Source organism: Talpa occidentalis, unplaced genomic scaffold (genome assembly GCF_014898055.3).
Source record: "Talpa occidentalis isolate TD23 unplaced genomic scaffold, MPIMG_talOcc4v2.1 talOcc4.13, whole genome shotgun sequence".
Lineage (NCBI taxonomy): Eukaryota > Metazoa > Chordata > Mammalia > Eulipotyphla > Talpidae > Talpa > Talpa occidentalis.
Genome location: NW_023601322.1, coordinates 7,283,418 through 7,355,506, shown reverse-complemented (window position 1 = coordinate 7,355,506; position 72,089 = coordinate 7,283,418). Strand labels below are relative to the sequence as shown.

General features: G+C 37.9%; 1 long non-coding RNA gene across 1 annotated transcript; it reads left to right on the top strand.

The window, feature by feature from the left end:
* The first annotated feature begins 28,904 nt into the window (after positions 1-28,904).
* LOC129145580 (uncharacterized) lies at positions 28,905-63,385 on the top strand. Its single transcript, XR_008551336.1, has 3 exons — positions 28,905-28,971; positions 53,924-54,054; positions 63,355-63,385. It is a non-coding gene; the product is annotated as an uncharacterized LOC129145580 (long non-coding RNA).
* The last annotated feature ends 8,704 nt before the right edge of the window (positions 63,386-72,089 follow it).

Below are 72,089 nucleotides of genomic sequence, written 5' to 3'. Positions count from 1 at the left end.
TGCTCAGCTGAGTTGTATCTTAAAGAGATTTCTTGATTACTCTGAAGTCCCTCATTCTTGGATACTTTTCAATGTCCTATTACAAAACTCACATCCAACTGACTCCTCTGTGGCCAAGATACGTTTGCAGCACTGCTCACTGAGTCAGTTAATATCACATGAACACTTACAGATAAATCCAACTTATGCATTTAAGAACATCGAAATCAGACACGTGGCAATAACTGTTTCCACTGACTCAGATATTAGTAAAATGCCTCCTTCTCTTTGTGTAATATATCAGATGGGATTTTTTTCAAGCACCACCTCTCAAATGGACATCTCAGCCTTGCCACGTTTTAGTTGTACACTTTGAATATTAGATTTATTTATGTATATTTTATAGCATTGTTCTTTTTTTAGATTCTTTTTTAATTTTTTTTTATTTTTTACATCATTGTTCATTTTTAAACAATATTTGCTCCCCCGCCCCCAGCTGTTAACTTCGCTGCACCTCTTTAGACCTGACCCCTTAGTGCAGCACACACAGGGCATCAACAGCTGTATCGGCACCCTGGAGAGCAACTCTGAGGCCCTGGCCCTGGGTCAGCCCTCTCCTACCTCCCTCCAGTCCAGGAACCGCCTTCTCTTTCCACGTGCATGGATTAATAGGCAAATAGACAGCTATTTATTAATTATTTGGTTTCCTGTACACACTTTTTAAAGTGACTTTAACCTCTGGGAGGCTTGCATGGCCTACATCTCTGCTGTCTCCTTGTCTCAGCATTTGAAAGGGTCTGATGCATAATGACCCACTAGAAATCTGATGAATAATATTGGCGAATATCCCTCACCTTGCCAAGCCAGAGGGCACTTGCACCTCTCTTTTCTACCTGTGTCGGATACATTCTTCCATAGATTGTTTCCGGAGTCCAATAGCACATTCTGTATAATGTTTTTTTCTGAACTGAAGTCAATCTCAGAATTTACAAAGCTTTTTTCCAAGGAGCATTGTTCGCATCCACTAGACTCTCTCTGAACTAGAAGTGAATACCTTGCATTTCCTTGTGACTTCTGTCCTGGTGGTTTTTGTTCCTTCTTGATCCAGAGCATCTAGCATGCCTGAATTCTGCCCAATTTCCCTCCTGAGACCCCTCCACTTTGGACCACAGTTACCTTGGAAGTTTATCTAATGCAACACTTTCTATTAAGGAAAGTTTTCTTCAGTTTTGCTTTCTTTGTTCTCTACAATACAAGATGAGAGTTCTTGAAAAGAGATCGGCAGATATGTAGGTAAATAGTATGCAGTAGGAATTTGCATAACACTACTCTCTAGGGATGTTAATATGACATATTACTTAATTAGGATAGTAAGCCTTTAGCAGTAAAAGCTCATCTCCACAATCACTTCTTTGAATCAAATCTGCTTACACACAGTTCAAGGATTTTTATATAGCATGCCATTCGCAAAACATTAAAATGTATTCATTTCATCTTTTATTATTAGTGTTTTATATTAGTGTCCCTATGCACATATGCTTACCTCCTAAGGAGAGGGGTTTTTAATATAACATAACTGAAATATAAACCACACACATGTGGCACTTTTATTATTGCCCCCTATATTTTTGAAGAAGAAAACATGGTTTCTTTATATCATTTCCTATTCCCCAAGCTTGCCTTTCTTCATCCCTCTCTTCACTCCTATTTTCTTCCTACTTTGAGACAGCAATTGCTATTGATGGAACAGGTTTTCTAAGGGAAATGTGTTTTGTATTTAGTATTGTGCTTTGGTTTAGTATTGTCTGGACTGATGAAAGGTTAAATTAAATTCTACTCCAGAGTGTGAATTGGGTTGAGATCGTAGGAAGTTTTCTACCTTTAGGAGCTTAATTTCCTTCCTATATCTTTTTATTTTTTATTTTTTTCAAAACGTCATAGGAATTCAGGAGCTGCTCAGCTCCTTTCCTGCAATAATCCCTGATTCCCAGTGAGAACAGGTAGAGATATAAAATCTGGCTTCAACTTCTAAAACCAGAACACTTCATTCTCAAAACTCAAAGAGAATGACAGATACACAAACACAGGGGGTTGTAATTTTTTTAATTAGGTGTGATATTTTAACATCAGAAGCTGCATAGCCAAAGACGTTTAAAAATACAGCCATTTAGCATGATGGACATATGACATCTCTTCTTGAGGAAAGAAATGGGAGAGAAATTCATTTTTCAGTTATTTAGAACTAAAATGAAATAGCCTTCATTTCTGGAAACATGACTTACTCAGTATCCCAAGTTAGCAACAAATAATAGAAAATCATCAATGAAAAAAAAACAAAAAAAGACTATTAGAATAATCCCAGAGAACTAAGTGGGTACTGGAGTTGATGACTCTTTTGGGTCACCCACAGACTTGTGCCCTAGAGCTTTCATTTGTTATGAATGCTGAAGGCCCACTTAGTGTGTGAGTGTTGGTGTCCTCAGATCAACTGCAATGTGGAATTTGGGCAGGCTTCCCACACCAGCAGGCCTCTCTCAGACACCAACAGGGTGTTCACAATTCAATTCAATTCTCACATTACCTAGAGATAGCACCCGAGTCTATAGGTGAAGGGTTCAGTTTCCAATGAACCCCTCACCTCAGAAGCCAGCCTCAAATCCAGGCTGTTCTTTGGGCTGCTGACCAAGACTCCAGGCACCCATCATAAATGCCTATTACTATCTGTGCTTCTGCCTCACTGGCTTTAAGTCGGAGGCTCCCAGGACTCCCTTTTCAGGTTGTATTAAGTTGCTAGAATGTCTCACACAGAACACAGGAAACCCACTCACTCACTTGGTGAAAGTCTTATTACAAATGCTATAACTCAGGAGCAAACACATGGAAGAGAGGCATGGAGCAAGGTATGGGAGTTTCCATGCCCTCTGCAGGTAAGCCCCAAATCTCCATGTGCTCAAGCCCTCCAGAAACCCCTCCTCTTGGATTTTTATGGAGGCTTCATTACATAGGCATGATTCATTGGCCACTCACAATTGAAATCAACCTTCAATCCCTCTTCCCAAACGGAAGCTCTAACTCTCTAATCACAGGTAGTTCCCCTGGCAACAAGCCCCCTCCCTCAGCTGCTTCCCCAAGAGTCACCTTATTAACATAACAAGAAGGGAGATATTAACTATCTCAACACTTAGATTTCAAGGCTATACTAGCTCTGAGCCAGAAACTATGGGTGGAGACCAAACATAGTGAGTAATCAATTTTGGTCATGCAAATGACCGAAGTTATGTTTCTCATAAATTACATTATAATCTTAAACTGTATAAATTATAAATGTGAGAAGTCATTTGGTGAGTCACTGCATAAAGTGGGCTCCTTCCTGAAAGTAAAACCTAAAGTGAGCCCTGGACAGCACATGTATCTGAAGAGGGTGGTATGAAAACTTGCTGTGTGTATCTCAACTCTAGCGGGAGGGGAACAATCTGTTGTATGATATCTTAATCACAAGCAGCCAACCTTACGCCTGTAGACAACCCATAATCAAGAACCTATGGAATTCAAAAAATCTTCAAACAAGAAGTATCTCAGAGCCAGAACTAAATGGGAAGGGGTCAAGGTAATGACACAGTGGATGGTAAAACAAATATCTATACTCTCAGCAACAGTTCTTAACTATTCTTAAAGCAGACACCCAAGAATTCCCGCAGATGAGATTTCAAGGAATATGAGCTCAGAACAACAACAGATCACCAAAAAATGAACAAACTACTTACTGTGTCAGCAGAATCAATAAAAAGCAGAATCAAGAATGCAAGCAATACACTTTGCCATGAATGGATAAATAATAAAAATGAGCATGTTTAAATATTTAAGGGATTAATTTTTGAGAGTAACAAAAGAATAATAAGGAGCTTGGGGAATACCACTACTGTGAACTGAATTTTTTTGTCTCCCCAAAATTCACACATTGAAACCCTAACTTCCAATATGATGGTATCCAAATACCAGGGCGTGGAGGTTATGATGATTAGATGTAGTCATGGAGACAGGCCTCAGTCTGATGGGATTCATGTCCTTAGAAGAAGAGACATGAATGTCTCTTATTTTCTTTCTTCCTCTCTATGATGTGAGGTCACAGGAAGGAGGTGGCTCTGAGCAAATCGGGCAAAAGGTCCCCAGTGGGCCATTTGCAAAACAAGAAGAGGAATTGCACCAGAACCCAACGACCTTAATCGTGAACTGCTCAGCCTGAACAACTGTGGGAAATGAATGTCTATTCCAGAAGCTTCACAGTCTTTGGTATTCTGTGATAGGAGCAGGCATTCATTACTTTCGTGTACTTCATGTTGGGTCTGGCCCGAAGTATTCACTCACTCAATAGTTTTTGTTTAATGAATAATGCTCTGTTGAAACCATCTCAAAATCATAATACTTGATGGATCAGTGAAATGAAAGGAGGCAGTTGTATCAAGGACGTATTTCTTTTCTCTAATTTGGCTTAATGTCACTTGTGATTATCAAAATTTAGATATAATTTAATGAAATCTAGTAAGAACAAAAGTCAGGAAAAACAAATTTTAATTATTTTGGGTGATTGCTTTTCTTCTAAAATATAGTTTGAAGTTATTTTGTAAGTTTTGCATGGCAAAAATAACAATTTATGCCAACATGACCATGTTCTACATATATTTGAAAAGCAATCCAACAAATGGTGATCTTTGAATGAGCGGGAGAAAACAAAGCAACAGCTACTCAGGTGTTCAAATGGCAAAATAGCTATGAAGTAGAAATTTTCTCAAAGGGAGAATTATACTAGAAATTTTATAAACAGATATTTTAAAAATCTCGTTCTATTCTAGACATTCTCTTATTTTGAACAGAATAATGCCTTTTGTCACCACCACTCCTAGTTGTACATAATTTTTTGGAATTTTATCAAATGCAAATGACATCCTGTATTTCCTTATTTTAACCATAATCCATTAATATCAGACTATTCCTGTCTCAGGTAGTTTTATATGGATGGAGAAGAGACAGGTCTTCTTTAATGACATATGATTATAAGTATCATACAACCACTGTTTGGGAGACAGTTATAATTTAAAATATTTTGTCCTATCATCAGTATAAATAAGCAACTTTTCATCAGACCAATAGTGCAATTAGGGTCAGACAATTTGATAACATGTTTAATCGAAAGAAACTGAATTGTCTGAACTCAGTGTTACCCATTTTGCAACATCACCACCATTCAAATGTGCTCTTTCGCTCTCTCGCTCTCTCTCTCACACACACACACACACACACACACACACTTTAATAGAGTTAATTTTCAAAGTTAAGCATTTCCCTGAGAAGTTGAAAAACTGAATGTGGGTTCAAATCATTGCTTCTGAATATGTTTCTAGAAATTTTTGAACTTGAGAAAGAGTAAAATACTCACCTTTTGTGGTGTAGAACCTCAGATTTCCTTTAAAATTTTCAGGTGTGCCAGAAACTTATGATTTTGATTTCATTTTTAAAAATAGTTTGTACATGTTAAACTTTTTAAAACAAATTAAACAAGCCACTAGTAGGCTGTGTTTCTTTCATTTAAAATCTCAGAATTAGGCTTCTTCCCTCTCCTTGAGCACAATGCGCACAGACTTCTTTTTAATGCTTTATTAATGATGACAGTTTTAGTGCTGAACTAGCTTTGTTTCTCTTTTTCCTTTTTCTTCTTTCCTTCTGTCCTGCTATGTGATCGTATTGTATATTTTAAATTCTGAATTAGGATTTTCTCCAGTGTTGGGTGCCTCCGAACCAGATTCCCGATTTCGAGTTGTGTCCATCTGTGGGGAATTTGGCTAAGTGACTCCCTGGTCTCACTGCCTTGGCATCTCTTTAGTCTGGAAAAGGAGCCTGCAGCGAGCTCGAACTGACACTCACCCCCGCCAACCCTGTTCAGTGCGTGCATGGAGAGCAGCGCAGCACCATGCACAGAGAGGTTCCCCGTACGACTTTCCCATTCAAAGGTCCTGCGGTCCACAGTCCCTGCTGCCCCCCAGCCCCTGTGTCCTTGTGCTCCCTGGATAATATCCCCGTGTAGCTTAGCAAACCCCGCTCTTCTGGATGGAATTCACCATCCAGGCTGAGGTCACACGCTGAAGTCACACGCCCTGGCCCTCTCACTCTTTCTGCGCTTTGCCTTGACCTCCCCATGTGGTCTCTTCAGGAATGCTGCTTCCTTCCTCCTGGACCTGTGATTAACAAGCTTTTCTCTATTTCTCTATTTTTTTCTCTATTTATCTATTTTTTTCTCTATTTCTCTATTTTTCACTATCTGTCGTGGCCTGTTGTTCACTTTCTGTCATGGTCTGGACTTAGCACCTAGCATCCTGTGTGCCACTTATCAAATGTTAATGTAAAAAAGTGATGACACCATCAAACAATTTTAGTATTTTTATAGACTGACATTGCAATAAATAGATATTAAAAGTGAGCTTATTAATCCATATCAATAAAATATCTTGGTCATCTGGTGCGTAAGCTGAGTCCAGTAAAAGAAAGACTTTGAGTGGAGCAAAATCATCGTGCTGAAAATAATCTAGAAGTTTTGAATGAAGTCCTCGCTCTCTTTCCTTTCCCTGTGGTCAGAGCACAGTTCCCCCTCCTTTGATGCCGACCAGGCCACCTCACCCTGCTTTTTGACCTGTACAACATTCGTGGATAAAACCCAAGCACAGAATTAAATGTACCCAAGGTAACTGGCTCTGGCTATTCATCTGGAGAAGAACTTCCTGGGTAGCTGCTGCCCTTCCAGTGAGTCCCAGCATGAAAATACATGAAGCAAGTCTGCATCTAGAACCTTCCTGGTGTACCACATGCCCCATGTTGGGGGGGACCACTCTGGGGACCCCTCCAGGGGCCCAGGAGCCAGAGAGGACCCAGAAAGGGTGGTGGTGTGTGCCATTGAGCTTTGGGTTACAAATCAACAAATTTTGTGTCCGTAACTGAATAAAAACCCTTGTGAAGAAAATGTGAAACTGCTACTGCCACAGAAACCTTTTTTTAAAGTCATAGGAAAGAGGGGAGGGAGAGAAGGAAGAGCAGTAACAGAAGTAGAAGAAAAGACAATCTTCTACACTTGCATCAAAGACAAAGAGTAAGCAAGTAGCTTACTGAATCTTCCAAATATAATCCTAGCGAAAATATTCAAATCAGGCTGGCTTTGGGGATTAAAGTTTTTAAAAATCTTGGCAATGCAACCAAATTTCAAAATCCAGTGGTAAATTTACAGGAAAAGGTGTAAGTGATTTTTTTTTTTAGATTTATTTATTTATTTATACAAGCACTGGGGACACTCAGAAGCGCTGGAGGGTGAGAGAATTCACCAGAGGCAGAGCAGGGAGCAGAGCAGGCAGATCCGTCACGCCATGTGGGAACCTCGCCTGCGGCCGGGGATCAAACTGGTGCTACACAGGCCGCGGGCAGCTTCGCAGCCCAGCGCTCAACTGCTGCGCCATCAGGGGAGGCCCATCTTTTTGTCCATTTCTGGTCTTTGTTTTCCTAGTCACTCAGCGATGCTGCTAGGATCGAAAAATCTGATGTCTCAGGGAGGACTTTCTTTTAGTCCTTACAAAATTAACCTCAGGAAGTTCTCTATTTATGCTGCTATTACCTTGTTATGTGGATAGGCCCTGACTTTTATAACCTTAGTATGCTAATGATCCCTTCACTTGGGATCCATAAAAAAATATATGAATTTTATTTCCCATTAACTGTGAGGCTTTCCAAGTTTTCCTGTTTTTTCTGAATTATTAATGACCCCAGCCTCTGCTAACAGTTGTTGCCATGACCGTCATGCATTCATCAAGCACATATCCACTCCTCGCTGTGAGACACGGCGCACAATGGCTTAGAGACCCGGCCCTTGACATCTGCAGAGAACCGTCTTGTCGCCGTAATTGCATGTGACATGACTAAGTGAACAGACTTAAAAAAATAATTTGTGAAGAATCAAATCATCACTATATATGAAAAGGAGGAACTTGATGTTTGTGTGCGTAGAGGGTGGGAATGAGAAGCCTGTTCCTTTAAGTAAAACTTTCAAAGATGTGGAGGGAGGTGTGTTTTAGAACTAGACAACACTGAGTAGTTTAATAAAAATAATGGACAGTATATAAGATACACTGAGATATTGGCACAGCAGAACATGGATAGATGTTGAGTTAACATCTATCGATTATTATTTATTCAGTGCTTAATACAATGACCTGCTGTGGGTATTTGATTCTTCAGTTATTATCCTGGAACGATGAAAGTAGGAATTTTTGCCCTTTCTGAAGCTCTCCTGAAATGCCAAATACAAACATATGTATGCACAACTAGCCAACCCAACAAAACAAGCGTTTTTCATTTTCAGTGACATGCTCAGAACCTGCTATCACATTAGGAGCAAAACTCAGGGAGACCTGGGTCTCATTAGACGTTCTTCTGGCATCATCAGAGGAGAATGATGACAGTTGTCTTGACAGAAAATGACAGTGCTGATGAATCTTATGGTTTATTAATAGAATTAACATTAGAGAAAATGGTTAAGATGTGTCTTGCCATGAAAACTGGGAAAACAAATTTTCTGAAACACATCTGTTTGGTGGATTTGCACTGACCTTACTCCATCATAGGGGAAAATATGCAGAGATTTTGGATGGTTTGTAGGGTTTATCTCTTAAAAGCCATTCCTGTTACTCATTGGAATAAGCACTGGAAAAGATTGTTGGGGATAATCTTTTATTGGAAATCACTGAAAATAATCTTTTCTGCTATATGCCTTACACTGAAGACAATACAGCTGTTTACTATATTCTGTATCTAAAATTATGATATGTACCTGCCAGGTTGAATTCAACTGTAGTTCTATGTGGTATTTGTGATATCTTTTTCCAAAAGTTGAATAATCACAATAAAGAAGTCACACTTCCTGGTTTTAATTAGCTCTTTAATTGTGGCTTATTTTCCCAATGATTGTCACAAAGGGCTGCCATGTTATTAAAACAAAATTCTAAAAGTAAAAGAAAACTTATAGTAAGAACAGCCAAGTGTCATCAATACGGGCTGTGTGCTCTAAACCTCCTGCAAGACTGGCAAACCCCAAGGGAGGGAAATTCCACTTTCCTTTCCCACTTTTTCTTCTATTATTTCCCAGCATTTTCTTTCTATCAGCAAAACTTCCTCACACTGCCTTTTCTCCAACTGCTGAACTGCTTTCTCTATTTACTTATATTGTTCTTATACTTTTTACTCCATAAAATCATATGAATTCTTTACTTTCTCAAAAAATCATCCCAGGAAGGAATGTCATTAATCCCTATTCTCTCCAACTGAATGTAATCTTACCCTTATCAGAAAGTCCAATAGGTTACCTTTTTTTAACCATCATCATATAATATGTGTACTTATAGAATAGATTCCTTTATAAATTTTTAAATTTAGAATTTTGATTCATTACTCTAGGCTCACAGGACTTTTTTTTTTTTTTTCTAAGCTAATCACACACACACACACACACACACACAAAGAAAAATGTAATTTACATTGGTTATTAGTTAACCAGGTAGGGGATGACCATATGGTCATTGACATCGTTGTTAAGGATATTGCTTAGCTCAGGGAATTAGTAATTGTGTTCTTTCTAGTAGTTCAAGCTAACATATGTTACCTACTTCCTTGCTCCAACTCCTTAACAGCATCACAGTGTCATACAACTATATTTCAAATGTCCTATGCTTATATTTATTTTTAAAAAAATGCATGTTCCTCCTACAAAGCAAAAGATTAATTATAGACACATGCCAATAGACAAATTGCTGGGGTTACTACACATTCTTAATGAGACAGTTTGCTTACCTGTGCCTGATTCTGGAAGCCTTCATGTTCTTAGTTCAGTTTTACTTTGGTACTATTTCAGACCCAAGGGGCTGTTGTACAATGGGAAGTTTTCTTTGGGAGGACTCCAGGTTAGCAATTTTCTTCCATTCTCTAGATAAGGAGCACAGATAATGTAGAATGTAGACAACCAGCTTTTGTAAGTCAGAGAATTAGTGGCAGCATCTCCCTGTTCCTTCCATTTGCTATTGTGATTTCAACGGACTTGAGAATTGTTAGAGGTGTTATTAATGGAAACAAAGGTCAAACAACATTTTTACAATTGTTACCTCTCTTAGAAATAAAAAGGAATTACCTGAAAATATATTGTCCTGGTAACCGTAGGGAGACAAATTTGTTATTTATAAAATGTAAAATTTACATTGAACATAAATATATTTCTTTGTGCATTTGTCCAGGTAATAAGTTTTAGTTTCCCCCCTGTCTATTAAGTGAAAAATGATGCTTGCATTAGTATTTTCAGAGCCAATATGAAGCAGGTATAATTTCCAATTCTGAATTTGTGCTCTGCTAACTTACAAACGCTAATATCTTCATAGCTATATCTCCTTAGGTATCAGCCATAGGTGGTGTCAAACATCAGGTGCTTCTTATTTTAGAATAAATTAGACAACAGTTTTCCCCTGTAGGAACTAAATAGCCCAAGGGCAGTGCTCAGTGTTAAATGACAAATTGTGAAAAATTGGTTTGAAAAGTCTGAAGAAAGTGTGGGTCTCTCAGATTCATATAGGGGATATAGAGAGATTTCAGAGAATCATTCTGAGCAAAAGACAAGTGGAAATTCAAGAAAAATACAAAGCAACTAGGTGTGTTTATGGTGATTAAATATTTTAGTTGCAATTACCAGCCCCCAAGAGGAAAAGTACCGAATGGGGACTCTGCCTCAGTTTGGTCTTTGGTTATGCCGCACACTCCTTGTTTAGAGGCTTCACTGAAGCACTGAGTGGCAACGGAGGTATTGATGGCTAGTTTAAATGTTAACGTACTTCATGACTATTCATGGTTTGCCTCTTGAAGACAATCACATTTCATCAGTACCCACACAAATCACAAGTTAAACCCCCAATCATAAAAGCACTTGTTTCTAGATTATCAGGAAGACAAGAAAATAAGCTAGGAGGGGAGAAGAATTCAAAGAAAGTATCGATTCCATAAAAAGATAGCTGCTGAGCTGAGCTGACCTCAGGAACCTGCATGTGGTCAGGAAGAAAAGCAACGTGTAATAGACATTTGGAGACGAGCTCACTGGCATGGGTCCACAATGGCTCATCCTCTTGTTTCCTCCCTACCCAGCCATGCTTTTCACACACACCAATCGGTCCCCTGTGCTTCCTCCACGGGTTACCTGCGGGCATGAACTCTTCCCCTCTCAGGGGCCATGGTGGAGGATGCAAGGAGAAACACCGCAGCTGTCAAAATCCACTCTCTCTCTCCTGAATTTTCAAACTGGAGACCTGAGAAGGGAACTTTTTTGTGAGAAGCTGGAAATATGGGAGCTCAGGCAGGTGAAAGTTGCTTAAATGAATATGGGAAAAGCCACATATGCGAGTCATAAAGCCTTCACACAGGAAGGTACACAATGTCAAGTCCCTGTTAGGTTCCTTTGCTGTTCCATGCATTTTGGGTAGGTTACCTGATGATCGCTCGTCTGTTTCTTACCTGAGTTCATTCTTTTCATCTTGCCGTGTAATCCAAATTGTCCTCCTTCTCTATGTAGGGATCTGAGCGGTCCTGAAGTTAGTCTGTCAAAGACCCTAAGACGGACAGTTTCTATGAGCAAGGACTCCCTTCGTTGCGTCCATTGTGAGATCCTCCCGAGAGTCAAATGAACTCCCTTTGTTAAATGAAAAGTAAGTTTATAGTTTCAGGGATTTTTTTATGATCTGAATGTTGAAGTAAGTAGTTTGAAAAAAGGAAGCAGAAGCAAGAATCAGTCTTTTCTAAACTTCTGTACATAAAAAAAAAAACCTTGTAAATTCAAGGAACATCAATTAAAATTCAGATGAACCTTATCAAAATAAGATTTTACTGTTCAAAATTGAGCACATTTTTTTTTTTGTTTGTTTGTTTGTTTTGTTTTTTTTGTGGCCCATCATTGCATGTCCTGAAATCCTTCTAAGCTTTTGTGGTTACCTGTTTCCATCATTCTGGGGAAGTCCTCGATGAGGACATTTTCTCTTTAGAAGTCTTAACAAATTCATGATTTACTCCCATTTTCATTCTCTTAGTAAGATTTACTTCCTATAACCTGTGATCTTCCCAGAAATTCCATTCCATTTACATCTACTCCTATCCCTAAATGCTAAGTGTGTTGCATTGCTAGGGTGCTTGTTCCCCAAATGCTAATTATCCTCTCTCTAGCAAACCCTCTCTGTTGGACATCTTTCTGAATGAGCCAAAGGACAATTGATGACTTTATTTAACACAATATTTCAAATTGGAAGCATCTGCATTTTCTTCTTTTACTTCATAGATTTATTATTTTACACTGCTGAACAGGTATTGCTTTCTGGTTTTCAATTTGCTTTTTCTAAAGATTTATTTATTTATGCATTCTAGAACTGGGGTACAGGCCAGAAGTATGGGGTTGGGGGGTGAGAACATTCACCAGAGACAGAGTGGGGAGCAGAACAGGTGGATCTACTGAAATACACTGCTGACGGGAGCAGCGGGCAAGACAAGAGAGGTCTGCTGTGCCATGGGCATCACCTCCCTGGCTGGAGATCTAACTCATGCTGCAGTAGCTATAGATTGCTTCATAGTGCTGACTCTTAACCCCTGAGTCACCAGGGAGGCCCCTCAATTTGCTTTTATTTGCTGGAAAACTGAAGATAGAATAAAACAAAAGTTAAGATTATATAAGATTTACCTTGTGTGTATCTCTAGAGAATACAGAAGAAAGACTTGGAGAAAATTCAGCATGAAATTTTAGATTTTTTTATTGTGACTTTTTAAATAGTGAGAGTAAAAAGTAGTTCTCCTAAAAAAGGGAACCAATTTGTCAAAGTTTGAAAATAGGAAGATGAATATTTTGTAAACATGCTTGTAGTTAATATAACAATTATATTGATTTTAAAGAAGTCCCAATTAGATTTGCTAAACTCCCTAATTCCTCAAGATAGTAGTAATCTTCACATAACTTGATTTCCTCTTTAATGGAGATTGCTGGTGTGGTCACCAAGGACAATGTACTTATTTATTTTCATTTCTGAGCACTGGAAAATCACACATCATGTGTGTGTGACTCTTTCATCTGTGAAGGAAGATGACTGATGTTGGGGAATCACTGAATTAAAGGCAGAAACCTCAAAATTAAGTTGGGATTTTGAGAGTAGAAGACCGGACCTTATGGCCCTCCCTGGTGGCACAAGGGATTACGCACCGCACTATGAAGCGATCCTTAGCCTCTGTAGCACGAGTTCCATCCCCGGGCTGGCCAGGGAGCAACCCACATGGCACAGCAGACCTCTCCTGATTTGCCCGCTGCTCCCCGCTGCAGAGTATTTCGGTCAATCTGCCTATTCTGTTCCCTGGTCTGTCTTTGGTGGATCCTCTCACCCCCCTCATCTCTGGCCTGTACCCCAGCTCTTGTATGCATAAATAAATAAATCTTTAAAAGAAAAAAGATGCTGCTTGGATAAACCCACTTCTCTGTAGTACACAATTTTTGTTAATTAGAAGACACAAAAGGTTACATGACAGAAGGATGAACCTGCCATTCTCTGACTAAATACTTTTTAATGAGTTGAATAAGAAGAAATGCATCTTTGATAAATTAAAAATATCAGTATTTTAAATATTTTTTCAGTCTTCTGTAAAGTGTGAAAATACTACATTTCCTCGGAGTAAAGCTGTTTTCTCAGACTCTGCCTATGTTGCAAGCACTGGGAACAAACTCGTCCAGCCTCGCTGCTCTGACAACTAAGTCTAAAGCTTGTAATTCCCAAGTGGAAATGCAACCCACAGTGAAGGAACAGGATAAGGAAGCCAGGCAGCTATGCCACCCAGAGAGGTTAAGAAATTGTCAGAAAGGGCCTCCCTGGTGGCACAAGGGTTAAGATGCAACCTATGAAGCTATCCGCAGCCACTGCAGCATGTGTTCGATTCCTGACTGGCCAGGGAGCTACCCACATGGCACAGCAGACCTCCTGACTTGCCCGCTGCTCCCCTAAGCAGTGTATTTCAGTCAGTCTGCCTGTTCTGCTCCCCACTCTGTCTCTGGTGAATCCTCTCACCCACCACATCTCTGGCCTGTACCCCAGCTCTTGTATGAATAAATAAATAAAGCTTTAAAAAAAGGAAATTATCAGAAAATATGTAAAGAACAGGATTTGATGAATGAGGAAAAGCAGGTAAGGTTGGCAAGAACACCAAAGAGACCTGAATTCTAAGCTGAAATATATTCAGTGACATTCAGTTCAAATGTGAACCTGAAGGGCAGCCTGTAAAAGGGTGTATTGAAAATCAAATGGGAACAAGACATAATTTTTAATATGTTACCACAAGGATTTTTAATCTTGTAGGCGATAAGTCATTTTTTTGTCAATGTAGCAGTAACATGGATTTTTCAGATACACATACAGCTGAAATAGATATATTTAAAAATTATTTATGTCTTCACAAGTTCTAAACACTTGAGTACCCTTATAGTAAAAGGCATGAAAAAAAAAAGTGAGAAAAGCAAGAATGGAGTAAATGAGGTTAGGCATGATGGAAAAGTAAGAAAATAAGTATATAGGAAACTCAGGGTAAGGAAAACAAGTGAATCTGCCTGCAAGTAGAATCTTTGTTCTTTTAGGCAGTGGAAGAATTAAGGAAGATGAAATAGATTGCCTCTCGTTGAAGCATATGATTCCATCAATTTCACAAATATTTATTAGGTTCTCTTTTTGAGCCAAATACTATGTCATGTTTTAGGCCAAGATAAATAAAATATATGCCTTGCCTTCAAGGGATACAAAACCTGTCTTCGGATACACACATTCATTATTTAATTTCAGGATTTCAATATAACCCCCACCCACCACTTTTCAATGTAATAGTTGCCAGAACATTTACTCTATTAATCATAGCTTCTATTTTGATAATACTGTTCAAACTTCCAGTTTCATAAAGTTGATTTTCTCTAAATTAAAACTTCCAATTAAATATGTTTAATTTAGATGACAGATAGATATGTCCACAATGGTCAAAATAAAGTAATTTGCCAATGTAACATATCTGAACGATGTATTGGATGATCATGCGAGTTTGGAAAGGGAATATCCCTTAAATCTATTTTGCTCCATTTCTGAAATATAATTGTGTAACATAATGATATTGTATAAATAATGGAATAGCCAAAAATTACAGTATACAAGAATACACCTTCACTCCATATCACTGTTAAACACTGTACAAGGATAAAGCAAACTTGGAAATCAAAAAAGCAATGTAATAACTATTATAATAAACAATATAATGACCAACCCATTACTTCCAGTCTTTCTGTGACCATTGTGTTTAACTTCATTGTAGGCATCTAAAAGTGGAATGATGTTATGTACTTTCTAAGACTTTCTAAGGTGATTATAACTTGTGATTTCCATGTTTGTTCTCTGTCTCAGGTCAAACCACAGCTCGTAGCTCCTAGTGTGTAGAACTGCTTTTTTGATTTTGCAATTCTCCAGGCTGCTTAGCACCTTTGGGAACCCTACTACTGGCATGACAAAAAGAAGCAGGAAAAAGTAGAATAAAACAGAGAAAACAGGATGCCATTAGCTACACTGGACTCCTGGTGCTGGAAGGCAAGATAATAGCAAGCCATTCAGAACAAAAGTCTCCACTTTGCCTAAGAGCCACTGTTGCCATCAAGGCAATCCCATTTTCATCATTTTCATTTTGGCTGAAAACAACTATCAGTGGACTATAGAAATGTTTGCTCAAGACTGGGTGAATGGGGATATTTTGTTTATATCTTTTGTTTGTAGGAGTATTGAACAAAAGTTTCCAAAGAAAACGAACAGCTGGATTTTAAAGGTTATGGGGTTAACCAATGACAATTTTCCTATCCCTACATTTTTACATTTCTCTGAAGCTAACTGTTATTGACCAGCTGCTTTTTAAACACATTTTCCTTGGCTTATTGGACATTACCCTTTCCTCGTTGACTTGTGCCTTCTCTGTCTCTCAAGTTGGCTAATATTTCTTCTTCACGTCTCAGCTTGCTCTTCTCTGTTCAGTGACTTGTGTTTTCACTACTTTTCTCTTCTTGAAAATTTGGCACAAAGTACATGTTATTACTGAACTATATATATATATATATATATATATATATATATATATATATAGAGAGAGAGAGAGAGAGAGAGAGAGAGAGTATATTAGTATTTTTGACATCTTAGGAAAAAAAACACACCTTTCTGTTGCTTTCTGGCTGGGGAGAGTCTGCCTTCCTCTCTGGGGTTAGCCAAATAGTAGAGATTCCCAAAGGACAAAGGAGGAGCACGTCTTAGATCTGCACACACACCAGCCTAGATCCAGACCTCCTCTATCCAGCCGTACAACCCAGAAGACAACATCCCTCCACCTTTAGTAACCTGCCCAGGTAACTAGGAGCCACCTCTACAGCTTAGAGATGCCCAAATTATTCAGTCAGTCCTAAACTGTGCACCCTATTCACATTTCCAGAGGAAACCCAATGAACACTCCCCCCTTCTCCTGCTTTCTGCCTCCCGACCATGTGGGGTCTTTGCTGCCGTGTGTGTGTGTGTGTGTGTATGTGTGTGTCTATAAGACCTGGAGATATATTAGCTTTCTTCTCTGAGGCCTCTCCTCTTTGCACTCATGAAAGGACACAAAGAATTATCATTCTGGATTTGGCCAGAGTGGGCTGCTGTGAGGCACAGCAGCTCTCACTGTGACCTGAAGGCCAGCAAGCTTCCTGGTTTCTCAGAACTCCTCTCGGTATTAGAGTTGCAGAGATTTTTTTTTTTTTTTGCAAGATCTTATATATATTTTATTTATTTTTATTTTATTCTATATATTTTTACATCATTTTTCATTTTTGTACAGTGTATGCATTTTCATATTCGTTATAGTCCCCATACAATTCCCACCCCCTTTATTTTGACGCTAACCCCACCTCTCTCCCCCCATAGTGTGTCACTGGTTTATAGTTGCTTGTTGATTTTGATTTTTACTTTATTATAATTAGTCTTTTCCTTGGTCTCTTATTTAGGTTTTCTAAATTCCTGCTATGAGTGAGACCATCTGGTATTTTTCTTTTTCTTTCTGGCTTATTTCGCTGAGCATGATGCCTTCCAGCTCCATCCATGTTGCTGCGAATTGCATGACTTTATCTTTTTTGATGGCTGAGTAATATTCCATTGTGTATCTGTACCACCTCTTCTTGATCCAGTCATCTATTTTTGGGCATTTGGGTTGTTTCCAAAGCTTAGCTATTGTGAATAGTGCTGCTATAAACATAGGGGTGCAGGTGCCCTTTTGAATTCATGATTCTCTGTCCTCTGGGTAAATACCTAGGAGTGATAGTGAAGGCAAAGATAAACAGCTGGGACTACATCTAATTAAAGAGTTTCCATACAGCAAAAGAGACTGTAACCAAAACAAACAGACACCCCACCTACTGGGAGAAAATTTTTGCACACAACACTAATGATAAAGGAACTAATCACAAAAATCCAGAAAGAGCTGAAGAGACGCAACAGAAACAAAGTAAATAATCCAGAGACTTATTTTTGAGGCAATTTTTTTTTTAATTCCTTAGAATGCCTTTGAAGTGATGAAATATTTGAGAATCTCAGAGTCTCCTGGCACGTATGAGATCAGCACTGCAAAGCCTCTGGAAAGTATGGTGCATCACAACATGGAAAGTATTTTCTCTCAGAAAACCGCCCACAAAAACCAGGCACAAAAGCAGCTGTTAAACCCGCTGACAGGATCATTTCTCAGCGTGATTTTTGGGTTAACATCTATTTTATGTGTCAACGTATCATGGGCACAGAAGCTATTCTCCTATTACTCCTTTCTTGTTTATCCCTTTCTAATAACTTTCTCAGTGTTCACTGCTCGTGTGTCAATTCTGGCCTTAAAACAAACAAAATTAAATTACACATAATTTTTTTTCAAGACTCTTGAAAACAGAGCCTAGTAAACTGACATTAATTAGGTTCTACAGTAAAATGTTACTAAGTTTGGTAAACCTCTAAATTATTTTTATTACAGCCCCATTAAGTAAAATATTCATGAATATTCTTTGGATTTTTAAGTACATAAAGTAATTGGGTAATACTTTTAAGATTAGAAGGATATTATTTGATAAGCTAAGGAAAACGTGCTATTTGTATACTACTACAAGTTTCCCTTAAAATTGCTATGTCTCCATATCATTATTGTATCCATATTTTGTAGGGGAAAACCCTATTTTTGCTGCCTTTACTTAGTCATGATTTTTTTAAAGATTTGTTTATTTATGCATACAAGAGCTGCGGTACAGGCCAGAGATGTGGGGGCTGAGAGGATTCACCAGAGACAGAGTGGGGAGCAGAACAGGCAGACTGACTGAAATCCATTGCTGAGGGGAGCAGCGGGCGAAACAGGAGAGGTCTGCTGCACCATGTGGGTTGCTCCCTGGCCGGCCAGAGATGGAACTCGTGCTGCAGAGGCTGCGGATTGCTTCACAGTGTGGTGCTTAACCACTTGCACCACCAGGGAGGTCCCCCACTTAGTCATGATTTTTATATTTACCATCTTTAAATGACTTTTTAATGTAAAATAAAAAAAAATGAGAGGCTGTTAGATTAAGGTAGAATATTAAAAATTAGTTACCCTAACACCTGGTAATTTTTAGTCTGATATAATTACAATAAATTTTGTTACACTGACTTTGGATCATTCATATCAATAGTATATCTTTAACTGAAACTAGTGGGCAAACAGGTCCTCATGGATATGTGAAACAAATTAACTGAATGGAATTTTCTGGAATAAGGAGAGGAAATCATGCACTGTTGAATCCTAAAGCTATTCTATATTACTCTTCTGCCCCTGATATAGCAAATTACTTTAGAACGAACAGCTAATTAAAAATGTGATGATTTTCTAACAAAAGTAGCGTGACCCTAAAATGCTAAAATGTCTACATTGTTCTGAGACAGCCCAGACAAACATTATAACTAACTTTAGCAAAATAATTTTAGATGATTTCCAACCTTAAAAAAAAAAAAAAGATATGATTTCTAAGGATGGTGGAAACTGAATTCATTCTCATCTATTATGGCCAGTTTAGAACTTTTCTTAGGTAATAAGTGCACCTGCCTGCTACACAATAAACAGAAAAGCAAGGGCACTTGATGGCAGCATCTAGAGAGATTTAAATCATGCTTCCTCTGGTGCCAGTGTGGGGTCGGCCATTCGCCTACCATCTGGCACCTTTATCCTTCTTGACTTTTAGTCCTTGTAAAACACTAGGTAACAAAGACAATTTATGTCACTTTTAATGAAGATCACAATTGTACTAGGTTTATATAGAAATAGGAATGCTACCCAATATAGACTATTTATGGAAAATTTCAAAGTGTATATACACATGACTGTATGGAGGGGGAGCTTTAACACACACATATATGCACACGTGATACTATGTGCTGTACCTGTGATCTGTAAGACACGAACCAGGTGACACACAGGCAGAGCTAAATGTCTCAACTGACTGTGCACAGCAAATTCTCGTACTGAATCAGAATCACAAGCATAAGAGCAATGTTGTCGACTTTGATGGCTAACTCTAACATTTATTATTTTGAGATTCTTGAATGCCTTAAAATAGTTTGGAGCCTCATAGGTGGTGTCATTTATTTAAGGAAGAACATGCTTTGTCTTTTACAAAGATAGGTAAAGAGATACAGTGGGGATGATTTAATTCCCAGCGATGGGAGACTCTGTGGTGGCTGCAGTCTTTGTCCCAGGACTTTTCTCATTTCGCTTAGATAGTTCTGCGTGCAGCTTGTCTGGACTAAACCCAACTGTCATCAACTACCTGTTTCCCCGCAAACAACTACCTGGAAGTCTAAAACTTTTGCTAGATCATCTGTGAGTTGAATTCTGCCTGAGACATTTAGTTCCCTGTCTAAAAGATTTGATCTAGCTTTTATATAAAACAAAAAATACAAAACAAGTCTTTGTATTGTTCACCTGTCATAGCAAACAAAAAGAATTAGTATTAATTTCTGGATACAGGTCACCTCTTCCAAGTGTATATCATAATACTGATAACTTTAGCTGAATAGTGTATTCTAGAAAGTCTCCTCCAGAAACTATTCATATCAATAAGGTGAAAGCAAATTGGTATTTTTTCCTCAGGAACATCTTCAATATCCTTATAGATAATACCAGATAATCCCATTTAAAGTTTATTTCACCTAATTATATCAATATATATCTTGTACTCTGTATCCTTATAAAACCACTGACTTGAGGACATTTTGCTCACATCTACATCAATTTCATATATCTGGCCACGGTGATTTCCACTATAGTGGCAGTAGTTAGTAACTCTTGTTCTCAAAATTTCTCATGCCAAGGTTATAGTATAGGACTTTGGAACTGTAATCAAACTACTTTTGAACAATAAATATGTTTTAAGGGAAGGTTTTGACCTGCCTGCAGATGAGTCAACAATCACCAGCAGGGAAGAGGTGACCTGTATGCAGAAATTAATACTAATTCTCTTAACAAAACATAAACTTTGAAATCAGTATACTTAGCATCTCAAGAACCTGTCTTTTTTTTAAACCACATTTCCCTGTGTAACACAAATTACTAAATTCTCAGTAATTGCAAGAAAGCTCTATTTAAAATTGTTTGCTAACTGGTTTCTCTCATGTGAGTGATATCTAATGGGGATGATCTAAAGTATATTTAATCACTCATCTCCAACTCAGGCAAACTCTATTCTTATATATATATATATCATATATAATCTGCTGTGATAAGCACACTTGGAATCTCACTAGTTAAATATTTTTTCCTTGAAGTTCTTTCCACCACCAACCTTGAACCATGCCCCCTCCCCATATTTTTTTCTGGCTGAGCTATTGTCCATGTACACCAGGGGCTCCAGAGGTTGCCATAGGAGCTGGGAAATGTCATCCAATGAAGTGCTAGTGTCTTAGTCCACCTGTGTTAACATAACAAAATACCACAGACTGGATGCTCTTAACCAATAAAAAAATTGTTGCTTATAATCCCAGACACTGGAGTCCAAGATCAAAGAGCCAGCATGGATGAGGTCTGGCAAGGGCCCCCTCCTGGTTTCACACTGCGTGGGGTGGAAGGAGTAAGGGAGCTCTGTGGACTTCGGTAAGAATCCTAATCCAATCCCTGCAGGCTCTGTCCTTAGGACCCAGGCACCTCCAAAGGCCGCACACTGGTAAGGGGGGTTAGGATTTCAGCATAATGATTTTGGGGACAACACATTCAGACCACAGATTCCATAAAGAAGCACACGCTGTTGAGCAGTAATGGTCTGCACCACATTTTGTAGCAATAAGTTCAACACAATGTCTTCTATTACATTACTTTTCGGTGAAAACATTTTTAAAGAACTGTGACTTCTCCTTCATGCTTGGCTTTTATGTAATTTCGTTGTAGCACTCAGCTACCAAAATGTACTTCTTAGCTTTGTGTTGAAGTTAGTGAGCATTTCAACTCATGCTTTTCCTTTCAAAATTTATCATGTCTAATGTTACTCTTCAAATTTCTTTCTTTAAGAAAAGTGGAAGCACATTAACTGTGAATGAGTGCTAATGGTAGCTTCATTTAGAGAATTTTTAATTTCTCATTTTTGGTCAAATATATTGCATACCTGGACTCCACTTTCTTTGAATCTGTATCATAGAATAATCTTTGCAAAATTTATTGGGTATGTTCACTTACAAAGAAGTACCATGGGACAGTGTAAAAGTTTAACATGCCTACATCCTGAAAACAGGGTTGGATCTTAATTTGGAGGTATTGTCTGCAGCTTACAGTCCCTGGAGACTCAAGAGGAGGAGCCTGAGCAAGTGATGCTCCATAGATGGGAAGTCCCATGTGGTCTCAGAGAGGACCCAGAACTCCCCAGTGCTCTCTGCCATTAATTCTATTCTAAATAACACCAGGCACATATGGGGACAATGAGTGAGGTGGAGTGTGAGTTTCTGTGATCCAGGGTTGTTCTTGATGAGCAGGGGTCTTCAACCCAGCTTGAAGCAGCGCAGACCCTGCTTCCTCCTGTCTCCATCCTTGTCTTCTCTTTTCACAGGGCATTTACCTTAGAGAACTTGTAAGTGTAAATTCTTTCTCTGTCCCTTTTGGGTGTAAATATCTTTGAAGGCCTCTTTCTTGTATTACACCCAGTCTTTCCTGAGCCTTTAGGAGCCAGGCAGATATTGTGTGAGTCTAGAGAATAGGAGCATAAATACAATGCACACCAGCTAGCAAACACAGCTGGCTGGCAAGGCCCCACCTCCCAGCTGCCTCTTAAAAACGCTCAGCCTTTCATTTCTGTAGGAATTGAGCCCAGACTGAGTTCTGTCTGAGGGTTCTCTCTTCCCTAGTCAGTCGCTTTAAATAAAATTCTCTTTACCTGTTTACCTTTGTCCAGTATGACTTTTGCTTGACTTGACTTTTAGTTACCTGCCCAGTCAATATTTCCCAGTAGTATTAAATAGAGCCATTGATTCATATCACTTTTAAAAATATGTTTAATTTCATAAGCAGAATTATTTGATATTATTTACATAAAAGCACTCATCTCATAAATACATGTGCACATAACACTTTATCTTTTACCTAAGACTTCTATTAATTTTTATTTTCACAGATTTAAAATACATTTATGGGTTTTAGAGCCATTAGAATTTAACTAGAAATTAAATTAATTTCATTCCTCATTGAATCTACCATCATTTCTTTTTCTCTTGGCAGTCCCTTCGTTTTTCCTTTCTAGGCAATGATTAAAGTTATGATCAATAGGAGACATTATTTAAAGCAACCTTTAAGGTTTACTCTTCTTCATGGCCCAAAATGAAACTGTCCCAAAAAGGGGACAGGAAAGGCAAAATTTACTGAAGGCCTTAAATGTATACTACCATACAAAAGTTAAGGGGTGATACAAAATGAGCACAATGCATATGGATAAAAGACACACGTTTATTTAAAGGATAGCATGCTAATTCTTATAACATGCACCGTATTTGAGAGCTTACACTCAACACAGGAAGAGATTACTTAAAATTTGTAAAGCAGAATTTTAAAGCATTGAAAAGTTATGGTCAAAACAATAGGTCAGCATTAAGTTCATTAACTGATTAGAGGTTTAGAAGCACTGGATCAATGTTAATTGGTTTTTAGCTAGCTTGGCTATATGTGAGTCTTGTTTCTCCATATATACTATACAAGTCAAGGATACTGTTTCCAAAGCCACAGCAAGTTGACTGCCCGGCCTACAAATTCTAAGACAGAAAATGAAAACAGCACAGGAATTCTCCAGAATGAGCCAATTACTGTTCCTGCATTTTTGGGGTGTTCCCCAAAGAATTTCCCTAGCAGGAGCCATTCTTTTTTATTGAATAGATAACAGTTATGACAACTGCAAACTGACAAATAAGCAGAAAACACATCGTAGGCCTGAATTTATCTGGTGCTATCAAATCACTGCTGGCCTTTTAGTTACTGCAAATTTATTTGTGCAAGGAGATTGTGAATGAAAGCCTGAGTTTTGTGTACAGGAAATTATTGAGTTCCCAGGTGCTCGTATTAACTGAGCATGTAAACTTAATTGCTTACAATGTTAGAAACTTCAGACTGGGAACTTCATGGGGTGAAACAGCATTTAATTTACAGCAAAGGGTAAAAATCATGACACCTGTACCTTGTTTCTGCTGCATCTAGTGCCTGGTAATTTTCAATTTGCAAAGATTAGTTTTCAAGTTTTAACTATGGTTTGGTGGTCGATGTGGTGAAATCTAGAATGAAGAAGTCATTATGTTATACTCATAGACTTACAATAGGATTGGAGATTTTACATTCAAATGATTTTCAGTAGTTGAAGTGCAATAGAATAAAAACAAAAAAATTATGGAATTACTGAACCAGGATCCTAGATCTTGAAAATGAAATTTAACCTTTATATTTGATGATTTATCACATTAAAATTCTTTACTACTGAGAAACTAAATCCAGAGAAAAATTAGCAGGGCTAGCTATTTCATATCCTATCTCATGAAATTTCATATAGTATCATATGGAATTCCATACTCAAATTCCAATAGCCTATGATTATTCAAATTTATTTTCTAAGTTTCTGATAAGGCCATATGAACATTTTAAGTCAGAATAAATTTTAGGCAGGAGATATTGAATGATTGTGTCTAAACTTATTTATCACTTTACCTTATCTCATGTTACTTTACATTTAATAATAACAGCAAAGGGATTTAGCAATATGGAATTGGCCCTAATATTTCACTATAACATTTATATATTTTTGTGATGCTGGAATAGTGGGCAGAATTTTGATCAGATTCCCTCTGTCTTACAATGTTTCAAAGAGTGGCACCACAGCCAAGTTTATTCATAAATATGGAAACTTCATTCATTACCACCCAACTATGTTTGCTTAGCCAAGTGGTAATAATGGATTACATTGGAATGCAAAAACAGTAGCAATATGGATTGACTAGGAAAACAGTACACTGGTAATGGACACATTGGAATACAATTTGAAGTTTTATCCTCAATTAAAATGGCTAGGAAGTAACAGAGCAAATAAAGCATGCTGGGATAAAGTAATTTAAACCATTTCAACTCCTTAAAGTACACCAGAGTTCTGATAAAACATCAGAAACAAAATAATTGACAATAATAGATCCTTGGACAGAGTATATTCACTTATTTACTTGCCTGCTCTTAAACAAATGCACTAAACCTTTCCTACATCTATCTCAAGCTACGTATTAGGCCCTAAAGATAAACAACATTTTTACATCAGTGTAATGATCTGTGGCAAAAATCAAGATAAACCTACATTAAAACAAACTTGTCCAACTGCAGGTGGTCTGAGTACATTTTTTTTTTCCTTAGAAATTGCACGATTCAGAATTAATGGCAACGTGACCAGAGTGATGAGGAACATTTTTCATCGATGACTCCCACCTGTCCACAATTAGTCCTCATAGCATCAGCTCTTCAGAGGAGCGATGAAATAACTTTTGATGCTTCCATAGAAATGTTTTGATAAGGATAACTAGTATTCGGGAACTTTGGCATTGTAGGGTAAGCGATGCTTAGACTTTTTGCTGTTGGCCTCCGTAGCTATCTCCTGCAGCCTTGAATGCAGGAGGCGCTTGGGGGCGAGGGCTCGGGGCACACATGCCTGATGGTGGACACCTGGCGAGTGGTGCGTGCATGCATGAGTATGCACACCTGAGCCTGGAGGCTGAGGCTACAAGGGCGGCGTCACACAGAGGACGGCTGCAGTGGAGAACGGCTGCGGGAGGATGAGCTAAAGCTATGAGAGGGAGAGACCAGGACAGAACACCAGAGAGAACCCAACAAAAAAGTAAATATCCTGCGGGGGTGTGGGAGGCCTGCCAGCCTCCCGGCTCCTGCCCCCTCTGCCTGCCCTGCACCTGGTTGCCCCACTACAATTGACTTAGATCACTAAGGCCTGCGAAAGCGACTGACTCACCTTGACAAGTCTGCTTGAATTGATAGAGAACCTGGCCTGTGCTGGTGGCCAAAACAAGCATCTATTCTTATTATCTCAGGTGACTAATTGGTCTGCACAGACTTGCAGAAAATTTCTCTTTAAGAAATGCAGAGAATATGAGATTTATTTTTCCCCCCTTGGGAAACGAGGTGAGAGTAAGTGGTATTAAACCATTTAATTCTGGCTTTATATTATGCTTGCCTGGGCAGGACATGCCATCAGTATGTCTCTGAATCACGACTGTGGCGCTCTCTTGCCATTTCAGGAATGATGTTCTCTGTGGACCCTGTTTTCTCTCCTGGCTAAAGAGTGTCTTTCCAATACAACGTGATGGGCTAAAGTGAAAATCACTCTCCGACTTGTGCAGCGTGGTATAAATATCAGCCACCTAAGGGAGAATTAGGCAAAGACCTCACCTTTGTGGATGTGCTTAGATGTCTTTTAAATTTGATGCTGAATTTGATACAAAATGACATTTGCCCTGGGCTTTCCATTTTAATGCCGATGCCACCGGGGTTGAGTCCAGACTGACTGGGCATGGTCTTGTGGGACAATATTTCCTTTAGAGAAAGTTCAGTCTCAGACAAAGGAAAATGAAATGTGGGTATAAATCAGAAGTGCCCTACATAAGCAGTTTTGGGATGGACTTTAACAAATGCTTATTTTTTTTTTATAACTCAACTTTAAAGTGGATCTACGGTTCAATTTTGAGTCACTTATTCAAAACATGTAATATTCATTCATTTTTGAACACCTGTTGAGTGCCCGGCACAAAGCCAGTGATAGAAAAAGTTAAAAACTTGTTCCATGAAGAGTCTGTAATCTTGTATTTTAAATAAATCTGACAAGATAATAAAATATGTATCTCCTAAGAGTGTTTCAAGCACTGTGCTGCTTAATAGCACTAGAGGGATTAGGAAAGTTTTGTAATGAACAGAACCATAGTGGTGGTTATATTGCTGATCAAAATAAATGTTTTAAAATTAAACATAGATTGAATTTAAAGCATTGAACATAAACAAATAACAATAGCAAAGACAGAATCATGTATGTTATAAGATAATTATAAATTTTGGAGAGATCCTAATTTAGAATTTAGAATTTAGAAATCCTAATTTAAATGCCTTAAATCAATTCATATAAACATATACAACAATTTATAGAGCCCAAATAGATCATAGATGGCCAATTGAAGGTCTCTAGTTTTCTGTCAATGACAGCCACCTGTATTAAAATCTCCCCCTTTATTGAAGACCATTTAGCATAATAAGAAGCAAATAGAAATCACCTAATGTTGATGTCTTGGGTGTAACTAGGGTAGGGAAAAAATTATACAATCAAGTGAATAAAGATAAGCATAGCAGCAACAAAATCTCAGTAACTTTCATGACATACAAAATCAAACTGGAGGAAACAGTAGTGAAATAAAAAATGTTACAGTAGTGAAATAAATAAAAAATGCAATTAATACACATTCCAGTATTAATTAAAAATAATTACAGATATTACAGATATAATAAAAAGCACACCACAAATGTCACATCTCAGGAACTACAGCATAACATCAGAAACACTTACAATAGTAAATGATGGAAGTAAATGTAATATGTAAATAGTAAATGATAGAAATGGAAGAAAAAATAAGAACATTCCTGGAAATGAATGCTAAATTCCAGGTACCCAAAGGAAGAAAGATGTATTGTGAGTGCAAAAATAGAATGTAGAAGAAGACATAAGGGAGAAAATTTAACTACTTATGAAGAAAGTGATTTTTTAAAATGGGAAAGGGAATTTCACCCTCCTACCCTTACTTAGGGTGCACACACAGCTGTTCCCTCGGCAGAAGTGTGGAGGAGCATGTCCCCCTGAACAGGGAAGGCACAAAGCCCTGCCCACCCTCCCTGCTCAGGTGATTCTCCAGAGTCTCAAGTTTACACTGAGGGGTGGATTTTGTGCTACATAAAGGTCTTGGGGAAAAGTGAAGGAGCAAGAAACTCACGAAGGGAGGATCCAAGATAAATTTCACAAGACGTATCCTACTGCAGACAGAAGGGCCGCCAAAAAGAACTGCTCAAGACTTGCTGCATTTACATGTCAAAATTTAGCTGCCATGAAAAGGAGAGGCAGAGACACAGAGAAAGCTTAATCGACATTTATAGAAAATTCCAACCCACAACAGCAGAATCAACACTTTTTGAATAGATTTCATTTGTTAAGAGCTGTTTTAGTTTCGCAGCAGAACTAAGCATAGAGAAAAAAGTTCTCAAATAACCCCTTCCCCAGCCCCTGGCAGCAACATCTCCCACCAAAGTGGCCATTGTACTATTTTTTTTAAAGATTTTTATTTATTTATGCATATAAGACCTGGAGTGTAGGCCAGAGGAGTGTGAGTGGGGGGGCGGGGGAGGGCTAGTGGTGAGAGCATTCACCAGAGACAGAATGGGGAGCAGAACAAGCAGATTGACTGAAATCCACTGCTGAGGGGAGCAGCAGGCAAGACAGCAGAGGTCTGCTGCGCCATGTGGGTAGCTCCCTGCCTGGGCATCGAACTTGTGCTGCAGTGGCTGCAGATAGCTTCATAGTGCTAAGACCTAACCCCTTGTGCCACCAGAGAGGCCCCCATTGTACTATTGATGGACTCCAGTGACACATAGTTATCACCAGAGGCCATAGTTTACATTAGGGTTCATTCTTAGTGTACATACTATGGGACTTTACAAATGTATTTTAACATATATTCATCCTTATAGGATAGTCTTATTACTCTTAAAATTCTCTCTGCTCAATAAGTCACCCCTCTATCCCCCAATTCCTGGTGAGCATTGCCCCTATAGCTTTGTCTTTTCCAGAATGTCATTTAGTTGGATTCTTATAGCCTTTTGAGATTGGCTTCTTTCACTTAACTACAAGCACTGAAGTTTCCTCCTTGTCTCTTCATGACTTAATAACTCATTTCTATTTAGTGTTGAATAATATTCCTTTGTCCTGATGCACCACAGTTAATTCATCTTTTTACCTGTTCAAGAGCATCTTGGTTGGTTCCAATTTTTGACACTATGAACTAAGCTGCTAGAGACATCATGTGTCTGTATTTCTGTGGACATAAAATTTCAACTTATCTGAATTAAATATCAAATGGCATGACTGCTGAATTGTGTCATAAGAGTATGTTTAGTTTTGTAAGAAACTGTCAAGCTGACTCTAAACTGGCCTCACCATTTTTTTTTTTTTTTTGCAGTAATGAATGGGAGTTCCTGACCCTCTTCATTCTCTCCATTGTTTGGTGTTGACAGTGCGTTGGATATTGCCTATTCTAACAGGTATATAACAGCATCTCGTTGCTTTATTTTGTATTTCCCAGGTATATAAGATGTTGAGCATCTTTCATATACAAATTTGCCAGCCTGTATTCTTTAATGCAGTGTGTATTCAGGCAAGGGAAAATGGGGGAGGAGGGGTAAGTTCTGATTGGAAAGGATAAATTGATCTATACATAAAATATAAAAGAACCTATAGAGAAGCTTCTAGAATCAACTAAATGACTTTAAATGATTTTTAAATGAGCAAGAATAAGCAGCCCAATTTTGGAAAGACTCAAACTTTCAGAATTCAAGCCTTATTATAAAGCTGTATGGTAATCTTTGAGAAATACCTTCATAAACATACCAAGGAATAATGTTTTACCAGTTCTGTGGGCATTCCTTAGCCCAGTAAATTGTCTTATAAAATTAACCACCACAGATATTAAGTAGACAGGGACATATAACCACTACAGGAGTTAATCAGATAAAGAATGTAGGGAAGAGATTCCCAAGAAGTTGCACAAATATATACAAAGTTCTTATTAGAAAAAGGAGTGACAGTGCTTAAAAAAGAAATGCTTTAGGGCCTCCCATGAGGCTCACGTGGTTAAGCGTAGAACTGTGAAGCTGTCCGCAGTCTCTGCAGTGCAGGTTCGATTTCGGCCATGTGGAGATACCCACATGGCATGGCAGACCTCTCCTGTCTCGCCCGCTGCTCCCCTCAGCAGTGTATTTCAGTAGATCTGCCTGTTCTGCTCCCCACTCTGTCTCTGGTGTATCCTCTCACCCCCCTCACCTCTGGCCTGTACCCAGCTCTTGTATGCATGAATAAATGAATCTTAAAAAAAAAATTATCATGTCTTTTGTTGAATGTAACCCAGTGGAATGTTGTTTCACTCCAAAATGAGAAGCTACTTGTTCTTGGGGGTCATTCCCACTCTCTATCCTAGTGCATGTCATTCATACATAATGCATCATTTGAAGTTCATAATGCATCATTTGAAGTTCATACATAATGAATCAGATGAAGTTAATGTGTTAAAATGTATTAATGTTTAGGACATGTGAGATGTAAAACAACTGTAGGTAATGTCAGCATGTAGTTCTACACACACACACGCAACCTATTTGTAAATTACCACATCCTACTGCTTATAAGAATGTGAAAGGTTTGAGGGATAAATCTGAAGAGGTAGTATCACCCACAATCCTAAAGAGCTTGACTTGAGAGCCTAATGGCTGCTAGCAACTCTTTCTCACAGTGAGATCATGGAGCTGAAAGGAATTGACTGGTGCAATATGCTTGCTCACTCTCCTTTTCAGCCTTTGGGTTATTTTACAAGTGTTATATTCCTGTTTGAAATTATTCATTTTGTCAGTAACTTCAGGTAGAGGATGTCAAAAAAGTGTTATACTAGCATCACTTTTGAAATTACATTTCACCTTATGAATGACCAGTCTGTGATGTAGACTGATTCAGGAACCTTTTCCATCAATAAGACATATAATGAATATTCATCTTTTGCTTATTTTTTATATTAGATGTCATTGTGCATCCATTGCTTGCTACACAAAATGAGGTCACTTTGACAGCCCCCTAGATCAATAGCCTACCTCTAGTTTTTAGTTTTTCCACTATAAGCAAAAATCAGGTTAACAATAAAAACAGGAGGAAGATAAAAACCAGCAACTTTGAGTTTTCCTGAGATATAAAATTAAATGTATACTTATTCATTTGCAAGGGAAGAATATGCCACAAAGAGGATATCTAATCCCCCAAATGCTTATCTACTCCACAATTTAAAATGGTTATTTAATATTTGCTATGCTTCCCAGAACAATATTGGGGGAATGGAGCAATGGTTTTATAGAATCTATTTTAAAGTTGTGTTTAAAGAACAACATTCTTTAATTACATCTGTACATGTGACTTGATCTGTTTTTACATACACAAACATCTTCCTTATTACCATATGCAAATATAAATGATACACATAAATTATGCATGAATGACATGTGCTGAAATAGAGAGGAGGGATGACCCCCAAGAACAAGTACTTTCTCATGAAATAACATGCCGCTGGGTTACATTGCACAAGAGTTCTTGAATAATTTTTAAAAAGAGTTTCTGTTCCAAGTGAAAATTTTTAAAAAGATAAACCGTGAGTTTCTTTAAAGCACCATAGAGGTGAAACATTCTTTTATTCTTCTCCACACTTGAGATACTCATCTTCTGTGTATCAATGGAGCAGTGTGGCTCAAAATGATGATATTATGAAAATAGGGTGTTCTTTCTTTCTTTGATTGTTTTTTCAGATATCTTAAGGTGCCTGTCACAAAAGAAACTTCCATGTCTTGATTTCCAAAATGTCTGGCAGTCTGATCCCTGGAGTTTCTAATCAAAAGCACCTTTTCATATGTAATTCATTCAGCTGTGATGACAATAATATGGTCTAGGTATATAGGAAAGAATCAAAATCTACACTGTAACTACCTCAGGGCTCTGAAATCAAATTGCTGAGGACAATCACAACCAGCCAACAAGCTTTTAAGCTGTACCCAACCAACAACTCCCTTTCTCTGCTTAGGCACTGTCTCTATAAAGTCTTTACCTTGGCTCCTGAACACTTCTCGTTTGGTGCTGCCTGATTCGTATAAATGCTCAAGTAAATGTTTAAATTTTTTTAATATGCCTGGACTTATTATTTAACAGCATGCAGACTCTTCGACTTGAGAATGTCCTAGTGTTATTGCCACAACAATCTCTCAGAGCCTCCAGGTCCTGCGTGAAAAACGGGGACCTACTCCTTTCCCCCTACTTCTGTGGGAAGGCGTTGCTTGCAACAAACTTCCCCTTCACTGTGCTTTCCACAAGCCTATAAATAGTCTTAGCTGTAATTATCATTATCCTCAATTATCTTCCCTAGTCCTTAATCTCTAGAGCAATCTGACATTTCAGCTCTGGTGAAGAGTCCAGTCCTACAAACCTGTGTGAGGAGTCGAATCAAATCTTGGGATTTTGTTTTGTTATATTTTTGTTTGATGGTTGTTTGCTTTTTCCTTTTAAATAGATCTAATAGCAGCTGCCAACTGGTATTGTTTTAAAACCAAGTTATAGAGTGTAGCTTTTGTTGTTTCTCTTTGCTGTCTATGGATAAGGTTTTTAAAAAATAAAAACAACCAACACCACCCTTTTTTCTGTAGCCCATTAGGTAAATCAGGAATCAAAGTGAGACCTATTGTATAAGCAGGAACACCTCAAACATCTAGTCAGATACTAGCCACGTGCCAAGCCCCTGGGTTACAGATCCACTTGCAAAAAAGGACAATTTGCCTGGGGGCGGGGTGGGGGGAAATAATGTTCAAATTGCAGCATGTTATGGTGATAAAAGATCATGTCATTGTCATCACATCTTGGTAAATATTTACTGTGTGCGATGTATCATGTTACCTGTAATGATTTCAAATGGACAAGCACGATTTTCTTATCACATCTTACTTGTCCTGCTTCTCCTAACAAGTTGTTCCTCTTTACATGGTCTTATTCTGGAAGCTTAACTGCTGTTTCTGCAAATTATATGCTGTGATGCTAGAATATTTTTGTATAAAGTCTACATTGACTTTATTTGCATTCAATTCCTGTGTTTGCAATATCTGTCCATCCATCAAATATAATTACAATAGGCGGGCTTAGAATTTACACACCTGGAAAGGTCACTTGAGTTAGTTCCAAAGCATCACACCTTTACCTGCTATCATTTCAGCACTGTCAAGAGGCAAGCACCTACTGCAGAAGTTTAATTTATGCAGTTTGTGCAATATTAACACCCTTAGGGGTTTTTTTTCCCCATGAATGGGGCGAACATAAGCTCATAAACAATGTCATGAATTAACGTTATGGAATGCTTCCATCCTTCATGCCTGAAAGTTTATTATTAGAACTTGCTTGATGGTGACAGCCTGTCTCCCCTTCTAGTACTCAGTGTCCTGCATTTAAACAGTGGGGACTTTGATCAAAGAGACACATTTTCCTCTCTAGTAAAATGCTAGAGTTTCATGTCACAGTCACAGACCCTGAAATGCAGAAAGGTCTGTGCCCAACTATTTTTGACATTAGAGATCAATCATTTTTCCATCTCTGCCTGAACATGGACTATTAATCGCTGAATGAAATCGTGAATTTGGAGAAAATGAATGAAGTTAAATCTTCAACAGATGTCCTGCCAAGACCTGGTTTTAGCCAAGATGTTCGATTGCTGTGTCTCACCTGATGTAGCCGCCTGTCTTCGTCCTGTGTCTCTGTGCCCTTTGATTCCTGAGCACAGGTGCCAGCACATGGGGAGAGAAAAAATAATACAATGATTCATGTGAACACAATATATCCAGAGAATGATGCAATGATTCATACAATCAAAATGTATTCTTCAATTGCCCTTGTCATTAAGAGAAAACTGATGTTCTTAAATACGATGAAAATTGGAAATTCTAATAAATCCTCTAAGCAGAATAGAAAGTCTGAAAACTAATAGAACAACAAGGCAAACACAGGCAGAGGTGGTGCAGTGTGACAATTGTCTGGCTTTGGGTTCCCCCCATGAGCAGCTATAGAATCCCCTGGGTCATGGGAGTTTCCATTTAACGTAAACATAGAAATGAAAATAGAAATAAATAAAATGCTGAGTTTTGATTACTAATTTAGGTAAATATGAGGAGAAAGCACACTTGTCTCTGTGAGGACAGGCTGCTCATTCCTGAGATGTCATCTACTGAAGATATTTGACAAGTAGTGTGTTGTATCCTTACAGGATAAAATCATTTTGATAGACAACTGGGCAGCAAAAATGCATTCAGTTGCCGTTGCCAGTGGCACATACGGAGGCTGCCTTACAGTGGACAAGGACAGACTTAGTGATGATTCTGTTTCCGTCCAGAAATACCTGCTTCATTTGTAATGGGTTAATACCACTAGAGAAGTCTCTGATCAGAAACAGTGTTTCTGTTTTATGCAGGCAACCAAAGACACTGCAAGGTGATAAATCTTTGCCTTTCATGATATGTATAATGTGTTTTATATCTGCTTGTGGACTTCTGAGATCGTGAAGGGTCGTAGTGATGTTGATCTAATGACAATAGTTGTTGGCAGCTGTAAAATCTGAGGGTGAATTGCTGGGGACACCAAGCCATTCAGAGAGATCCTTAATTGCCCATTAACAACTTGTTTAACAACCTCTCATTTCTCTCTAGGTCTTTCAGCATCTAACTATTAAATAATTAATGTATGGAGAGTAGTAGTGGGGGAAAAGGAAATAAAGAAATGAAACAAAATAAATATTGTGTTCACAATGAAAGGAAAAAATTCTTCAGCAGGTATTTGTTTAACCTAAATTAATTTTATTAAAGGAAACTCGTTACTAAGCTGATTTTAGTGTTGCTTTGCTTGTAATTAACATTTTCTAGTAAGTTTAGCATATTTATTAACACATAAGCAAAAGTACCTAATTTCTCCTTATGATTATGTTATGATTATGTATATGGTGTACTAAGGAGTCCTTAGTTTCTCTTCTGATATCAAGATAGGTGATTTTAAACGATGTATAACCTTAAAGCAGGTTACTGCATGCAGCCTAGTTAGTACTTTAGATAAATCAAACACTTTCCTGGAAGATGTGATGTTACAAAAGTACTGTATACCTAATACAACGGCTGGGACCAGATAATTGAGTTAGATGCCTGGTGGGTGATAAATCTAAGAGTCTTCCAAGATTTATGTACAAAATAAGGTAGAAAGGCAAAGATAAAACAAAATGAAACAAAGAATAATAACAATATTCTATGAAGGAAAATTAATGAGTTTGTGTGTGTGTGTGTGTGTGTGAGAGAGAGAGAGAGAGAGAGAGCAAGAGAGAAAGGAGGGGAAGCAGTATCTTTTCACAAGATTCCCAACTTCCTAATTTTAAAAGTGTGCACATGGCTATTTGCTTTCAATGTACCAGCACTGCCACCCACATTGGAGACTGCACCCACTTGCATTACAGAGAAGTCAAATCCCCCAGGAATTCCTTCCTCCTGTGCATAACAAGTTAGAATCTGCCAACAATAAGCAATTACAAATATTTGGGGGCAAATGAGAAAGGCAGGTCATTCTCCAGATGCACTGTTAAATGTGCACAAACAGATGTCAGGTCCAAAATAGCCACTGGGAGATTTTCCCAGCATCACTGATGCTAATGATGGAGATTGAAATAGAAGGAAGAGCTTTCCAGAGGTTGGTGAGACTGACAAGCCTTCCGGGTGAGGTGATCTTGGATTTTCAGTGTGACTGGGAGAGGCTTTCAGGATGATCTGCTTTGAAGTAGGAGGCTAATATCATTGGTGACAGTTTCTCTGACCTCTGTCCCACCAACTTTCTGAATGGTTCTGTCAGCCTTCAATTCTTTCCGTTCAAACTTTTAACAGCCACATATTCTGATAGGTACATTGTGCTCCAACATGCTCATCCCCCTAAGCAGAAGATACTCCAATGCAGAAGTCTATTTTGGAGAGGATGCTAGAAAAAATTGAAGGCAATTTAGAGAAAGAAGGACATGTGTTTGCAATTTCTTTTTATTCCATAAGCCATTACTGAGTGTTTCTTATGCATCAAGGTGGGTTCCAGAAAGTGGGAACTATGTCAGTGGTGTAAGGAATATCCAGTCTCTTATCTTATGGAACTTCTAATCCAGCACTGTAGAAATATTGACTGTGTGAAGGTACTGGCAGGAAAGGGGTGTTAGTGGGGCATCCAGTTAAGTGGGAAAGATTATTCACAGGGAGTCTGGTTAAGATAGGATTGCAATAATTCGGGCGAAAGATGGTGGATTGGACCAGAATGGCAATAGTAGAATTACAAACTTACTGGATTGTTCAGTAATTTATTCATTCAAAACACACTGAATGCCTAATCCAGCATCTACAGGACACTGGATTAAAACAAACAGAAACTGATGCCTGATCTTGTAGAATTTAAGAAGAACTCAAATAAGTAAATAGTGTTTTTTGTACTTTTAAGTATTTTCCCTTCCCCTTCTCTAATTTCTACCTTTGTCTTCCTTCTCAATCTTTTTTTTTTTTTTCTTTCTCTTTTCCTCCCGGCCTGCCTGCCTTCCCACCATGCACGTGAAATGGCAGATACTAAGAATTCAGTAGGGGTTCCACTTTATGACAGTGCTTTAATGACTGTTTTTGAAGTGTAGACAAAGTTGTTGTCCCTGAAGATTTTATTGTCTTTTTTAAAGAGACAAATTTAATGTTTTTGGCATAGCTAAAAAATAAGTACAAATGTTTAATTTTGTCAAAGCAAGTACTAATGATTAGCTAAGATGCAGTTTGCGAGAGGGAGAGAATTTTTAGACAGTTTGAAAAGACTGGCACTTCAAGAAAGTATATATGTATGATTTTAACATTATTATGAAATATAATAGGGCATTCATGGCTATATGAGCCTATAATCTCTCTTCTTTCCGCCTGTATATATAGTACAATTCCCTGGGGCTTTCTATAAGTTATATCCTTCGTATTGATAGTTACAGCTAATTTTAAAACACCTCTTTCTGAAGTTGTCTCCAGCCAGAATTAGGTCATACATTGTTGCGTCGGGCAACCCCACACTGACAAAGACACGGGAGTCATGCAGCAGGCTGCACAAGGGAGGATGCTGCTGAGAGCAAGATCCTGGCTGTCGTTATTGATAGAATAATCACAGAGCATCAGCTACGGGCGTTAGGAGGACAAGGAGAAAAGGATGTGTGAAACTCAGGGATGTCATCTAGGGCTTGGGGAACACGAGTCTGCTGACCATGTTAGCAGCTTTATGGCCAAGTTATGTCATCAAAACTAGACCCCAGACCCCTGGCCACGGTCCTAATCTTATCAACAAGACATTCCACCGATCAGCGTCTGGGGTCCCTTGTGATACATCGGTCCTCGGCCCCCCCGGCATTCCCGGTCATACCTCATGATGTATGAGTTGGGAGTAAGTTTATGCGTCTGTCCTCAGCCCCCCTGGGCATTCCCGGTCATACCTCTTGATGCATACCCTTCCCAGAGTGATCAAGCTTTCTGCTCTTGATTGCTACGAAAGGCACCTTGTAAGGTTTGGCTCCTGTGACTGTGGCTGGGCAGTTCTGACCTTTGTATAGGAATGCAGAACTGCAGGTAACCATAATGGTGGCTGAACAGGCTGCTTTAGTCTAGCAGACCCACAATACATAGTCTGGTCACAGGAGAGAAAAATTGAGGAACGTCAGACACACAGCGTGTCACTACATTCTTTGCTTTGGAATTCTTTTCTGTGTGTGTACGTGTGATATGTACATCCACATATCAAAGGGTGACTACCCACACCAATGCATATACCATTTAAGAATAATTCAAAAAAGATTTTGGTCTGTTAAACATTATTTAAAAAATCAATTTAGGTGTGCCAACCAAATTAAAATTTATTCTTCTTGAAGAGGGCAGTCTTCATTTCCAAGGATACAGGAAAGTGTAAAATGGGACCAAAAGCAGGAACCTTTCAAAGGACAATGAGCAATGAACAAGGAAAAAAAAAAATAGAAAATGAATAAGGAACAAAGAAGTATGAGTCCAGAGTTGCTCTGCATGTGGGCTCTGGCTGACTAGATGGATTGCGTTTCTGGTCAAATGATGCATTTTCAGGGACATAAAAGCCATCTGAGCTCCAGTGTGCTCACATGGGTCCCCAGGCAGGAGCAGTTCCATCTTGGGCCTGGAAATTTATTTCAACAAATCTGATTGAAGGTGAACACATTAAGAGTAGATCTAATGAGTCATAGAATGAAGAGCACATAAATACGTTTCTAGATGCTAGAATCAGACTCAGCTCCCTTTTGGTGGAGAGCAGAAATGGCCCCTACTTGTCTCAGTTCTTCTTGGGCTGGTAGAATGATCAAGTTAATATCAGATAGATTAGGAGTTCTGGGGGTGGGGGGAAGCAAATTCAACTACATGTGTATGGAGAATTCACGTAGATGTGTCTCCCAGGGCCAGAAAGGGAAAAATCGAGGGTTTATATTCTAACCTAGGGATTGGGATAAAGACCTGGAACTTGAGGGCAAACAGGACATGTGACCAGGAGAGGGTGACTCATTTTATGACCATGTGATGGAGGGGTACCCAAGAACCCCCAAACTGTAAAAGAGGAAAAAAACATTATGCCCATTCTAAGGGTACAGACATACAGGCATGTAACAGCAAAGAAAACAAACTTAGTATACTTAACGATCTTTAATTGATAAGAGGAGAGAGAAGAGGATTTCAAATTACAGTTTGCCAATCGAACTCCAAAAATTACCTCATAAGCAAATGCCCAGTGAAAAAATCTCAGCCCAAAGTGGTGTGGCTGAGGCCCAAAAGCACCAGAACAATTTCTAGGCACCAGCAGAAACCACAAGAAAGGGGTTGGCAGTTCCCAGAGAGCTGGAACAGTAGACTCAAAATTTACACTAGGTCCTCCCTGGTGGCCTTGGGGTTAAGTCAGGGCTCTCAAGCTAGCTGCTAGGGCCTGAGTTCCATCCTCAGCAAGGAAGCTGATCCACATGACGCAGCAGACCTGTCCTGTCTCACCTGCTTCTCCCCTCAGCAGCATGTTTCACTCAGTCCACCTGTTCTGCTCCCCACTCTGTCTCTGGTGAATCCTCTCACCCCCCACACCTCTGGCCTAACCCCAGTTCTTGTATGCATAAATAAAATAAATCTTTAAAAAAAATTCACAAAATACCATCTCCCCCACCATGAGGTCAATACAACAGCCGCAACTGTTGTGGCAAATCACTGACTGCCAGCCAAGGACAGAAGCAGCCCCTCACCGTGTGCCCAACAGCCCTGGGCTTTCCTCTAAGTGTCTCTTATTCTCCTTTGTTCCACCTCAATTTATAAATCCACCTTCCTCCCCCCTTCTTCCAGCTGCCACCCATTCAGGAGGCCCCGCTGGCAGCTACCGCCCAGGAACGCTGCATGTAAGTGCGGTGGAGAAATTGGTGCCTTTTCTGTTGCTCCTTCAAGATCCTGCCCCTCCCCCTTCATAAAGGTTAAGGTTCCCCCACAGAATAGGTACTTCTGGCAGAATCCCTAATAAAGGAATTTTACCCCCAATTTTCATTCTTCTAGGCAGATAAAGAAGTGGTGATAAGTTTCTCCAGAATTACCAGGGCCTAGAATGACCTCATCCTGAAAGACTCTACTCGCCAGAGGGGCACATTTTAGGAAGGTCTAGTGTAAGCATCTTGGGGAGACCCATCCTTCACTTTCCTATAAGCAGCATTTCTATTGGCCAAATTGAGAACATGCTTATAAGTCTGCCAACTTCTTATCTCTGCTTATTCGTCCCCTTATTGAAATGCACTGTTTATTGAAATGTGCATGTTTTGTTCCTCAGGTTGTAGCTTCTGCATTCAGTAGGTCAAAAAGAAAGACAGAAATAATACTGTTCTCCAACTGCTGATTTGGTAATAGAACTCATTTGGAATGTGAAGTATTGAAAGATGAAGTGAGGCATAATAAAACTTTAAGAATGTCTTGGTACAAAAATCAGTTTGGATTGGTCAGCGCCAAACTGAAATGTCTGGGGACTCTTCACTGGAAATGTTACAGGGCAGGGAGAGAGAAAAGGGCAAGCCAAGGAAGGACAACACTAACTGGCTGTAGCTTAAACTGGTTGTTCGAAATTGGCCCTTAGGTTCAATTGTGTAACCTTGAGGCATTAACAGTTTAGATTTCAGTTATTCCATAGGGGTCAGGGTAGGCTTCCTTGTTTAATTAAATTAACAACACAAAGAAAGTTATCTTTTACAGCAGGAAAAAAAAAAATCAGTAGTTTCTGTCTTATTCTTTTCGGCTTTTACATTGATTTAAACCAGAAACTACCAAGTGCTGCTCATTAATCAAAATAACTTTCTCCTCTCTACTTCCCTTTGAGGCCCAAGTGTCTTGCACTGGCACCTTATTCAGAAGTGACCTAAATGTTGCTGAGTCTGCCTCAGTCTTTGCTCTGCTGTGGCTTCCTTCCTTCTTACTTTTATGAAGCAGTCACTTCCAGCTGCTAATGACCTCAATGCACCGAATCTTCTTTGGAAGATATAACTGTCCTTTTCTCCACTGCATTCTAGCCAGTGGTAGTGTTACAGGGCAGGGAGAGGGGCAGCCCAGACCCTGCAAGCCTGCCTGCTCTAAATGGGTTCTGCCATCCGCCACATCAACACAAAACATCAGACTTTAATGGGAAGGAACTTTAATGCAATTACGAAACAATACAGGAAAGGCAAAGAATCTAGTTTCTAAATGTAGCACCCAAAGTGACCCGTCCCCTCCTGAGTAAAAGTCCACCCGAGTGGGATGGGCCCAGAGCAAGGCCCCAAAGCCTGCCCCAAGTCTAAGCATCTTCCAGTGGGAACCCACAGAAAAGGATCAGAAACAACCAGACAAGTCTGGAAGGAAAAGAGCAAAATCAAAATCAAGACAAAAACCGCCTTGTCACCTCCCCACAGGTCTCGCCCACATCTGTGTCACCACGTCCACGACCACTAGGCAAGCGCAGTTTCTTCACGTGTCTCTCGGCTCCATGTGTCTCCTCCAGGTCTCCTTCTGGCTCCATCCTGCTTCCTTCCTACCTCAGTCTCTTCTGCAGCTTCTTCTCTCTCTGCTCAGCTCCACCCTCCTTTTGGGTGGGGCAGGAAACCTGGAACCTCCCCCATTTCCTGGGGACCACCCTGTTACAGTAGTAGAATTGTCATAGGCACCATTCTACCTAAATATTGTACAGTTCAATGACCTTTCCAGATACTAACCAGGCGGTCCCATAACCTCATATTCTAGAATGCATAATTCAAGCTTCCTTGGGTACAATTTATCTAATTTCAGATAGAGTTCATTTCAAATATTTCTGGCAATTAAGGTAAAAAATTCAAAGGCTACTATTTCTAGATTTATACAACAAAAGTTGAGAACACAGTGACAGCATTGCGATCCAATCTAGGTGGCCTCATTTCATACTTGAAAGGTAAGTCTCTCCTGCAAAATATCCCCTCATCTGCAAAGCTGATGCCTGCAATTCCTTTAATGAGGACAGATCTTACTTTATTCCACAATACCACTGGAAGCTGAAAAAAAAAAATACTTTAGAGAAGTAACCCATTGATTTATATTTATTCTATGCTGTAAATGACTGAGATCAAATCCTTTCTTGCAAGGAGGTTTTGTTATGTGGGAATTACAATTATGAAAAGGAACAAAAGTGCCTGCCCCTGGGGAGGAGAAGTTGCTAAACCAGAGAAGGCAGATCTCCCCAGGCCTTTGTTTCCAGCTTCCTCATTCTGCCTAAGGCCACCTTGATGGCAGTGCTGCTTTCATAAACATTTGGAAGAAGTATGCTCTCTAGGTTCTTTGAAGCCACTGAGGCAAAGTGCTAATGAAAGGACTATATTCTCACTATTTAATATCTATTACTATTTCTGCCTAGCAACTGAAGCGGTTCTCCTGGTAACAGATGGAAAAGAGGAAGGAGCTGCTTCCTTGCCTGCTTAATTCTTCCTTCCCTCCATATTCAATTTAAAAATAAGAACTTCAGAGTCAAGAATATGAACAGTTTTCCCTGCATCCAAAGAGAAATAGACAAATGGGATTCTATGCTTTGCAAACCTAAAACCTCACTTGAGAAAGGTCGATCTCTTCTTGATTTGAGATGTAAAAAGAAGTCACCCACAAACAATATTAAAACCATACTTGAGTTATTGTTATAGGACAGGGAGAGGGGCAGCCCAAACCCCGCAAACCTGCCTATTCTAAATGGGTTCTGCCATCCGCCGCATCAACACAAAACATAGGAGACTTTAATGGGAAGGAACTTTAATAAAACTAGGAAACAATACAGGTAAGGCAAAGAGTCTAGTTTCTAAATGAAGCACCCAAAGTTACCCGTCCCCTCGTGGGTAAAACTCCATCCATATGGGATCGGCCCAGAGCAAGGCCCCACAGCCTGCCACAAGTCTAAAGCATCTTCCAGTGGGGACCCACAGAAAAGGGTCACAAACAACCAGACAAGCCCGGAAGGAAAAGAGCAAAATCAACATCAAGATAAAAGCTGCCATTGTCACCTCCCCACGGGTCTCACCCACATCTGTGTCACCCAGTCCACGACCAAAAGACAAGCTGTTCCTTCACGTGTCTCTAGGCTCCACGCGCCTCCTCCAGGTCTCCTGGCTCCATCCTGCTTCCTTCCTCAGTCTCTTCTGCAGCTTCTCCTCTTCCTGCTCAGCTCCACCCTCCCTTGGGTGGGGCAGGGAACCTCCCCCTTTCCTGGGGACCACCCTGTTACATTATGATTGTAAATAAAGAAGTATTTTTTTAATTGATGTTTGAGTAATTGCCCCCCCCCCAAAAAAAAACCTTATTCCTGCTTAAATACTACTTTATTATTTTTAAAAATTGGTGCTGAGAGTTGCAACTAGAAGGTATTAATGATTTACAATGGTAAAATCACAGAGGAGCTTGTTAATATTTGACAAACAGTAAATATGATTATTATTCAGCCCAGCAGCTAGGAAGTGAACAAATTCCTACCACATCTTTTTTTTTAAAGATTTATTTGTGCATACAAGAACTAGGGTGCAGGCTACAGGTGTGGGGGGTGAGAGGATTCACCAGAGACAAAGTGGGGAACAGAACAGGCAGATCTACTGAAATACGCTGTTGAAGGGAGCAGCGGGCAAGACAGGGGGCTGTGCCATGTGGGTCAGCTCCCTGGCCAGGGTTGGAACTCTGGCCACATGCTGCAGTGGCTTCAGAGAGCTTCCTATTGCTGAGATGTAACCCCTTGCTCCACCAGGGAGGCCCAATTCTTCTGTCTCCTTAACCCCCAAAATATCTTAATTTACCCACTTGTAAGGAACTCCTAGGGACTCATGACTTAATAAACATCTGAACTAGAACTTAACCTTTTATATCTTTTTTTTTTTTTTTTTTTGGTGTGACCCTTGCTGGAGGCTGGGGAACGAACCAGAGCTGCAGAGGTTGCCAGCAGCCTTGCAGCCCAGTACTCAACAGCTGGACCACCAGCTTTTTATATCTTAACAAACTTCCCTAGGCTAGAACTTAGCATTGCATATCTTGATAAGGTTCCATATCTCAGGAGAACTGAAAACCAGAATACCTACTAGACACTGACAATTGAAAAAAGCTCAATCTACTGTCATAGGACTTTGCTGCTCCTCTGCATTAGCATTTGTTAACCTTTATAGGATTATCCTGCCCAGGCAATTGGCTTGATTGTTCCTTGCTGGAACTATCTGCAAGTTCCAACAACTGAGACCAGTACAAAATGTCAATAGGCAGTTTTGTTACAGAACTCCCTTTAATGTCTGTTTGTCTGATAACCAAAGGCCAAAATGAGCAAAGGTGCTGTCCCATACCTAGGATATTGGTATTTGATAAACCTGTCAACCAAGGGTAGGTCATAATCTGATACACTGGAAGGAATGGCACTGGAGGGGGAGCCCTTTGGTGCTTTCAGTTATTTCTGTAGATTTTGAATCTGTACTTCTAAAATGTAATGTTAAAAAAATAGACTGTAATGTGTAAGTGAGAAATTGGCAAATTTCACATGCCCTCCCCCTTCAGTGCTTATTTATATAACATTATGTTTCCTAAATTGAAGAGTAATTGTATTATGTAATACAGGCATGACACACACAAAAATGAATGCAAATGTGTTGAAGTCATTCATTATCCCATTACCTACAAAAATATAATGCATTGAAATAAAAGATAAAAAAAATTTCAACTAATGTCAGTGATTCTGTCCTAAAAAAAAGTTAACAGTGACTTATTGAGAGATGTATCTATCTTCAAAACATTCCCCTTCATTGGGTACTAATTAATATTTTTTTCCTCAAAGATAAATTAGATTCTACATCATCAATGAAGCGTTTGCCAATTTTCCATGATGGGAGTGCTCTTCCTATCTTATCTTACAGCATTTTTTCCCTCTATCACTATCATGGCATTAATCACATACTGCCTTGTCTATGTTAAAGCGATTTGACTCTGTGCTTTATCTTTCCTATTCAATAGAAAGCATCTTGAAAGGAACAAGCCATATCTTATTGATGTATGCTTGTCAATGAAGCTTTCAATATATTTGAGTAAAATTGAATCAGATACTAATAGCAAACTCATGTGATGCTAATGAAGTCTGGACAGAATTTTTAATGATTTGGATTTATAGTCTATTCCCTAGAGCAAACCTGTGAGTTATTACTCACTCATTTTACATATGGAGAAACTGAGGCAGTGAGCAATTGAGTTGCCCTGTTCCTGCATTTAGTAGGGGACTCATGTAGGAGCTGAACCTGAGCAGTCTTTTCTTAGAGTGCACACCCACAGAGAAATGACAAAAGAAATGTAGTCAGGAATTCACATAGCTTTCAATCTTGTATTAATTTTCTTCTTTATTTATGTATGTGTTTGTATTCGTTAACTCATATCCACATTCATTTACCTATATCATATATAAAATCCTAATTACCAACCCAGGCACAATGTAAAAAATTCAAAATAAGAAATGTTTTCATAGAAAATTCAATGCTCTCTAATCCTACGTAGGAAAAAGAACCCCTCTTAATCGTTGAGTGTATATTTCTCAAAAGTTTATTTGTATGCATATGCTGTACTTCACGAGACACAGAGAAGAATGCTCATAGCAGCACTGTTCGTAGCAATAAAACAGTGGCAACAACATAAATGTCACTTGATGGGGAAGGAATTAATACATTGAGATATAATTTTGATTGAATACTATATTTTTCTTCTTTTGGGTATCATGGGAAGCAGACTCTGAGAAAGGGAGCAGGTAATTTATTGGGAAGTTGAGCCTAGTCAGCTGCAGGGAAAGGCAGGGATAGGACAAAAGAAAGAGAAAAAGTCAAAAGAACATATTAATGAGCTTTTGCCAGTGTAGGCAATTGGGACTCATTCCCCATGGAGACACCGAGAAATTGTGTCTATTGGACCTCAGTATGTCATTAATAAAGATCTAGTCATTTATTAAAGGCAGGTTAGCAAGCATGAATCTATTATTTGGTCCCTCAACAATCTGGTATAAATCAGGCTACCAATTTTCAGATGGCCATGTCTCATGAACAAACATCCACTAGTCAGTGACCTTACCATGCACAGCAAGGTGACTCAGTAGATAGTTGAAAGTGTGGGTGAACAACAAAAGACATTTAGTGTATAATTTCATAATCAGGGCTTTTCACAATAGAGATTACCTCTAGGGGAGGTCTTGTGACTTCCTTTAAATCCATTGAGGCCACTGGTCCAGGACCCTCTTTAACCTGTATCTTCTCCAGCCTGAGCACATTTAGGTTAACACAGGATTCTTTGAAACTTGAGCAATATGATAATTCTGACAAATGGGAGATCATTGAAACAGAACATGTCATTATATTGTCACGAGAAACAAAGATATGCATGCCTCCCAAGTGAGTGAGGAATCATGGTCTGATGAAAGTCAGGCTTCGTTGCCAATAGGTAAATAAATGAATCTCAGCTCTAGTCATCCCTCACTTCATCATGAGTGATGCGAGAACACAAAAAGCAAATACCTTTTAGATTGCTTCTCAGTCTATCAGAACATAATCTCTTTGATACTTCTGTGTTTTATAATCTGTATTTTGTACTTTTTGATGTGTTCTTGTGAACTAGACATTGCTCCTGACTTATCGTCTTAGGCTTCCCTATAAATTGAGTTCACATTATTTCTCTTGGAAAGATATTCACCTATATCAAATGAACATTTCAGTAAGATGTTCCCATTTCATTTTCAGCTGATTTAAACCAGCAGCTGGGCTCCAATTTGCAAGTTGAATTTGACTGCTCTAAAATGCCACTGCGACAAACTAATACAAAATTTGCTTTCCTTAATTCTCCTAGGATTTGATAACTTTCAACAGGAGGTTGGGTAAAGGAACATTCATATTTATTTCTTGAAGGACTTGAAAATTATCTTCCCTTAAAAATGGAGAACAATTTCAAGTGATGTGCATGCATGTATAAATTTAAACTGCATATGTACACCCAGAATAAAATCACACAAGGCAAGATGATTATGTTTTATAATTGAAGGTTTTGCATTGAATGTATTTCTCTACATCATATTTATGACATTTAAAATACCAAAATCCAGAAAGCCTGCATAAGTAGACAGTCTTTAAAAGAATTTTTTTAATGTAGTAAAAATGTAAACAGCAAAAAGCTTCTCAACTATTTTTAATATCATTCAGATTAAGACTCATTTAAAGAATAATACGTGGCAGGATATTGTTTCTCTATTACATTTTTTCATTTAATGATTCCAAATTTTAATATAAGTACTCATAATTGAATAAATAAGAAGTTTTATAGTGAGACACTGTCATTATGTATTAAAGTATCATTTTATCAGTGTTAGTTGCTTAAAATGTTTTATTACATATGGAATTTCTGTTGAAGGAATAAAATATTTTGAACCTAAAGAATTATAGAAGATAGGCATATTTGTTTCCCATCAGACACATGGGTTTCTTTATCGTAAAATGTCTCCATAAAAAGCTGTTAAACTCAGTTGTTAAGAATTAATTGATCTCATAATCTTCTCAGCATTCTCTGTAGAGCAATATGACATGCAAGTCATTATTTGGACCCATCTCTTTTGGTGATGTCGCTAGTATTTCTATCATTGGCAGCACAATGGGCAACTTTAATTATAGTGTGACTCAATAGAACTTTTCTCACTGATGTCATTCACACCATTTATTTTCTCTCTCCTAAAGACCCCTGTATCAATGAAGGACTATCAGAGACCTTGTATCAATAAAAGGAAAGTATGGACTTTCATTAATAAATTAAAAATATAACTATTACATGATTCAGCAATTTTACTTCTGGGTATTTATTCCAAGGAAATGAAAACACATAGAAAATATATATGCATCCCATATTCATTGTAACATTATTTATACTATCTCAGATATTAGGAAACAACCTAACGTTTCATAGAGGGATCAATGAATAAAGAAAATGTGGTATATAGAGAATATTATTCTGCCATAAAAAATAATCTTTGCCATTTGCAACAATATGGATGACCTTGAGGGCATTATTCTAAGTGAAATAAGTCAGATAAAGAAAGACAAATGTAAGTAATCACTTAAATAAGGAATCTAAAAAAAAAAAGATCAAGCCGATGAATACCAACAAGATTGGGGCAAGGGATTTAGCCAGTCTGCTTAAAGGGATCAAAAGACATAACTTTCAAATTGTAAAACAAATAAGTCATGGAATGTGATTTACAGTATGGTGGCTATGGTTAAGGAAAAAGACTAATTATAATAAAATCAAAATCAAAATCAACAAGCAACTGTAAACCAGAGACATACTGGGGGGAGGAGGGAGTAGGATCAAAACAAGGGGGGGTGAAAATTGTGTGGGGGACTATATCCAAGATGAAAATACATGTATTGTGCAAAAATGAAAAATGATGTAAAAAATATATAAAATTAAAAAAATAATAAAATTGCATATTTGAAAATTGCTAAGAGAGTAAATCATAAAAGATCTCAACATAAGACAAAATTCTCTGTAACTCTATATATAGCGATCGATGGGGTGATTAATATACTCTTAGATGTCTATTGTTTATACCTCAATTAGAATTAGTTGAGCAAAAACAGAGAAAATATCACTGAATGAATTGTTAGTACCTGTGTGTGCTTTATTATTTTAAAACTTGCCTTCCACTAGCGGCTCACTTTGTTGAAACCCAGCTCAACTTATTCTATGCTGCGGACATGAGGCAAGTCCAAAGGGGTAATGTTAAAGTATCTTAATTTCCTAGACCATCAAAAATGGGGGGAGGGGGGAGGATTTTCATGTATTTCCATGGAAATATTAAGTTGCTTTTTCCCTATGAAAAATATTGGTGTACACTCTTTCTATTGATAGATATGACCTTATAATGAATGACAGACTCATCAGGGAAAAATGTAAATGATAATGATTGCATGTATTTCCAACCAGGAAACTTTTTCTACTAAAACTTGTACTTTTTCATACAAAGTTCCTTAACCCAGCCAACTGGACTTTTGATAATGAATTACAATAATGGTCTTATATTTTTTTTTAAGATTTATTTATTTTTATACAAGAACTGAGGTACAGGCCAGAGGCACGGGAGGGTGAGAGGATTCACCAGAGACAGAGCGGGGAGCAAACAGGCAGACGACCAAAACACACTGCTGATGGGAGCAGCGGGCAAAACAGGAGAGTTCTGCCGCACCATGTAGGATTCTCGCTGCCTGGCCAGGATCAAACCTGAGCTGCAGAGGCTGCCGACAGCTTCACAGCGCAGCACTCAACCCGCTGCACCACCGGGGAGGCCCATGATCTATTATATTTTGAAGGACATAAGTGAGTAATGTTGAGTCCCTGTCCTTGGTTCCACAGGGACTCAAATTCTCATTAAATTTTGAGAAATTGGATTCATTGTGGGCACCAGTTTGTGTTCACTGAATAAGTAAAGGAAAGATTATGTGGGTCTTTGAAAATTATTAGTAATGCCCCAAATGGTGACATCATCAGTAGGGCTGGGGAACAAGCCTTTTTCAGCACTTTGTCAACTCATTTTAGGAATCACTATCTCAGGGGGTAAAAGTGTGAGCCTGGCATATGGAGAGGGAATAGCAAAGACTGTGTGACCTTGGTGGTTTGACGGTCTTCCCAGTCTTACTCCCTATCTCTTTTCTCCCTCATGCCCACAGCTGAGGCCTCTTCACCTCCATCCAGAGGGTAGCCTCTGAGCTTAAGAAAAATGCCAGGAGCTCAACATCAGTAATTCTGAATACTCTCAACAGAAGTCTTGTCCTTCACCCAGTTTTAAATAATTGGATGTTATATTGTGTGGTGCTGCATAAGAGGTCTCAGATCTGACTCCGAACACCCCAACATTCCAGTTTATCATTGCAGTGCTTCACATTTTCTTGAATTGCTTTCTTCTTTTAAAAGACATGCACAGGGCCTCTCCTGGTGGCGCAGGCGGTTGAGCGCCACGCTGTGAAGCTGTCCACAGCCTCTGCAGCGCCAGTTCGATCCCGGCCTGCTGGCGAGGGTCGCACATGGTGCAGCAGACCTCTCCTGTCTCTCCCACTGCTCCCCTCGGCAGTGAATTTCATCAGTGTGCCTGTTCTGCTCCCCACTCTGGCTCTGGTGAATCCTCTCACCCTCCCACGCCTCTGGCCTGTACCCCGGTTCTTGTATAAATAAATAAGTAAATAAATCTTAAAAAAAAAAAAAGACATGCACAATACTAATGAATTGGTGGGATTTTTCCAGAGCAAATAGCATACTATAAAAAAATCACAGAGTTTGGTCTTGAGCAATGGTTTGTCAGTCTCAACCCAGACAGCCTCATGTACACAGAAAGAGGCAAGTGTCACCTCTTCCCAGGTTCCACAAAAGCACCAGGGTTCACACATGATATTTGCACATAATGGCCTCAGTAATGAAGAGAGTGTAGTTTTTCCATCCATCCCTCTGTGAAATCATTGGCTGTACCTTAAAATGTAGTTAGCATGTTCTTGACTAATGTCCTTTAATGGAATCCCTCAGTAAAATATCTTCATAGCAGCGAAATCTGCACATACTTTGTGACTGACATATGTAGAACTGGAATGCCTTTGACAGAGCTGAAGAAACTATGACATCTTCAAATAATCTCATGTCATATAACTCCTATCTTATGTCATCAAATGCTACACAATTAAAAATATAGTGCTTTATAAGTTGTTACCTAAACATTTGGTTTTGATTAAATATTATTGACCTCTGCAGTCTGCATCAGGTCACTATTATATTAAAATATCTGTGTAAGAAGAAAGAGCGGGCCTAATACATATGACTAGTAAACAGCTGTTGAAATAGTTGATGCATATATTCAAAGTAGCAGTGTCATTTCTTTTGGAAAAATGGAATGAAATTGTCATAATTTTTAAAAAGTTATCACACAATGAAATATTATGTAGAGTTCTCAGAGAAATAAAACTTAGAATATTTGCTTACTAGGGACAGTATGTTGATTAGCTGTTACGTCATATGCTATGTCAGAACTTATTAGCCCAGGAGTGCATTGGCAACTGTTAGTAGAAGCTCTCTTTTCCCTTTCCCAGAATTTTCTTCACTAGCCATGACTGAAAATGGGGACCTTCACACAGAGACAAAGACATAGAAGAGAATACACTACCTTAAGAAAAGCATCTGAAAGCAAAAGTCATTTAATTGTGAACAATAATAATGCATTTAAACATTTTGCTTGAGTCCATCAGTTATATTAGCATAGAATTTTTTTTTCATATCAGCATTTAAACACCATGTTCATCATTCTTGCTTAATTCTAAGATTATAGAAAGGTGGTTTTTTGCAAATTCCTCAAAAATTCCCTCTAAGAGTCATTTGATTTCAGAACTCTATTAATTTCTTCCCAGTTACTCCAGGGCATTAATGATATATATAATTTAGGGGTATAGAAGGAGACTTACTTACATTAAATTTTACAAGGTGTAATTCTCTGAAATATCCCCTGTGGCAATCAGAAGAAAGATAATTTCTGAAAAAAAAACTAATTGTATAATCTATCTAATTAGGGTATGTGTTTCAAAGTCTTACCCTTTTAACACAAAGAAGAAAAAAAGAATTTATTTGCATCTGTTCAGAAAACTCCATTTATTTATTAATTTACTAGACAGAAATTACTGTATCTCTTACTCTGAAAGAATAACTTGAGACAGCGAAACAAAGCATTGTGATGATATACTAACCTGGATTGGAGAAATAAAATGGTAGAATTTGGAACTGATGTCACTATACTGAAATCCAAGTGCCTACTTTGTTTCTTCTCTAGAATAATTCATAGCTTCACCTAAAAGTTTTTTGGAAAACATAGGAAAAGATTCTTGAAGTGATGTAGACAGGCATTACAGTTATAAAGTGGAAGTCTTTGTCATTCTCACTCTGACTGAGAAAGCGGGTCTTCCTCAATTTGCTGGTGACTGTTCTTCAGGCTCCCTGGGGGGACCAGCCTTAAAAAGATATCAGGTGATGCTTCTGATTGAGTGAATGTAATTGTGACTGAGTAAGCACGCTTATTTTGTTCTTGTTAAAGAAAACACCTGATGTGTGGATAATATTCAGTTTCCAAAATGTTTACTGTCATTTGCAAAATGTTTTGTTGAACTGAACCAACAAATTTATTAGAAGATGGAGAAAAGTAAGCAAAACAGGAAACAACCACATAATGCTGACCCAAATGAAGTTTTTCAGTAACTAAACTGTATTTGGCTGCTGGGTAAATCCTTAGAAAATAAGATGACTTTCAAAAAGGCTTAGCCTTAATTCTGGCCAGGAATTCCCCCCCCCACCCCTTGGGTATCTCTATCCATATTTCCTTAGAAGAGACTGAGAAAACCACTATAAAATTCTGAAACATCGATAAATGTAATAGCCTGACATATGGTACATCTGTCAGAGCATGTTATTTTTCCAGTTAAGGAAAATTTTCCAGGAATGAATGGTCCAAGAGGAACAGATTCCATTTGGGAGACTCTTAATTTTAAGAAATAGTCTCCCTTTAAAAATAAATGTCCTACAGAATGGGTTGTGTTTAAACCCATTCTATCCTTTATGTCCATATCTTTTGTTTAATTTTCAAAGGAGACATGAATTGATAGCAATCACCTTCACTAGCTAGACTCCCCTCGATCTTTCACACCATGCTTGATCTTCCTTCAAAACATCTTACATGTCGAGTGAATGGCTGTCCGAGAAAGGAGACAATGCTGAAAGTATGCTGCTGAGAGAGGTGTGCCATCCAGAGCACACTGGGGTCATTCTTACGGACAGGATGTGGTTTTGGAATCTGCTTGGACTTTCAAATATCAGTCAGTTCTCTCAGAGTCTGGTTACTTATATGTCAAACAATCCCTGGTGTAGCTCAACTGATGCATAGCATTGAAGAATAGTCATCTGCAATGTTAAAATATTTGTGATTTTGAATAGATGAGGGTTTTATGAATAGCTATTCTTATTGCAAGTATTATTCTGTAATATCATGTTTTTTAGCAAGGATTTTTCTTCATTCAGAGGAAAACATCAAAACTAATATCTTGGGTGTGCTCTTGGACAGCTGGAGTCCAAAACTGAATTGTTGGAAAAGAGACTTCAAACAATTATGGGATCATTTCAAAAAAATGAATATTCTATTGGATCTTCTCTTAAAGCATATTTTTAAGAAAAAGATAGAGCTTTCATGTCTCCAAAGTTATTTTATTAAAAGCAGAACAAAATGGGAAAAATTGATAAAAGCTTCATGTGAATATTCTTTTCTTTGGCATGAAAGGAAATAATATCCACATCAGAGAAGAGTAAAAGAATGCTTGTCATGTCTTCTTGACATCATTGGTGGCCCAGATGTGACTGACGTGGCCTTGGGTATCACATTCTCTTATAATAGTTGTCTCATCTACATCACTACAAATAATCTCATATATTTCATTCCAAATAAACAAAATAAACTAATACTTAACTAATACTTTGTTATTGAAGAACTTGATGATTTGAGATAAATGAGGACAAACACTATTCAATTAATCCTTGTAGTCTGACATGTTAGTATTTTCTTATAACTCAGTATCTTGTGATATTTGAGTTTTTCAGTCAGTTCAATATATCATTGCTGGTTTGTTATTGGTTTGTTATGTTAATTGATAAAATATTATACTGAAAAAAAATGAGAGGGCTAATAGCAAAGAAATCTCATGTTTTTGACAGAGACAGTGAGTTCCTCTTTCTAATTTCTCTCCCAAACTCTTTAGGAAGTCATGAAATCTTTGCCTATCTTCTGACTTTCCACCCAACATGAAAACAAAATAAAGATTTATTTTTAAGAGAAAAAAAAAGAAACCTTAAATAGAGAGATTTTGGAATAAGTAGGAGATGTGGTAAAAAGGTTTCATTTCAGGGCTAGCCACCAAAGCTCCATGGGGACTTTTATATAGAAGGCTCAATTTTTTATCCCATTTGCTCCTATCATGTGGACAAGCGACTTCCTGTCAATTCTTAATGTTGTTCTCTTAAATACATATACATATTCATGGAACACTGAATGTCTGAGATCAAACACTGAAATGAACAAAAGCAATGTCAAAAATATCAGAAAACACAAAAGTAATAAGAATCAGAAACCATGCAAGATATGGAAGGAAACATCCAAAATAATTGTGAATAATATACTTAGGGAAATAAGATGTTACATCCATGAAAATAAACCATGATTTAAAAATAAGAGGCATGAAAAATCAAGGATCTGTTTGAGTCTGAAAATGTATATATATATAACATGAAAAAATATGTATATGAAATAGCAAATGCCCCAGGTAATAGGAAATTACTGTGAATGCTAAAAATAAAGCCACTGCTTCTATGTTACATGCCTTCATTCATACTTTAATACATTTAGATTTCAAAATACACTAGTTAGCTATGTCCTATTACCTCTGCTTTACAATAAGGAAAATGATACATAGGAAAGCTAAACAACTTCCCCTAGTTCTCATGGATAGTAAGAGGCAAAATCAGAATTATTTTGGCTCTTAGCAAGATTCAACTAGCACTAGCAAGTTCTAGAAGTGTAACTGGTGGCTGAAGCCAAAGACTCAGAGGTGGTACCCCCAGGTAAAAATACTAACTGATGAGGATGGATAGGCCCAGGAAATATGCGAGCAAAGTATTGGTGGGGGGTTGGGGGTGTGGACTGGACACTCTGATAAAAAATATGAGGGGCTGCCCCTGGGATTCAGCTTTCAGAATTTCAGCATTTTTGTATCTTCAGGGATTCCAGGGTCAGTGATATCTGTACCACCACGCTGATCTTCCAGAAGGCTGGTTTGGGCCTCCAAAGGACGCAGAGAGGCTTCCAGCAGCCAAACTCAGAGAGGAAAAGTCTGGAGGTTTTGCAAGAAGGTGAGCAACTGAAATTGTTCCTGGTTTTGCTGCTGTTACAGCAGGGAAGGTGAAGACTCAGAGTGGACGCCTTGCTGAGCTATGAGTGGGGCTGTTTGTCAGGTTGTTCAGCTGTTGCAGCTGCTGTTTTGGGTGTTGCTTGTCTGGCTGCCATGTGCTCCAGGTCCCCTGGCAGGATGACGCCATCTTGGGGCGTGGCCTTTGCTGGGGGTGGGGCTCTGCATCCTCAGGGGCTGGAGGCACCATCCTTGGAGCATTGGTGTTTAGGACTTGAAATCCCTGGACATTTCTTCAGGTGAGGTAAATGGACATTTGTGGCCCCAATAATTCTTTGTTTTCTCTGGGTTGTCAAATAAATGCCATTATAGTTCTCTGTCCCCAAGTGATCTTGCAGTTGTGCGCACGGGTAAAGAACTCAGACAGTGACCAATAAACTATTTGGGCATGTGCTGGGCTGGTTTTAGTGCCCCTGGCTGCCCTGGATCAGAAGGAGATAGAAAAGAGAGGAAAAGAGCAAAATGTTCACAGGCTGACTCCCCAGTTTTCTTGTTTGGTCCTTAGAACCTAGAGACATTTGAAAACTGAAATTGGGTAATAGCCTCTCCCCCAACTTTGGGGATTCATTTTTTGGGAAAAAACTGACCTGATTTATATGATGTTACTGTTCAAAATATAGATTTAATAATGTTTCCTCATGGATCTTTTACTTGGCATGAAAGTGCCAATTAAGGCAACCTGTGCTGAAGTGATTTATCAGAAGCCTCAGATGTTAGTTATGCTGTCTGGATTTGAGTTTGCATAAGCAGAAAAGTAAATATCGGTTACTAGAGCTACAATTCTTGTTTTGGACTTAAAGCAAATATATATAAAATGGATTAATTAGGAAATGTGGTAAAAAGAAGAGTTTCATTTCAGGGCTAGCCGCCGAAGCTCTGTGGGAACTTTCATATACAAGACTGGAGAAGCCTCAATTCTTTATAATATTTATATGTGTGTGTGTGTGCACGTGTGTGTGTGTACACTATTGATAAATGTATGTTTTCTGTCTTACAACAGAGCAAATTGTTTTTTTTTTAATAGAGTTTTAGTCTTTTTTTTTTTTTTAAATAAGAAAAGTCTCATGGAAAAATGGCTAAGGTGTATTAGAGGCTTTAAAACTGCCTTAAATAGAAGTAATTTATTTTGCTGATAAATTTACAAAAGTTGCAGAGAAAACATGCAAAATTTAAAGTACATTTTTAGATACAATAAGAGATAATGAATACACTTGCAAAAATATGTTCCACAAAATCAAATGGATAAATGGGTTATGAAAGGGTAAGCGAAATCTGGAAGCTCGAAATTACCTACCGGGCATTCCTATACCAAAGTCTCTATGTGCTCAGTTAATGTTACATCATCAACAAAATTTGCTTCTGAAGGTATCCACAGGGCTATACAAGTGATTAGGTCTCCACTTCTTCAACACGTATACCTTTTTAAGTTTTACTTTTTAGTCAAGTGTGAAGTGGAATGTAGTAATAGTCCTGAAATTCAGAAAGCTTCCATGTCTCTCAGATTTGTCCCTCTATCATTGAGGAGAGATTTCCAGATTTCCAGTTGGTGTTAAAAACAAAGCATATATATAAATATAAATATATATATATAAGCATATATATATTTAATTCCTGCATGTTATTATTTTGTCTTTGTTCTGAAGTTTAAATTGTGGACATTTGATTTGGAAGCAAGTTTAACATCATAAAAATTATCCTTCATCACGCAGTTTTGGGCTTGTTTCAGAATTTAGCTGCGTGCCTTTAGACTCAATTTCATAGACTTCTGTTCCAATAAAACCACAATATACTCTTTGTAGTTAATTTTATTGAATATACATGTTTAAATATCATAGGAATTAAAACTAAACCTCAATTTCAGGAAGAATTTACTGTGTTTTAAAGTGGCTTATCTTTGATCCCCTCAGAGTCTTGCTGACTTAGATTTTAAAAAAGTGTTTTCAGTCTTTTCGCCTTTTGAAAATATTTCTATTTTAACAGGTTTTTGTATCATAACTAGAACTTTATGCACAAAGCAGAATTAAATAAAAGTGTACATGTAAAAACTGAATATAAATTTGGAGAGACTTATGATAACTGTAATTTATTACTTCTGATTTATTTGTATAGAGTCCTAACTGTCTAATTATGGGGAGTAAAGACCTTCTTGCTTCACAAGTCATCAGTGAAAATAAGTCTGTATCACATAGAAATATCTTTAGATGTTTCCTGATAGTAAAACATTGCAATAATTTTCAAGTTGGAGAATACATCTTTTTGATCTTTATTCCCCTACACATTTTAACTATGTTTTGTTTAGCAAAGCCAAGAAACAAATTTTATTGAATTTTGAAAGTGAAAATTGGTTCTATTACAAAAGCATGGGAGATTTTTTTTTTGCCTGTTGTTTCTAATTATGAGACCACCTTCAATTAATGTTCTTATAGCAATAAAAGAATGCTTAAGCAATAAAATCAAAGCAGATGGTATGAAAAAGCTATGAAAAATTAATCATGGCATCTAAAAATTGGTCTTCACACTTTTTTTATAAAATTAATAAGATCACAGATTTTAAAAAATCTCAAATTTTATTCTGGATTGTACATAATCTGTACCTTTTTAGAGTATTTAAATTTATCTTGATATTCATTTATGGTAGTAATTTGAACTCTTTTTGTGAGAAGTGTTAAAGTAATTAAAAAAAACTAAATAAAGTAAACATTTGTAATTTGTAGTAGTAGTCAATTTCGAAAATGTTCTCTTTCAATTCCTAGAGCTACCTGCTTACTGGAGTACTAGCTTATACCATGTGGAAAAAGCTCAAGACAACCTTGTAATTTATTCTTCAGGGAAATCTTTTTTTTTTTTAATTCATTATTTCTTATTCTATTTAATTGTGTTTAATATCAGAGATTAATATCTGTTTAACATCAAGGTAAATTTCTACTTAAGACCTGTTCAACAATTGTCATAATATTTGCTAATTTTTAAATAATTATTTTTATTATGGTAACATGGGTTTACAATATTGTATATGATTCTGGAATATAGGATCTCACCTTTTTTACTAGCCACACTCACAGCTATTTGCCAATTTAAATTAAACATTATGTTCTCTAAAGTCTTCACCTTCACTTTCTGGTATACAGCAATCATTTAAAGCATCTTGCTGTGATAATGATATTATGGTAATATTAATATTGTAGTATTAATAATTTTCAAATATTTGCCTCTAGCTACATGGATTATATGATTTCTGAGACTTGCTTCATAGTATCACAGTAAGGGCAGCAGTGAACAGGACAGAGATGAAAGTTTGGTGTGGCTTAAACAATTGTTTTTATTTTGTTCTTAAATATTTATTTTTATTTATTTATGCATACAAGGGGTGTAAGCCAGAGATGCAGGGAGTGAAAGGATTCACCAGAGACAGAATGGGGAGCAGAACAGGCAGATCTACTGAAACAGGCATATATTGCATATATATCTATGTTTATGTAAATTTATACATACACTATCTATGGATTTGCTTGAGTGGCACATACTGGGGTCCCCATAATCTTTGCCATTTCTGTCCATGGTAATAAAAAATTCAACTAAGCTGTTGGTGCTACGTGCTACCATTGTGAAAAGGTTCTGTTTCAAGTGTGAGTAAAATACTCCTGGTCACTCTACAATGTACAAGAACTTATACTTCTGCTTTGCCATGCTCCATAGTTAGAATGCAGATGTGATAAGTCTTTATTATGTTTAATAGGACAATGCCTTGTACTTAGTATGCAAGAAAGTAGAAGATGGAGTAAATTTACACCAGCCAGCAACCATGCCAGCTTTAGACTGTTGTAATTTAGAAGTCAAACATCTTTCAGTTTTAACCATTGCATTCTTGAGCTTTATCATCACAGCAGCTTTTCTGAAACCTACATATTATGAGTACATGAGGCTTAGAAGTAGGGAAATGTTATAGCATTAATTTTGCTGTTAACTTAATGGTAAATCAACAGAAAGAAAAGATACAGATATACTAAGTTGGAAAATGTGCAACCATTTTTAGATTAGAAATGGAAACTAGATAAGGGTAGTATATTCTCATTCAACCTAACAATGCACATATACTTGGGATTAGGAAGAATGGATGATAGAGAAGCAACAATAAACATTTAGAACTTGGACTTTAACTCTGATTTCCAGTTATGTGAGTCAGAAAAACCTTAGCCATAGAGACATGTCTTATAGATTGCTCACTTTGTAATGCAATTCATTGCTTGTAGAAGGTGAATATTTTGGGGTATCTTTTCTTTTATATATTGGGAGTACATTTTTGAGATTTCACTTATAAAGACAGGTGTTCTGTTCTTGACAAAATGACAATACTCAATTAAATTTAAGAGAAAGAAAATTCCCTTCCAATAGTCACAGTCCTGGTTTACTCAGGGTGAGCAATGATGAAACCATTCTTGGGATGCTGGCTAACAGGTCAAGGAAGGTTGGCCTCAAAACACATGCTACTCTTGTAGCAATACAGAGAACTGCGTAAGAGCAGAAGGAGGAGCTAAGAATTCTCCAGGTGCAACATCATAGTCCAGTGGAGGACACAGGCCATATTAGGCAGTATTACAGGAAGGAACAGAAGACAACCAGAGGAGAGCAAACCAACCATCTACAGGAAACTTTTTTTTTAAGATTTATTTATTTATTTATACAAGCACTGGGTACAGTCAGAAGCGCAGGAGGGTAAGAAAATTCACCAGAGCCAGAGTGAGGGACAGAACAGGCAGACGGGCCGAAGACACTGCTGAGGGGAGCAGCGGGCGTGGCAGGAGAGGTCTGCACGCCTTGTGGGACCCTCTGCAGCAGCTGGTGATTGAACCGACGCTGTAGAGGCTGCGGGCAGCTTCAAAGCCCAGCACTCAACCACTGCGCCATCAGGGGAGGCCTTACAGGAAACTTTTTGAAGCTGTGCAGAGATGACTCATAGCCACTGAAGTGTCTCACTAGTGAGAAGGAAAGGGACAATCACCGGGAGTGGGGATGCACATTCATTATAGTGTTCTGCCTGGCTCTCTTTCTTTCTTGTTCTATTAGGTAACTTCTAGAAATTGAGACCCTGTTCTTATTATAGATTGGGTTTAGGCACTGTCAATGATTTTTTGTTTTCATTTTTATTTAAATCTTGAGTTAAATAACTCCTTTAGCTATTACATATATTTGGAGTGCATCCAAATATAAACTATATATGTATAAATAGAAATGATATTTGGATATTTCACATATTACAATTGCTGCCAAAGTTATTCTGCTCACTGGATAAAAATTATGTCAGGATGCCTTCTAAATTGCTTTCTGAAGGAGGCTCATTGCCATCTGGGTAGGCTACTCATGACATCCACAATAAACATTCAATACACATTTATTGAATAATATCTGAAAATGAGGAACCAGACCATTGGAATAAAGGTTTAGATCTGAGGATATATTCCTGTATTATTATTCTTCATTTTTTGAACAAAATAAGGAAATTCACATGAAAGGCCAATTCATGTAAAAGACCAAATGTTACAAGAGACACTAATTTCATCTTGGAATGTAGAAAACTAGAAAGCAGGTCTTTCTTTCTCCTACAACAATCCCAAGAAAAAAGAAAATTCATGACATTTTGCAAACTGAGAATGAGCAGTCACAGAAAACAATCCCCATATTCACAGAGAGATAGTGTCCTCCTGGGACAAAGACTGAGTATTTGTGTGCCTGGGGCAGATGCTGCTGGACGCCATCCGAGGAGACTGGAGGCAGCCATGTTGTTGTGGCTGGCATGAAGCACGTCTTCCTCAATGAGGCCCACCAGGCATCTCCAGGAAAGACTGGGGAGGAATCTGACAAAGGTTCCCATCAAGATGGCGGCTGTCGGGAGAAACAGCAACCACTGTTAAGACCCCCTACCTATTCCAGTGTGTCCTAGGCCTCTAAGAACCAGCTTCATGCTTCAAAAGAAAGAACGAGAAAACTCAACACTGCTGGAAACTGATTGTAGATAGAAGGGAACGGGACACAAATCTATCTCTGGTGAAGGTGCAGGAGAACTTACAAAACCACAGACTTAGACCCAGGTACATACTGCTTGCCAATGATGATCAGGATGGCTGTGGATGTCTCCCACCCCAATCACACCAACCCCTGCACGTGCATGTGCACACACACCCCCACACCCACCACCACCATCATCACCACAATCACCACCACCACCAACGCACAGACAGGCACTAAGTGAGAAAAACAGTGGAGTGCAGCTGGGAGAGCTGAGCAACAGCACAAAGGATCATCAGCGCCAAGAGTCCATATTGTGAAGAATCCTCTGGCAATGAGGAAGACTTTGAATCCTTTTGCCATACAGAGTACAATAACATAGTCACAAATTCTGGGCATAAGGATATGGACATGATTATTCAATTTGCTATTGCATCTACTAAAACATAAGTGTAAATGTATGGCACTTCCTTAAAATTTTCGGATGACTCACTAATACCCAAAAATGGCTGTTAAATTTAACTGCAAAACTTCAATCATCTGTCATATTATTCATTTTCTAGTCACTGCATCCCTCCACATTTCAGTGTATTACCACCAAAATGAGTCATTTATTATGTCCACATGCATTTTACATAATATTTCATATATCTATATAGCTAGCCCTTTTCAAAAACTGCTCACACCTTAAAGATGAATACAGTCATTAAAAGATATTTATTGAACTCTTATTACATGCCAGCCATAGATGTAAGTGTTGGGGAGATGACAGGGAAAAATATAAAACTGTCTCTATGATAAACAATATAAATAAAAATAACATTTCAATTAGTTACAACTGTAATAAAAATAAAGTAGGATAAGGGATAGTTACTGGAGGCAGGGTAAAAAATTATTTGAATTAGGTCATCAGGTGACTGTTAAGGAATATCTTAAACATGGAGGTGTCAGCTATACAAACAATGGAAAGAAAATTAGCTCAGGGAAAGAGGGAAGAAAATATTACGGATTTGAAACTGTGTTCAAGTACTTTGGAACAGCCAGCATCAAGTCACGGAAAGCCTCATAGACCAGGAACAATTGTTTGGATTTTTTTGTCTAAGTCTGACCAGGAGCTATTAATATTTAAATAGCAGAAAGACCTAACTTCATTTAGGTTTGGAAAAGATAATGCTGTTGTTTGGGCGAGACTATAATAAATGGGAGTAAGATGGAAGAAAGCTATTGTACCAAGTGAGATAGGCTGTGACTGGAAACAAGGGGAAACAGCCATTCCACAGGTTACCAGTAACGTTATTCTAGCTCTAGGGATAAGTGCAAACAGTACCAGAGTAATTAATACCATCTCCCTAAATTATTCCATGAATCCCTCAAGCCGAATCTGTTCTTTCATTCAAGTTTCAATTACTCTTGATATAAGTGTCCTGTTCTATATAATTTATCAAAATGACACTTTGTCTCCCAAATGAAACTTTAGGCTGCTGATGCATAAGATTGTTGATTTTAAGCTTCAGTGTATATTTTACTTTTTGTCCCCAAACCAGGCAAAAGTAGAGGCATATTAGAATGTTGTTTTTATTATTTTAAATAGGAATTTATTTCTCAAATTAACTGTAATCATTATTGACAGGACAGAGTCAAATGTTGTGTAGTGTAACTAAAATTTTAACACAATTCCATCCTTGCTAGTCCAAAATAATTATTTTAATTGGCTAGGTAAAGACTGATATTTTATACCAAATATCCTTATATTTTATAATAGGAAGTTACAGATTGCTAGAATTTTTGTGTTATCTAACATTTTATATAACTGTAACAGTTTAAGTTTCAGAAAAGTGAGATGTGTCTTGATAAACATCAAATAGCTTCTGGGCCTCCCCTGGTGGTGCAGCGTTTGAGCGCTGGGCTGTGAAGCTGCCCGCAGCCTCTGCAGCGCAGGTTCCATCCCCAGCCGCCGGCAAGGGTCCCACATGGCTCGCAGACCTCTCCTGCCATGCCCGCTGCTCCCTTCAGCAGTGTACTTCATCAGTCTGCCTGTTCTGCTCCCCGCTCTGGCTCTGGTGAATTCTCTCAACCTTCCGCACTTCTGACTGTACCCAGTGCTTGTATAAATAAATAAATAAATCTTAAAAAAAATCAAATAGCTTCTGATAATTTGGACCTTTGCCTAGAGTGAATGGTGGATGAAGTATTTGAACTCAGATGATTCAAATCTTTAAATATAATGCATAAAAATTCTTGATTCTACTATTTTCTACTGAATAATATTTTAGCATGTGATGATCTATGAATTAATGTTTTTACATATATGTGAGTTGAATGAAGTGACTGATTCAAAGAAACAGTGAATCTTTATAAAAACTGTATTTGTCAAATTCTCACATTAAATGAATGGAATAAAGAATGAATCAGTAACTGTGAAAACATTGGAGGTTGGTCCGAAATTACATGTCTTGTCAAAGTGAGAGAATTGACAATATTTTCAATTACTTTTCACAGCAAGAGTCCATGGGCAAATCTATATCACTGGGTTCATGTGCTAAGCTAGGTGTTCTTGCTGCAATATGATATATTGCTTCAGAAAACATTAGGATCTGTCTGTAACAATGGTTTATGGAGATATGTGCATATTTCTTGAAACTATTTACTAGTTTTATATTATAACATCCACCAATGATATATTAGCTCATTCAGAAATTATTACCACCATCATATTTCCAGAATTACAGCAACAGTATCATCAATGAGACAAAATTATTCCTATGTATTCCTTAACAATGAATGCAAGTGTTCTTAAATTTTTATAGACCAATAAGCCAATTATCTAGTCGGAGATAAATTCTGTATTCTTGTAATTTTGATAACTTTTTTGATAATAAGAGCGAACTATTCTTATTTACACTGATATTTAAGAATTTCAGAGGCAAGAATCTATTTTAGTGTTCTGAAGTCTCCTTATTCTTGGCTTTAAATCACTAATTTGATTATCTAAATCTGTCATTTCTACACTTTAATGAATCAGTCATGCTGAGAAATAGATACCTGTTTTCTAGCTGCTGAATCTTTCATATTACTCAGATGCCTGGGACTGGCAGATGTTTCTCTTCCAACTCAAGCAACTGAAACTCTGGAATCACCAGGGATTTCCATTACTTTACCAGCCACCAAGTATGGGGTCCTTCGTGCATTCAAGTGGAAAATGACTCAAACTCATGATTCATTCTTTGAATCTGTGTTCCAGGTCAACTCATAGTTCCAAGGGATTTTCCTAGAAACAGAACAAATGATGGAAATTTCTGTTTGAATGATTTATTTGGGCATACTCTCAGAAGAATTGGACCTTGGGAAATTGCTCCACATATTTAGTCCTGCCTGAGGTAAGGGACTTGTATCTTGGACACAAGGTCAGCACCAGTTGGGACAGAGGTGGGATGGGAAGGAACCCCTGAGTGATGTGACTCCCTTTGTCTGGAAAAGGAAGGAACTGTGAATTATTAACAGCATTATTAAAAGGCTAAGGTATGGGCGCCCCTACTGATAAGTTAAAGGGAACTCTGTGGAGCGTCACTGATACCACTTTAGGAAGTACAGGGCCCTGAAAATTCGGAGTGGTTCATGAAGCTAATGCTTTCAGGACATCAATTTCACTCAATAAATGTTTATTGAGCGTTTACAATATGATCGATTTTGTGATAGGTCCTATCTTGTGTATGAGGTAGATTTTTACAATCTTAAAGCATTTGAAAGCTAGAAAGGAGGTCTAGAGATATACTCTAGTTATTAAAATGGAGGGCAGAATGTGGCAATTGCCTCAAGTCTAAAGGAAGATTAGATCAAAGAAGCACTCCTTTTAGAGAAATACTCTGGTGAGTTCAAAGCACAAGAGCCAGAGATATTGTTACTATGACATCTAAAACTCGTGCTGCCCATCATTGTGATATTAGCAGTTTTTTGAAGCCTTCCTCCATTGTAATTCTACAGTTATTTATTAAACACCAAGCTATGTGGATCTGAAATATACGTGAAAGTCAACTTTGAGGTCTTACGGTAGATGTCAATACTTTTTTAAAGGGTTTTTTTTTCTGGATTTAGTGAAAATGAAGTGGTTAAATAGCAAAATTTTCCTAATTAAATTAAAGGGTTTTTTTTTCTTTTGAAACAAAAGATCACTGATTTCTAGAGAGGAATTGGAGGGCTTTTTTTTTTTTTTTTTTTTTTAAGATTTATTGATGCATATAAGAACTGGGATAGAGGCCAGAGGTGTGGGGGGGTGAGAGGATTCACCAGAGACAGAGTGGGGAACAGAACAGGCAGATAAACTGAAATACACTGCTGGGAGAGCAGCAGGCGAGTCAGGAGAGGTCTGCTGCACCATGTGGGTAGCTCCCTGCCTGGGAATTGAACTCGTGTTGCAGTGGCTGCTGATAGTTTCATAGGTTGCGTCTTAACCCCTTGCGCCACCAGGGAGGCTGTGAAATGGAGGCTTACTTGGGTTTTAAGTTAGGAAGAATGAAGGTATGAGCCCAAACTCTGAATTCTTTGTATGCACATCCTACTTTAATCTGCACTGATTGTAGCAACTATTTGTTCAACAGAACTGAAATGTTACCAATATCCCAGTACCCCCAAACTCTAGTGAGCTGTAGGCCTACATGGGTTTTGGGAGAATGGTGTATCTCAGAGAGGCGTCTGGTCTGGAAATTAACTGTAGTGTAGAATGTGATAGCCCTCACAGCAGGGTAAGACAACTCAAAGGTGATTAAAATAATTTTGTTTCATTGTATGATTTTTTATTTTCTTATAAATTATCATTACAACTTTTGAGGCTCTTCACTCCTGAGAACACTCAAAGAGCACAGATATGAGGGCATGGCTCTTTAAATATATTACATTCAAACTTTTCCAAGCTCATAGAGATATTAGATGTTAATTGATACATTAGTGGAGACAATACATTTTCCACCTCAAAAGCTTTTAATAAGACCTTTGAAATTAAAATATCCTTGATTTCTCAGGACAGTTTCAGTGCTGGTATTTTTAATTACTGTGCAAGTAATAGGTTATTTTCTATTCCATGTATCTTGTCAATCTGTGTTGACAGATGTCAATTCAAAAGTCTATCAGTTTAGATTGAAGTCAGTCTCCATTTCACGTTTGCATTTGAATTTAGGTCTGTCACAAGTGATAAAGAGTGATGAATGTGACATTGCCATGTTGAAAGATCATTAAATGTCACTCTGTGTCCTGGCAGCCAAGTGGCTGGCAGGAAGTCAATGATGTGCACCCGGTGTGGAGTGTGGAGAAGGCCATGCATTGGGGCAGCACAGACATGCAAACAATCAATCAATCATTTCATTCAAAGGACGAGTGAAATGAGACTTGCTGGAAATTCTGTCTGAGTACCTCCAGTGCCGGACATCTAGCTTGTAAGCATTTTGATTTACACTTATAACCAGCAGGTTGCCAGCAGCTAAAATAATAGTCTGGAAAAACTACATATTTGGTCAATTTCTTTGACTGTCTCCTTGACTCTTGACATTCTTTATGCAGCTGAAGGCTTAACCAATCTTTAACAACTTCCTAGTGCTGGAGCACAGATGACTTAAAGTGACTCTAGTGCACAACCTATTAGAGCCACGATTTATATCACCTGATAAGGATATCGCTCAATCTGAAGGGCGAGGCTGCCGCAGTTCTACAGTGGCTTTCTACAATTTGCGTATAATTTATTTAGCTTTCCAATTCACTTGCTGCTCTTCCATGTCTGTGAGTGGATTCCCTAAAGTTCCTAAATATAACTTGTACTTAAAACAGTGTGAGTATGGTTGCATAATATTAATAGTTATTTTCAAAAAGCTTTTAAAGTCATAACACAAAGCAGGGAGCACTTTTTATGTGTTTATCTGGTAATTTACACCATTTATGTTTTCAATGTAAGCTAGAAAATGAAAGAGATTGCTATTGACGACTACCAGGTATCCTTTAGATTGATAAATCTCTTTAATTTAGTTCACTTCCGTTTGATGAAAGTGGAGAGTATAAAATACGCAAAGTGAAAAGGGAAGCAACAGACATGACAACAGAATGTGGCATTAGTGAGCTCTTACCACATTCGTATTTTTGACTCAGGGTATTTTAGAATGAATTATGGATTTGTCAGAATAAAAGTGAGCTGAAAACAAAATTATCTGTTTTAAGTCATAACCATATTTTAAAATCATTACTGGACTGCACAGGTAGAGGATATTCTAAATCAACTGTTGATCGTTATTTTCTGAAGTAGTTTTAGAAAGCTATTTTTTATTAAAATTTGTATGGATGAGGTTGAGAGAACTTGGCAAGATTCATTCAACAAACTCCAGTTTAACCTAGCATCCAGTTTCTTTGACAGATTATCACTAAAAAAAGCAGTAATTGGATTGATATCTTAACTAGATACTAGAAATAACTAGTCATTAGTAATTAAAACTATCTGATCAATTCCAATACTCTGGGGCGCAATGAGTGCCATTTTGACTAATACATAAATTCCCATCTAGATCTTCCTCAGGGAGAATGTAGAATGTCTAAGTAGCATGTTATTGTACAGGGGTCTTAGCATGTATGGTTTTCTTTGAAAAAAAAAATGACATTAAGTTTTTAATGAATAGTTTAGCCTGTTATGCTTACATGACAATTCTCCATCATACCTTCTTATTGCCATTAGACACCCACCTGCATCTGATTCCATCTTTCCTTTCCCAAGTGTTGTTGTCAGGTCTCTGCTCCTGCCCAGTAAAGAACCTCCCTTGTGCCCTGATTTCCCGCCCCATATATCACTACAAAGATACTTTTGGCAATTTCTTTTATCTCACAGCTTTCCTTTTCCCTTCCTTCTTTGATCATTCCCTTATTTGATTATTTCCCAACTAAAATATTTGATATTTCCATTTATTCTTCTTCTAGCAACACTGTCTTTTTCTTCTTCCTCTTAAAGGTAAAATTTTATGAGTTTTCTTCAGAATTCTTCATTTATTTATCACCCTTTCACTTCTGTTTTTTTTTTTTTTTAAATTTTTTTTTTTTTTATAGAGGCATGCTTTATTTATTTGTTTGCTAGTTTGTTTGTTTTGTTTATACATGCACTGGGTACAGTCAGAAGCGCGGGAGGGTGAGAGAATTCACCAGAGCCAGAGCAGGGAGCAGAGCAGGCAGAAGGACCGAAGTACACTGCTGAGGGGAGCAGCGGGCGGCAGGAGAGGTCTGCACGCCATGTGGGACCCTCCTCCGGTGGCCGGGGAGCAGCCGGGGATCGAACCGGCGCCGCAGAGGCCGCGGGCAGCTTCGCAACCCAGCGCTCAACCGCTGCGCCACCGGGGAGGCCCTCACTTCTGTTTTTTTTAAATGTGAAGCATAGTATGTATCCGAAGGGTCTAAGGAAGATGATCTGTTAAAACAAAAATGAGTGGCCCCAATAATTTAGTATAGAGAATTAAGGGGCACCTATATGTATCTTCCCTTTGAATTTCTTATCTTGCTTCTAGGGTAACCGCAAACCTAAATTTTCAATCTCTATGTAATTAAATAAGATATTTCATATTCTTATCTCATAAATTTTATTTGAATTGAGTCATAAGACATGTAATTTATAGTTTGAGTCTATCACTCAACTGATATTAGTGATGAAATTCAGCTGCGATAATGTCTTTAGCTGTAGTTTATTTACTTTCACTGGTATGTAAGTACATCTCTGTATCAATGTCTCACCATTTATATATCCATTAGCCTGGTGATGAAAGGGACACTAAAAATCTTCCAGTTCTTTGATTCCCTACCCACAGCAGCTAAAATCTATATTCCCTCCCTGTTACAAAGGGCAGGTTTGTGCCTTCTTTGGTAAATAGGCTATGAAAGAGAAGTTTACTTTGAAGACTAGGTAATAGGTGACCATGAAGTTCTACCTTGTTCACTGGAGCAATTGTTCTTATTGCTCTATGATTTTATTCTAGAAATCCAACTATGCTGAGGTGAGCATGGCAGAAACTGAACATATAGACACTCTGGTTAAGTCTAAAGTGATACCACCTTTCAGACAATCCTTGAAATCAAATAGGTAAGGAAAGCCATCTAGCACCTTCCAGACCAGGCCATTCATTAGTTGAGCATCACCATGTTGCTCTTGCCTAGAACAAGATGATGTAGCCAAGTCCTGCTGAAATTTCTGATCCCCACATCATGAGATCAATAACAATGACTGTTGTTTTAAGTCAAAACTAAATGGAAAATAAATTTGCACTTGGAAATGGGGTGATTCCTTAGTGGAAAGGAGTCGGGACCTGAGGGGAATTTGATGGTGCGAGTTTGTGATAAAACGAGAAAAACTTGGACTGGAAGATTGAGAAAAAACACTCTAGAATAGTAGTGGAATTTCAGCAACACTTACCTGCAACAAGGCCCCAAGCAGGACCTGCTCATTTGGAATGATGTAAGTAAGGGGATTGTCAGGCTGAATGCTGAAATTGTCACTAGTTCCTCCTATTTGTTTATCATAAAGAAAAGGATAGATGAATGAAAGAAATATCTTTAGTCTTAAGGGAAATTTGGATAAATATTAAGGGGTTAGCTTGATGAAAGGAAAGACTCTTTTACAATAAGGAAAAGTTTCCTTAAAGCAGTAAAGTTTTAGGGAAAAAAATTAAACCCAGGTTGCTGTCAGGTTGTAATCTCAGTACAAAGATAAGGACAAAGTTGTTACTATAAAATCCTGAAGACTTTTGGAAAATTTAGGCTGATGCTTTGTAGACCCATTCAGATAGACTGAGTCCTTCTAAGAATCTTAATATGTGTCCACAGACCCTATTTGTGAACTGAAAGGACTTCTAAGAATTTTAGGGGCATTTTCCTACTGCAGTCTTCTGTGTCTGTTCAGAAACGTGGTGATCACTTCTACGTTCCCAATTCTCTCCTAGATCATGAATCCACCAAAATGTCTTCCTCTCAGAGATTTCTCTAATCAAAATATCAAAATATTCAGCATTCATGATTCTCCAACCCTTCAATTCCACTTTATTTGAATATCACCTGTTATTTTACATACAGATCACTTTAATAACTTTTTAAGTGGGGTCCACGTTGTCTTACTTTGAGTTGCCAATTATATCTTCTTTAGGCAATTTCCAAAGCTACACTCCCTAAAAAAGCTACCCCCAACATATTTTCAAACTTCCCTTTAAATTTGATTTTTCTCAAATACATATTCATAGACCAAAACCCAAATCATTAAATCTATGTTTATAGCATTCAGTTTAAACAAATACGGAGATTCCTAAATATGACTTAACAGACTGTGACTGATAGCTAGTCACTCATCAGACCTGAATATAGGAATTCTCCTAAGAAGTTTCTAAGTAGCATCAACTCACCTTCACCCAAACAGTATTTGTCACCTGTTCTTTGTATATCAGTGAGTAGAACATACTAAATAAATAGTGATGAATAAATGAATTAATCAAGGAATGATATTTCAAATAATATGTATATTAGAGAATGAATTTGCATTGGAGACATGGCCCGATAGCCTTTTCCTTCAAACATTTCAGTGAAATATTAATTTATTATGTTGTCATATCTGATATAGAAAATGCTGGTTGATTCAATTCATGCATTTCTTAATCCATAGCATGCAAAAAAAGAAAATATTTGCTAAAAGGGCATTAATACAGAGTTTAATATGTTCATCTTCAAGCAACATTTCACTGTTTCTTACATATGTAGCAGAAATACTATAGGAATAATATTAAGGTCACCTGCTCTAAAAAAAAATCTGTTTGAGGAAAATTATAGATCCAGTTGTCTTCCCATATTGAATTAAGTTAACTTTTATTACTATATGAACTGTCACAGTAATTAAAAATCTAATTGCTAATTAAAGTAGTATGACTCATAAAAATTTGAAAATATTTTATTCTTTCTGTACATTTACTCCATTCCAACCATGTGCTAGGCAGTCATGCCCCATCATTTTATTTTGCAGTTACAGAATCTCAAAATGCACACTCACCTATTCACTTAGTCAACAATTACTTGCTAATTATTTAGTAAATGCTGGGGCCATATGCACACAAGGAACAGACACCATCACTGACATGATGGTCATTTTAGGCCAATCGAGAGATACCTCTGTGCAATTACACACATTATAATTAGGTGATAGGAAGAGACCCTACAGGAGGCTAAGAGTGTCTGGATGATGGCTATTTAACCAAGTCTGGGGCCTCTGTAAGTCTTTCATGAGTAAATAGCACATCACCCAAGCCCTGAAGGTAATCTGGCATTCCATCCCTGTAAGAGGGAAAGGAGAGATGGGAACAGACTTGTAGACTGTGCTCCAGGCAGAAGGGAAACATGGAAGGTGACAGACTGTTTATTATGGAAGTATCACCTAGGATGTTCAGAATTTCCAGTCCTTGTAGCTCGAAGCCTCTTAAAGAGAATGTATTTGTTGTTATTGCCTATTTTACTGATAGATAAATTTCCTCCACGTGTCTTTGAATAATATATTGTGTTATGACCACAAACTTTTATATTACATCATGATGCCTTCTTTGACACATCATTTTCACAAGATTTTTTTTTTTATTACTGTTTGTAATTGTGTGCAGGAAGCGATGACTGTTTCCATCAGTTTTCTAGTGGAGAGTCTAATGTTGCTCCAGTGATGAAAAGCACTGGTCACCTGTGTTCTTTCTCCTTCCCTGTCAGATGAAATGATTTATTACCTGAGTAGTTAACATGTTGTTCACTCAGGACATAAATGGTTTCCATCAGTAGAACAGTGTACTGGTGGTGGAAACAGCCATAAATAATGTAGAAGAAAACTCACCCAAAAAGCTGCTTGTTCAGCTTACCCTTTTTAAGTCTAATAAGAAATGTCAAATACCCACCAGAAACACTGTGAATTAGTCTTTCCAATCCCTTCCTTATCAAGGAAAAAGCCAAGAATTTTCACCTTCTATTTCCAACCAACATCCTCAGTAATATCCTCAGTCCTACTTTCCTTTCTGACCTGCTTGTTAATTCTGTGTTTTTCATCTTACCTAGTCTAGTTTAATTTTCAAAATGCTTTCATTCTTCATTCCTTTCAAGATGAAAGTGGGTGAATATGCAATAAATGGACAGGATTGGTGCATTCATGCTGGTTTGTTCATTTTTAATTGACATAATAGATGTCCATCAATTTAAATACGTACTTTCTGCAACTAATTTATTCCTCAAGGAACTGAATAGTTATAGGGCAGACTGGCCTCGTCAGTTTAGTTTTTTTCTCCTTCATCTATAGAATGATGAGGTGTTTTTTTTTTTTAATGATCTATGATAATCTAACATAGAAGTGTTTAGAGGCAGATGGAATGAAAAAAACTTGATGAGCTTTAGTGTCAGGCATAGGTCAGTTTGGCTCTCAAATCTGCTACACTTTGCTATTTTCTGTTGTATATGGTGTTACTTTACTATTTCCTCAGCAATGCTTTGAAATATTAGCAGGATTGCCACTAGCATTTTATAAAATACTATTCAATGCATGAGGATTGTCTGATGTCTGGGCTCTCCTTTAACTTCTTTTAATATAACTATATAAAAGGTGTTATGTGGCTAATAGTTTTATTTCTTGTGCATGTATATAGATTAGTTGTTCTAAGAAAATGTAGACATTGGACCATACTTTTAAACCACATATTTCTTTCTTTCTTCCAGCTTTCTTCCTGTTTCCATCTATCTGTACTTTTTCACATGTGATCTATCACCAAAATTTGTTGACTACTTTTTGCCAGGCACTTGTGCTAATTTCTGGGTATGTAGCAATGAATAAAAATTCATTTCAGCCAACAAGTGGATTAGACTCCAATAAAGAGGAAATGAGCATGAAAAAATAAATGGAGCTGAAATCTAGTAGATAGAGACATGGTGTTGAGTTGAAAGATGGTGCGATGTCCATCTACT